Source organism: Nicotiana tabacum, chromosome 8 (assembly GCF_000715075.1).
Source record: "Nicotiana tabacum cultivar K326 chromosome 8, ASM71507v2, whole genome shotgun sequence".
Classification (NCBI taxonomy): Eukaryota; Viridiplantae; Streptophyta; class Magnoliopsida; order Solanales; family Solanaceae; genus Nicotiana; species Nicotiana tabacum.
The window spans coordinates 7,893,898-7,965,986 of record NC_134087.1 but is presented as its reverse complement, the minus strand read 5'-3'; the positions used below and the strand labels follow the sequence as shown (position 1 = coordinate 7,965,986).

At 35.5% G+C, this 72,089-nt stretch overlaps 5 protein-coding genes and 2 long non-coding RNA genes across 8 annotated transcripts; 1 reads left to right on the top strand and 6 right to left on the bottom strand.

The window, feature by feature from the left end:
• Positions 1-17,729: 17,729 nt before the first annotated feature.
• On the bottom strand, positions 17,730-19,807 carry LOC107818491 (uncharacterized). The gene is made up of 2 exons (XM_016644517.2): positions 19,502-19,807; positions 17,730-19,418 (listed from the first exon to the last, which is right to left on the bottom strand). Exons 1-2 carry the CDS (start codon positions 19,604-19,606, stop codon positions 18,786-18,788), a joined length of 738 nt encoding a protein of 245 aa, XP_016500003.2. The 5' UTR covers positions 19,607-19,807; the 3' UTR covers positions 17,730-18,785.
• Positions 19,808-28,547: 8,740 nt separating this feature from the next.
• Positions 28,548-29,805, bottom strand: LOC107818493 (uncharacterized). Its single transcript, XR_001655425.2, has 2 exons — positions 29,471-29,805; positions 28,548-28,966 (listed from the first exon to the last, which is right to left on the bottom strand). It is a non-coding gene; the product is annotated as an uncharacterized LOC107818493 (long non-coding RNA).
• A 14,206-nt stretch (positions 29,806-44,011) lies between these two features.
• Positions 44,012-47,741, bottom strand: LOC107818492 (uncharacterized). 2 transcript variants are annotated; one of them, XR_001655424.2, is made up of 3 exons: positions 46,408-47,724; positions 45,958-46,106; positions 44,012-44,705 (listed from the first exon to the last, which is right to left on the bottom strand). It is a non-coding gene; the product is annotated as an uncharacterized LOC107818492 (long non-coding RNA). The 2 variants fall into 2 exon arrangements; XR_012693864.1 differs by having other exon boundaries at positions 44,012-46,106; positions 46,408-47,741.
• Positions 47,742-48,160: 419 nt separating this feature from the next.
• LOC142162958 (uncharacterized) lies at positions 48,161-54,712 on the bottom strand. The gene is made up of 2 exons (XM_075220189.1): positions 54,289-54,712; positions 48,161-48,231 (listed from the first exon to the last, which is right to left on the bottom strand). Exons 1-2 carry the CDS (start codon positions 54,710-54,712, stop codon positions 48,161-48,163), a joined length of 495 nt encoding a protein of 164 aa, XP_075076290.1.
• Positions 54,713-61,790: 7,078 nt separating this feature from the next.
• Positions 61,791-64,688, top strand: LOC107831479 (mitochondrial arginine transporter BAC2-like; the record flags this gene model as incomplete). The annotated part of the gene is made up of 1 exon (XM_016659246.2): positions 61,791-64,688. A coding segment is annotated over one exon (756 nt), but the record flags the coding sequence as incomplete, so codon positions are not given.
• On the bottom strand, positions 64,001-64,630 carry LOC107831481 (uncharacterized). The gene has a single exon (XM_016659249.2). It carries the CDS (start codon positions 64,628-64,630, stop codon positions 64,001-64,003), a length of 630 nt encoding a protein of 209 aa, XP_016514735.1.
• Positions 64,689-65,444: 756 nt separating the features above from the next.
• On the bottom strand, positions 65,445-70,873 carry LOC107831480 (uncharacterized). Its single transcript, XM_016659247.2, has 9 exons — positions 70,601-70,873; positions 69,106-69,741; positions 68,908-69,005; positions 68,088-68,441; positions 67,647-67,940; positions 67,309-67,554; positions 66,997-67,218; positions 66,206-66,776; positions 65,445-65,916 (listed from the first exon to the last, which is right to left on the bottom strand). Exons 1-9 carry the CDS (start codon positions 70,722-70,724, stop codon positions 65,699-65,701), a joined length of 2,763 nt encoding a protein of 920 aa, XP_016514733.1. The 5' UTR covers positions 70,725-70,873; the 3' UTR covers positions 65,445-65,698.
• Positions 70,874-72,089: the final 1,216 nt, after the last annotated feature.

Genomic DNA, 72,089 nt, shown 5'->3' with positions numbered 1-72,089 from the left:
AAAATATATTTCAGAATTTTTCGATAATTTGAAAACTCCAAAAGGTTAATTTTCAAAATTTTCACTTCAAATCACTCACAAAAATTTTAAAAACAACATAAAATTATATTCATGTCCAAACACAATTCTAACTTTCAATTACCATTTTCACTTAGAAAAAAATTCAATTTTTCCCAAAATTTTACATTTTTTTTTTGTCCAAACGCCCACTAAAATTCCCAAAAGTGCCATTTATGAAATGCACGCATATCGAAATACTGTTAAGTCAAATCTTATCCTTGTCAACTCTATACCTTGTAGATAGATAAACAATTATAAACAATTAAAGAAATTAAAGTTTTCGACATCAAACAGCAATAATCGTGCCCAAATAGTAAATACCTAATGAATTATAGGAAACTCCAAGTTCACTGAACGTAGATGCACAGGCGAATACAATCTTTCGGCTACAGGTTCAATTAAACCTATAATCTCTTAAAATTTATTTAAATTTTAATAAATATTAAATTTAAACTCATATTTTAAAAATTTTAAAAACTAAACCCATTAAATTTAAATAATGACGAGATGTTGGGTCAATACCAAAATCTTATCCCTTCATGAATTAATATAGTTTTTCTTTTGAGAAATGTGCCATTTTCGAAAATTTCTTAATGTTAACTATCTTTGGATTTTGACATCTCAACTTAAAGAAACCAAACTAATGGAGTGGTTGCAGAAGGCAGGAGCACGCCACAAAATGAGTATTTTGTAACGTTTGTACATATTCGCATCTTTTGGGTGAAAATCAACGAACTTCTTTACTTATAAAAATTAATATATAAACACATAAGTATATTTTAAAATATATCTTTTTTCATTTTAAATTCATTGACTTTATTAGTTCTTCTAGGTTATATTAGTCACTTCATCGGGACGAATCTTCATATATAGTTGAAAGCAAGTGCTATTAAATACCAATTTTTATGGTACTAGCAGTTCATTGTCAACGATGATTGCACAATTCATTCTGCCTCACCTAATTCCTACAAATTTATTAATTTGAGCTCCACGTTCTGAAACAGTACAACCCCCCCCCCCCCCCCCCGAAAGAATTTAAAGAAAAATATTAATGATAACTTCTCTGGAATGGAATATGAATTTAATGGCATTGACTCTTGGACGAATGATTGAGTCACCTAATTAATCTCGTTGATTTCTTGATTTAGGCAAGAAACCATCGTTAATTTGCAGTGGATTGCTAATAATTTGTTTTTTTTAGACTTGAGTTAAGCAATTGAAAAGTAAAAAAGAAGATTCTCATTGCCGTTACTATTTAGTACAGCCAAACCTATTTCGTTTGTTTTGATATATTTTGGTTGTTACTGTTGTTACAGATGACATATATTATAAGGTAACATAAAAATTAATTTCGAGAAAAACTTGGCCTTTTATAATGAATAGATTTTATATAGAGATGATGTTATATATCATAGCTAATTTTTTTTTTTAAAAAAAACTTTACAAAGATTTATTTTTAAAGCAGTGGCGGAGCCCCATTCAACTAAGGAGGCCCTTTACTGGAAAATTATATTATATTGCTAGATAAATTTTTATTATGTATATTTACTATAGGTTTGACTCCTCTAAACTTTTCGAGGTATGTATAATTTTATATTTTAATATTCCTTAACGAAAATTCTGTTTTTGCCGCTGCCTTAAATTAAAGCATCTACCTTTGCTTGTGAATGAAAAAGTTAATACAGGATAAACAAGATTCAGAGCGTCAAGCCGTCAACGCATATCTAAATTTTATCGTTAATAGCAGATAAAAGAAGAATTACAATTAAAATTGTATCATGATAATTGTAATAGTTACACCAATACTGGGTTCGAATTCGCTATAGAGGGAAGCATTTGTATGAACTTTATCGTGGAACTTTCCGGCACGAATCCTAATTAGTTAGCCCCAAAGCCATGACCGGACACCGGCTCGTAATTTGAAAAAGAAAAGACACCAATATGAATCTTTTTTTTCCCTCCATTAGATCATTAATTCATTCTGAGTGAAGATTCTGGAAGGAACAGCAAAACGAGCTGAGAAAGATCTTGAGAGGTCATCAGCATCGGACAAAAATGAACCTTGATCAAAATTCTGTGAATAAGAATGAGGATCATATGAAAACCGCATTGATGAGTTGGAGCAATCGAAAATATATTTCTTCTGTTTCTTTATCTTCCTCCATAGCAGTCTCCAGATTGGTGTTTTGCTTGATGATCTGCTCACCGGCAAATTATAGGATACGAAACGGTCGTACTCTAAACCGGAGTAACACCGCCGCGAGCAGACGTAGCCGTCGTCTGAATCACACCATGCTCCGGCGTCCATTGTGGTTGACAAAATAGTGTGTGCTAGATTGTGATCTGAAAGTGTTTGACTTTTGTGACTCAGTTTTGTAGCATAGAGAGTGGAAACGCATGAAACAAAGTGGTGCTACTGCGTACTTATATTGTAAAATTGAATGAATAGCCCGTTTGGCCGAGCTGCAAAAATCAGCTTATTTTGAGAAGTGTTTTTTTTCAAAAGTGTTTTTCTCAAAAGTACTTTTGGCGAGAAGCAGTTTGTGTTTGGCTAATTAGTTTGAAAAGCACTTCTGAGTAGCAATTAGTGTTTGACCAAGCTTTAAAAAACTGATTCTAATGTTTTTTTCTCAAAAGTGATTCTCAAAAAAGTGTTTTTGGAGAGAAGCTACTTTTTTCTGTTTCTCCTCAAAAGCACTTTTTTTCCTCCCAGAAGCTTGGCCAAACACCTCAAATTGAGGACAAAAGCACCCAAAAGTGCTTTTGGCAAAAAAAAAAACACTTTTGACCAAAAATAAGCTTGGCCAAACAGGCTAGAAGTCTAATGTACGTACTGTTTGGTCTGGTGTAAAATGGTTCAACAGGTGAAAGGGCACGTGACATGTTCAAGGATAAATTAGTCATTTACAGTAGGGTTGTATTGCTTCTTTGTATTTTTTCATTTCTTTTTACATTAATAACTGAGAAATAGAGAACCCAAAGATCTAATAATCATTCAAAGTAAATTTAAATTTGTGACATTACATTGGAATTTTAGAATTATAATTAGCAAGCTTTAAATCCGTGACACTTGAAAAAAGAAGATTAAAAAGATAAATTCAAGCAGCACTCATGGCTGAATTAACCTGAGCATATATATATCGACAACCAGGACTATCTTTACCTTGATATCCGTTCAATGCTTGAGTTTGAGACCACCATTTAACCTATTTACTTAGTTTGTTTGGAGGCCATAATCATGGAGTTCGAAACTAATGGCAAGTTTTTAGTCTTTTTAAACTATTGAGTTCCAAATTAATAATTTATATGTATTAAATGATTTTTATAGATAAATATGTAGTTGGGACGAAAGTTATAAGGTTCTATCGAAAGCGGGGGCACACGTAAGAATTTTTGTAAGCAGTGTTGAAATTGGTAGAAGAAAGGAAATATTAATTTTAATTATTATACTAATAAACAAAAAATAGACTTGGTATGTTGGGTTTGTCGAGTCATAAGTTAGAAAAGATCGAGTTCAATTCTACTTCATTACAATTTTAGGCTCTCTCAATTTTTTGCAAAAACAAAAGTGCTAGTTGAGGTTTGAACCTCTACACTTTTAGAGCAAAATTCAACCACATAACCAAGATACCAAGAGATAATTTATGTCAAGTTATTTTATTTTTTCTACTTATCCCGTTTCTCGTAGTATTAATACATATTTAATAAATTTTCCGACAAAGCGATATGGCGTGACACCGCTTCGGTAAACGGTCATCCGCCCTGATAACCGGCATGTTAGCTCCGCCTCTGTATAGAGGTAGAGCTGAAATGGTCGTTGCCTTTTACCTAGAGTGCTCGTCCCTTTATTTTTTAATTTTGAAAAAATTCAAAAAAAGCTAAATAAATATAGAAGATTTGTAAAGCAAATCCTACTAGTTAATTTTGAGATTTGATTCAAAGAGAATGTGGTTATAGTATTATTTACACAAGATGTTGGAGACCCAAAACGGTACTCTATCATCCTTCAATTGTCTCGATATTCATGCTATAGAGGAACTATCTAACTTGAAGAAAGTTGTGGAAAAAACTTATTGTTGTTATGAAATATTACTCAAAATAACAATATGAAACAAGGAAAGAAAAGCAATTTAGTAAAATATGAACAAGAAATGGAGATAGAGAGAAGGAAGAGATTTTCTTCTTTAATTGTGTGTATTTTCCTATCTATTACAAGGCCTTTATATAGGCATGAAAAGTGAAAAAAATATGTCATGGAATATGTCATTGAACATAAAAAATATGTCATTGAATATGTCATTAAGCATTTGACATGAAAATCATGGAGGAAGACATCCACCATAATATGATATTTATCATAACACTCCCCCTTGGATGTCCATAAATAATGTGCCTCATTAAAATCTTATTAGGAAAAAACCCTATGGGAAAAAAATCCTAATGAAGGAAAAAGAGTACATATATTTAGAAATACGCCTTTTGGTTGCCTCGTTAAAAACTTTGCAAGGAAAACCCAGTGGGACAAAATCTTGTAAGGAAAAAAGAGTACAACGCGTATTAACTCCCCCTGATGAGAGCATCAATTCACATTCCAATCTTGCACACTAGTTTTGAAGGTTGACATCGGTAGAGATTTGGTGAACAAATCAGCCATATTATCACTTGAAAGAATCTGTTGCACATTGATATCACCATTCTTTTGAAGATCATGTATGGAAAATAGCTTTGGTGAAATGCGATTTGTCCTAACTCCTTTTATGAATCCTCCCTTCAATTGGGCTATTCATGATGTATTGTCTTCATACAAAATTGTGGGTAGTTTGTAACACTTCAAATTATTTTTGGCTCGAATAAGATGTATTATAGACCTCAACCATACACATTCTCGACTTTCTTCATGAATAGCAATTATCTTAGCATGATTAGATGAAGTAGCCACGATTGATTTCTTAGTCGATCGCCAAGATATGACAATACCTCCACATGTAAACACATAGCATGTTTGAGATCAAGTCTTGTGTGTGTCAGATAAATACTCTACATCGGCATAACCAACAAGATCGGGATTGCAATCATTGCCATAAAATAAGCCCACATTGGTAGTCCCTTTTAGATAACACAATATGTGTTTGATTTCACTCCAATGTCTCCTTGTAGGAGCAGAGCTATATCTTGTTAAGATATTAACTGAAAATGTTATGTCACGCCTTTTAGTGTTAGCAAGATACATTAGTGCATCAATTGCACTAAGATATAGTACTTCAGGACCAACAAGTTCTTCAATATTTTCATGAGGTCGGAATGGATCTTTATTTATATCCAGTGATCTCACAACGGGGTACTAAATGGATGTACTTTATCCATATAAAATCGCTTTAAAATCTTTTTAGTGTATGTTGATTGATTGATAAAAATTTCATCTTTCATATACTCAATTTGTAGACCAAGACAAAATTTTGTCTTTCCAAGATCTTTCATTTCAAATTCTTTCTTTAAACAGTTTTACTGCTTTAGGAAGTTGCCTGGGAGTTGTAATGATATTTGAATCAACATACACAAAGATTATAACAAATTCAAATCCAGATCTTTTTATAAAGATACAAGGACAAATTGAATCATTCTTGTACCCTTCTTTCAATAGGTACTCACACAGGCGATTATACCACATGCGCCTTGATTGTTTCAATCCGTATAAGGATTTTTGAAGCTTTATTTAATAGATTTCTTGGAAACATTAATATGCTTCAGAACAATTTTAATCCTTCAATGATTTTCATTATACGCATATCAAGTTTTCATGTATTGCCAGATTAAAACTTGAAATAATTATATCCACCATAAGAGAACATGTATCCATATAATCAATGTGAAGATATTTACTAATTTTCTTGTGTCACAAGTCGTATTTATGTCTATCTGACATGAAATTTTTGCACAAGAACATATTTATACCTCCATTGGCTTTATACTTGCAGGTGTTGGGACTATCCACCCAACTTCACATTTTTTCAAGTGAAGTCAATTTTCATTGCGTATTTTTCATTTGGCCAATCATTTATCTGTCCAAATTTCATGACAGATTTGAGCTCAAGATCCTCGTCAATATTAATAATATTGAGCGCTACATTATGTTAACAATATTGTCGACGATCATTTTATATCGGTTCAATTATTACACAATAAAGACATAACTTATTGAGATCCCTTTATCTCATTATTTTCAGGTACCTGAGCCTCTCACATGAGGTCTTACGAAGTGTTATGTCGTGGTGCTCTTCTAGAGCACTTGCCTCCTTATTATGACCATTTTGCCCCTCTTCTTCTTCAAGGAGTTTTATCTTTGGAACCGATTGGTCTGTTATGCTTCATGCGTGCCATAGACTCTGTCCCTCATGGACTTTACTCTATTTGGAGCATTAACAGCTGAAATATGACATTTAGCTTTGGGTCAGCAAATGCGTCTGGCAGTAATTTATAAATTAATTATCACTTGAACTTCAAGTTCATATTTTCTTGTACGATGATCTATATGTATTCATAATAATTCATTTCACGTATCACTTTCTCAGCTATCCATTTTTCCCTCTAATGTTGGGATCACCAACACATTTCCCAACCTTCTTTGGGAACTCATCTTTGTGCATTGTAGTGGCATAATTAAATCATATAGCACATTCATATTTCTATATAGAAATTCTTTGGTTCCTGACCCTGAACCGATTGTGATAGGGAGAAATTTTCATAACTTGGCTAGATGCGTACAAGTGCTGGTGTATATTAAATAATACATCTCATACCAAATTTTATTTTTGGGAGTTTTGTTCTCATAACCAATGATTTAGCTATAATTGGAGGCATACAATTTTCACTAAACCAACTTGGATTTAAACCAGTATTATCAAGATAAATCATCATAATTTACATTCTGGAATTGTGCTCTAATAATTTGAGCAAGCAATCTTGCAAAAACCAAACTGCAAGTTGATAACAAATGCACATGTGACCATAAAATAGATGCATCTATTAAAATCATATAATAGTAAACGATCCACATGGCAGGTGACTGGGCCCATATATATATCACATTCCTTCCAGAAATCAAGGGATTCAATCCCAACCTTTAACTGGTATATCATGAGAATAAGCAGCACAAGAGAATTCTTGAAGAATCTTCTATTCTTCAATATATTTCAATGTAATTCTTAATTAATTTTTCGCATCATAATTGAACCGAGATGGTCAACTGGTCATGCCAATTAATATTTGTTTTAGTAAACCTCTAGTTTACTTGTGGCATATGATTCCAGCATCATGCTTATATTTGTGTAGTACAAATAGAAAGAAGATCGGGTAACCTTTCATATTTACCCGGTATGATTATAGAAATATGAAGATATTCAATCTTCCTTTCATTTATAGTCTCAATATGCCAATCACTTTGACTTATATATTTGAAACTCAAAAAGTTTCTTTTGAGACTTTACAATATCAATGTCATGAATAAGTTTATTCATCCGGGTAGTAACAAATTAGTTTTTCGGAGTTCTTAATAACTTTTGTACTACAAGATCTTTTATCATACCATTCATATGGTAAATGTCTCCTTCACGGATAAAATTATATCATAATAAATTGTCATGGTCAAAATCATCATAAGCAAAATCATTTCTTGCTTTAACTTTGCCTTTAATAACTTTTATAAGGCATGACAAAATAATATTTGGCGTACCACATGTACGCGACCAATGACATATTCATGTAACCACACAATAATATTTATTCTCTTTATTTTACTCAAACCTCCCTTAGAGGTGAGTTGTGTGGTGTTCATATAATCATGAATTGCATGTCTTTATTCATTGTTTTTATCACATATTATCACATTCAACTTTAGGAATGAGTTTGCATTCTCAATGCTTATCACAAGTCACATTCTCTTCAAGGAATGGATCATAATCAGTGATGTGCTTTATTATTTTCATACCAATTTGATGGTAAGCATTGTCTTCACATTTTGAAGGACTATTTTGAGAACCCTTATTGTTCTCCTTTTATAATCATAGTGATGATTATTATTATTTTGATATTTGGAACACTCACGTTCATTGTTCAACCACTTGTCTTCATTGAAACTTATTATGCACTGCTATCACATTCACTTCAAGAATGGAGCAAATCAAGTGGGACAATTTTCATGCCTTTTCATGATAAATATATTATTTTTCTTTAGTCATCATTATATCATCAATATGGTACAGTGAGACTCAAATCCAATGTCTTACTAAAATAAAAGCATGTTAGGCCATGACAAATTGGGACTCAAACCCAACTCTTATCATTATGGAGCATCAGGACTTGATCCCGATGTCTTAATCAATAGCATAATAGGCTAAACAATATTGAGATTCATTCTCAAGCCTTAATTTCAATCACATGCCAAGAAAGTTGTACACAACTAATTTGTAACTTAGCAAATCAAATTTGTTTTCTTAAATAAGTGTACAAATCTCAAATCAGTGTAAAACTTTATCAATTATTTGTAGCATCTATATGAAATACAACTTTTTGTAATCAGAATAGTTCTTCTAATTTGTATTAGAATTTAAATGGATCATAAAATAATTGTCATAATATTTATTGGGCCTCTCTAAAAAATATTGTTGTTTTCGGGATATACCCTAACAATTGGATTTGATTTAATGTCATGACTTTCCTTCACTCAATTCAACCAAGCAATTAGTGAATAAATTTATCAAAAGTACAACATATAGGTAACAACACATATATAGTACTAATACATAAATTCAGCATTTATATTACCTGAAAAGTGTTATTATAGGTAACAACTTACGAGTTGTAGCTTATGCGTCATTCATATAAAATACTTGAAAATGGTAAGCCAATAGCAAACATCAAGTAGATCATGAATACTCGAAAATACCTCCTCTAGTAGTCATACTAATCGTTGTTTCTTTCAAATGATACGATCATAAATTATGAAGTATACTTTCTCAATAGCTGGTTTGTTTTCCAAATTTCAAAGAAGTAATTAATCAACCTAGATAAAGATGTGAAGTATTTCTTGTTTTCTTCAAGATGATTTATGCTTCTAATCAGTATGACCCAATTTTTTTTTATTCTTTTTTTTTAACTATATGCAAGTGTAAAAATCCAAAATAGAAAATATTCATCAAAGTAAAAGAAAATGTTAAAAGCGACAAGACATATTGAAGATAGTTAACACACAAATATACATAAGACAACTTATGTAACATATCCTTGGTTATCATGACATGCATCATATTAACAATTAACTAGTACTATGATTTTCACTTATAAAACTTCAAAAATTTTGATTCCATTCATGTGATATAAAAAATGTAATATTAATATGTGCTTATGCAATACAGGTGTTAGTACGAAGTTGTGTGCATATGAGATATTAAAGAAATAACAAGTAAAAGATAATTATACCTTTGTACGTTTCATTACTTACCATATGTAGTTTCTTTTTACATCTAACCATGAGATGATATGCATGGCTTCTAATTGCAATCTTTTCGGATGTAGGCAAAATTTTGTAGATATATATAAAATTGGTGAGAGACTCGTGCTGATAACGTGTTATGAAATATTACTCAAAATAACAATATGGAACAATGAAATAAAAGCAATTTAGTAAAACATGAACAAGAAATGGAGATAGAGAGAAGGAAGATATTTTCTTCTTCAATTGTGTGTATTTTCCTATCTATTACAAGGCCTTTATATAGGCATGAAAAGTGAAGAAAATATGTCATAGAATATGTCATTGAACATAGAAAATATGTCATTGAATATGTCATTAAGCATTTGACATGAAGATCATGGAGGAAGAGTAGACATCCACCATAATATGATATTTATCATAACAATTGTCAAGTTTTCGATGCGCTTTTATTTTCCATTACAGTGCGTACAAACTCTTTTACAGTAATTTCAGCAAGTACAATCCACAGAAACTTGTGGCCAGGGCCAATGAAACTGAAAGGCAAAGAACAAGTTAAATGTCATGACCCATTTTTTGAACAAGCCGGGACCGGCACTTGATTACTAAACATGACCGAGCAAACCATCACTGCTTATCAGATCTATTATAACTCCAACTTTTATATGCAACACGACAATACTCTAACCAAATACTTTTGATTAATTTAAACATTTACATAAATCAACTCCAAAACTTTATTCATAGTAACCAATGAAATACTGCTAAGTTATTATCAAAAACATCTGAATCTTAACCCAACGATTATGTCTATGAAGTCTCTACTGATAAACTGACGCACTGCTCAGGACATGAGATTTCCTGGCCAGTTCTCTAAGTAAACAAAGAAATAGCTAAATAAAAATGACTCTAAGGAATACTCCACGAACAAAAGCGGAGCTCACCAATAGCACTGGAAGGGAAGGAAGTCCTAACTCGTAGCTTGCTCGCCTGCAAATCCGGTTCCTACGTTGTACCGCAGACCAACGTAGGTTCCCAAAAGAGAACGTCAGTACCATCCATTGTACTCTGAGCCGCTTTAAGTCTTTCTCTAATTAGCTGAACTTTCTCCAAGGCCTCACAAACTAACTCTGGACTAATCAACGGCACCTTTGCTGGTTCAAACCAACCCACTGGAGACCTACATCTCTGCCCATACAACGCTTCATAAGGAGCCATACCAATGCTGGCCTGATAGCTGTTATTGTAAGCAAATTCTATAAGTGGCAAGTGATCATCCCAATTACCTCCAAAATCTATAACACACGTACGCAGCATATCTTCGAGAGTCTAAATGGTCCTTTCTGCCTGGCCATCGGTCTGTGGATGAAAAGCGGCGCTTAAATTGACCTTGGTACCTAATCTTTTCTGAAATGCCTGCCAAAAATACGCCATGAACTGAGGGCCTCTGTCAGATATGATTGAAACTGGAGTACCATGCAATCGGACTATTTCTTTGACGTACAACTGCGCATACTACCCTGCGGAGTCTGTCGTCTTTACTAGTAGGAAATGCACGGACTTTGTCAGTCGGTCTACAATAACCCAAATTGAATCATGTTTACGGTATGTGCGAGGTAGACTTACTACAAAATCCATATTAATCATCTCCCACTTCCACTGTGGTATCTCTATATCTTGAGCTAAGCCACCAGGCCTCTGATGCTCGGCTTTGACTTGTTGGCAATTTAAACATTTAGCCACATGATCTGCTACTTGTTTCTTCATGCCTTTCCACCAGTACTACTCTTTCAAATCTAGATACATTTTGGTAGCACCTGGGTGGATAGAGTACCTCGAACTGTGAGCTTCCTCCATTATGGCCTTCCTAAGACCATCTACATCAGGCACACATAACCGATCATTCAACTTCAAAACTCTGTCACTTCCTAGAGTGAAAGCAGTGATTTCTTTGCTTCTGACTCCTTCTTTTAATTTCACTAAGTACGGATCTTCGTCTTGTTTAGCCTTAACATGCATAACAAGGGAGGATTGTGCTAAGGCATAAGCAGTTATATCTCCTTCTTCGGTCTCATCCAATCTAATTCCATCATTGGCTAGTTTTTGAATTTCTCGACCCAAAGATCGCCTTTGTACACCAAGATGGGCCAAGACACCCATTGACTTCCTACTAAGTGCATCTGCTACCACATTAGCTTTGCTCGGGTGATAGAGGATATTGATGTCATAATCTTTCAATAGCTCGAGCCACCTTCTTTGTCTCAAATTTAGTTCTTTTTGCTTGAAAATATACTGGAGGCTTTTGTGATCTGTAAACACTTCAGAATGCTCGCCATAAAGGTAGTGTCGCCATATTTTTAATGCAAACACCATTGCTTCAAGCTCCAAGTCGTGTGTGGGGTAGTTCTTTTCATGATTCTTTAACTGTCTGGAAGCATAAGCAATAACTTTTCCATTTTACATAAGAACACAACCAAGGCCCACTCTGGAGGCATCACAATACACTGTGAACCCACCCGAACCTGCCGGCAAGGTTAACACAAGTGTAGTGGTCAACCTCTTCTTTAACTCTTGAAAACTCTGCTCACAAGCGTCTGACCATTGGAACTTAACTGCTTTCTGAGTCAACTTAGTTAATGGAGCTGCAAGTGAGGAAAACCCCTCTACAAACCTTCTATAGTATCCAGCTAATCCCAAGAAACTCCTGATTTCGGTTGGCGTTGTCGACCTAGGCCAGTTCTTGACTGCTTCAGTCTTTTGAGGGTCTACTTTTATTCCTTCACTAGATACCATGTGGCCTAAGAATTCTACTGACTGCAACCAGAACTCACATTTTGAAACTTGGCATAAAGCTCATTCTCCTTCAAGGTGTGCAAGGCTATTCTAAGGTGTTCTGCATGTTCTTCCTTGCTCTTAGAGTATACCAAAATATCGTCTATAAACACGATAATAAAGGTATCCAGGAATTGCTTGAATACTCTGTTCATGAGGTCCATGAATGCAGCTGGAGCATTTGTCAACCCGAAGGACATTACTAGAAATTCATAGTGTCTGTAGCGAGTCCTAAAGGCTGTTTTAGATATATCTTCTTCTCTGATTCTCAACTGATGGTACCCCGACCTCAAGTCTATTTTTGAAAAGTACTTGGCACCCTGAAGTTGATCAAATAAATCATCAATTCTTGGCAGTGGGTACTTGTTCTTAATGGTAACTTTATTCAACTGCCGATAGTCGACACACATTCTGAGAGACCCATCTTTCTTCTTGACAAACAGGACCGGGACACCCCACGGTGAAACACTCGGTCTGATGAAACCCTTTTCAAGAAGGTTTTTCAATTGTTCTCTCAACTCATTAAGTTCTGCTAGAGCCATCCTATAAGGAGGTATAGATATGGGTTGAGTGCTTGGAATGAGATCAATGTCGAAGTCTATGATTCTTTCGGGAGGAAGGCCCGGAAGGTCATCTGGGAAAACTTCTGGAAATTCTCCAACAACTGGCACAGACTGAAGATTTGGTTGTTCTGATTCTGGATTAATGATGTGAGCCAAATAGGCGAGACACCCCTTACCGATCATTCGTTGTGCCTTAAGATAAGAAATAAACTTACCTACAAGTAATGCTGAACTGCCCTTCCACTCTAAGACTTCTTCATTTCGAAATTGGAACCTGACTATCTTGGCATGACAATCTAACATGGCATAGCAGGAAGAAAACTAGTCCATACCCATGATCACATCAAAATCCACCATTTCTAACTCTATGAGATTGGCTTTGGTGTTGCGACCTTGGACCGAAACTATACAACCTCTATAGACTCTGGTGACTTTCACTGACTCGCCAACTAGAGTAGATACGAGGAATGGCTCACTAAGTTATTCAGGTTCTAGTCCAAGGTTAATTGCAAAGTATGGAGTCACCTATGAAAACATTGAACCTGGATCCATTATGGCATAAGTATTATGTGAGCAGACTAAAAGTATACCTGTAATAACTTTTGCAGATACTTCTGCACTTTGACGATCAAGTGTAGCAAACAAACGGAGTTGTCCCCCTCCCTGAGTAACTCGGTCTGCACCTCTGCCTACTCCATGCCCGGTCTGATTATGAGAACCACGAGCCTGAGGGGGTGAAACTGCAGTAGCTGAGGAACTAGAAGGACGAGTTGATCCACCACTGAAATTACGTCGCAACTTTGGGCAGTTGGCATTTATATGACGAATGTCTCCACAATGGCAGCAACCATGAAACCCGAGCTTGCATTGACCTGAATGTTGCCGCTTACATGTTCCACAAAGACTTTGCTGGTATGAATGTTGCTCAACATGACTCTGGCTATGTGAGGATGATGTCCAAAAATTCTGATTCTGGTGAGACTGATTTTCATAACTCTGAGTACGTCTGAATGAAGGACCACCACTTGACTGATGACTAGACTGAGCTGGTGCTAATGACTCATTATTAAAGGAATCCCTTCCACCTCCGCTGGATGTACCATTAAACTTGCCCATTGTCCGGGCTTTCTTGTTATGCTCTTTTTCTTCTCTCCTTAGTTGCCTGTCTTTCTCTAAGTGCTTGGCAAATCCCACAACAGAGGAGAAGGCTTCCATCCCTACTGCTGCAGCTGATGTCGTATCCTTAATGTGGTAAGCTAAACCGCCAACAAACCTGCGGATCTTTGCTTTTTCAGTCTTCACCGTGTGAGGAGCATGCTTATCTAACCTTATGAATTCCATGTAGTACTCTTGCACACTTTTATTCCCTTGCTTGAGCTATTCGAACTCTGTAGCCTTAGCTTCCCTATCCTCTTATGGGATAAATTTAGCCATGAAGGCCTCTTCAAATTCTTCCCAAGTAGGCGGACCATCATCTTCATCTCTTTTCTTTTCCCACATCTCAAACCAAGCACCGGCCACATCTCTAAGCTGGTAAGCAGCTAGCTCCACAGCTTCATCATCAAATGCTTTCATCACTCGGAGGGCTTTCTTGATACCCTCTAGCCACAATATCAGATCTTCATCAACTATAGAACCATGGAACACTGGAGGACTCAACTTTAAAAATTCATTCACTCTTGAGGACTCAGAATTGCTCTGTCTATTTGATTGAAGTGGAATCTCATCTCTTCTCTCGTTCTGGTTGGCCATAAAGGCATTAAATATCTCCATAGCACTGTTGACAACATTAAACATCTGACCCACCTCGGGAGATATAGTTGCCTGAGCCGGGGCTGCTGTTGGGGGCGGTACTGGATCCTGAGGTACTAGATCATCATGCTCCACGCCTTCTTCTCGTTCAACCCGGGGTATTTGGACTCCCTTTGTGGATTTTCCCCTCCTTTTCTGAATCGAAGCCTTCTTAGCTCTACCTTGAGCCACAATAGTAGCGATAGTTTCTTGAATAGCATCCTGAGTATCGGTGTCAGAGTTGCGAGTACGAGCCATTTCTGCGAGTTTTGGAGAAACGAATAAATTAGATAATTTCTTAGAAGTAGACTCTATTGCACGATCTAAAGTATGAAAAAAAAGAGACTTTTCCTAAATGTTTGTAGCCTCATGTTTATAAGTATGGCGCGCTTCATACACATAAACAAGACTCTACTAACACGGCTTCATAGACCCCTAGGACTCCATAAACCTGTCTGATACCAAGTTTGTCATGACCCATTTTCTGAACAAGCCGGGACTGGCACTCGATTACTAAACATGACCGAGCGAACCATCTCTGCTTATCAAATCTATTATAACTCCAACCTTTATATGCAACAAGGCAATGCTCTAACCAAATACTTTTGATTAATTTAAACATTTACATAAATCAACTCCAAAACTTTATTAATAGTAACCAATGAAATACTGCTAAGTTATTATCAAAAACATCTGAATCTTAACCCAACGACTATGTCTATGAAGCCTCTACTGATAAACTGACGCACTGCTCAGGACATGAGATTTCCTGGCCAGTTCTCTAAGTAAACAAAGAAATAGCTAAATAAAAATGACTCTAAGGAATACTCCACGAACAAAAGCGGAGCTCACCAATAGCACTGGAAGGGAAGGAAGTCCTAACTCGCAGCCTACTCGCCTGCAAATCCGGTTCCTACGTTGTACCGCAGACCAACGTAGGTTCCCAAAAGAGAACGTCAGTACCATCCATTGTACTCATTGAGTCTCAACAACAGGGGGCGAAACTTTAATAACATATACATTATGAGCAAAGGTTCTAAATGCATGTAAAACATAAAGCTTATAAGAATAATTCTAAATAATTGCATAATAGCAGTTTTTGAAAATTCTAAAAGAAATTATTTTCTTTTTCTTTCTTGAAAAATATACTTCACTTTATACTTTGGGAGTTCCAACTATCCTGGCTTAATTCTGTCTCAGTCACCGTGTGATCGGCACGGGTTAGATCCCAACCTGATCGAATAGGCCCAATCCACGAGGTGTCACTCGCTTTATGGTTCTCAGCGCTCATGTCTCATACCTTAGCATGGCTAAGTAAATTCTCAGCAACGAGACCCTCGGCTCGTGTGCTCCCTACTTTGGCACAAGTAGCTTCAGGAAGTCAACTCCTTGGTCAGGACCCTAGGCCTGGACGATGACCCCTTCTCAGAATAAAGGATACTCCCAAAAATCTTTTCTTTCTAAAACTTCTTCTTGTGACTTTGCAAGTCTAAATCTTTTATACATACTCACATTGGTATCCTTAAATGTAAGGCATGGCATAAGAATGGAATAAACATTCAAAAGTATTTATAAAGATTCTTGCTCCTTCATGAATTTTCAACATGAAGATGGCATATAAGAATAACATAAAAATCTAAAATTTATGCACATAAATCCAAATAATCATCTAAACTTTAGCTAGAAAATAATTCTAAGCTGATAGACACTTACTACTCCAATTAAGTATATATTAACTCTGTTATGCAATTCATCAAACACCTTGTATGCGTGCTTTTTGTGAGTTAAACCACTTTAGTAAAGGGTTATATCAACTCACCTCAAAACTCCTTGAGCCAATACGTAGACCCCAGTCCAATTTATACCCGTCAAACAATCGATTCTATAACAACCAATGCATTTTGATCAATTTTAAAGTTTCACACCTAAATATGGAATCAATTTTAATCGATTCTATAACAACCAGTGCATTTTAATCAATTTTAAAGTTTCACACCTAAACATGGAATTTACTGTTGATATAGAGGAAGAAGGGAATTAACTATTCAATTCTTACCTGTTACTACTTTAGGATAATTGACAATAGGAAATTTTATATACCTGAGTTCAAGAATAAGTGAGTTATAATGAACCGTAGAATTTTTTCATGCGTGAGCAATTCCTGGCTGCCTCTGTTCGTAAGGCTTTAAACGTTTTCTATGCCTGGCGTGAATAAACAGAACATTAGTTCTGTATTGCTTTAAGGCTTTAAGCCTTTGCTTTTTGAATGACACACGTTTCTTACCCTTTCCAAGGCTTTAAGCCCTTTTTTTTTGTTTTATTATTTTTGTCTTTTTGTTTTGTTTTGCCTTAACTAATAATTAATGATACCCACTTTTAAATATTACTGATATTAAAATTATTAATATTTTCTTAATTGTATATCCAATTATTTAAGTGTATACACACACATACACACATATATATATTTCACTATAGGCAAGATAAAATAATAGTAATAATAATAATTCAGTTCTATAATTAGCGTATCTTAAAACTTTTATAAATTCGAGGAGTGTTACATTAAACAGCACTTGTACATCAAGTTTTTCGTCTGTATTTCACTTTGAAACTTGCTGAACACAGCTAAACGAATACTGAACAAGTGGTTGGAATCTTATAGACTTTAAGAGGTCCAGATTAGCAGACAAGTCTCAAATTTCAAAAGCCACTGATTCCACGGCCTTTGTTTATCTTCAATTCTTCATCCATACTTCTCCAACGCCTAATATGCACAAAACCAAGACACTATCACTCATTAGCCACTAGAATACCTAAAGAGCAAAAGACAATCCTAGTCGTCACCAGTCCCTATCTGTTATAACTGTCAATCATTATGTACAATTTAAGTTTCTTTTTTAATAGATGCAGTTTTCCACTTTTATTCTCCTCCTTACCTTCCACTCAATATTCCCGTATATAAAATATACTGTAGGCTAGAGGTTGATACACAGTATTCTTCAGTATCCAATGTGTTACCCGAGCGGTGCTCATTGTGTTAGTGTTCATGACAAGCTGGGAGAACGCCGTGGACGATTTGTTCATCCTGATACAAGGGAAGATGTGCAGATACAAGTAAGCAGAGTATCAACTGAAAATGAAGCTGCAGTTGGAAAGATGAAGCAGTGTGTTTGTTCCCCAACACATCATCGGGGCTCGTTCAGGTGTAGGCACCATCATTCTGATTACAAATGGGTTGCTCAACATGGGAACCAAACCAGTCACTAGACACTGGTGTTGCTACTTTTGCTCCCAAGTCCTTGTAAGAAACTCAGCTGTAAAAATTCTTTACATCTGTCCAATATTATTTTGTGCTCTTTCAATAAGATGTGCATAGTTCTGTTGACACCATCTGAAGATCGTTTTTTTTTTTTTTTGGTTGCCTGATTATATCAAGATTCGGAATTTCATCATGAACTGAGTCACTTTCAACAAATAGTCTGCAAATTTTGATAAGTCCATGAATGAATCCGACAGGGAGCAAGTTCTTGATTCACTAAAGGGACATTTACCTATTTGATGATTCCCAGGCCAATGGTTTGGTTGGTGACTATATTGATAGAAGTTGATACACAATTAGTGGGAAAAAAGGGAATTGAGAAATTTCCCAAGAGTTAAAGAACTATAGTAAGAAAAACGTCAGCCATAAAATAGATGTTTTAACTATCTTACAGTAACTACATTGATAATGGCAACAAAAATTTTATATGAAACTTTTCCCTGCAAAAAGACTAGTAAAATGTTAACAAAATCTTCTGTATACGACGTTGCTGCTAGAAACTTGTGATGGACTAAGATTATGACTCATGAATAGAGAGTCAAATACTCTGTCACTACTCAACATATAGGCTTTATCTAATGAGCCTATTTACAATGAAATGGTTTAATAACTGTTAAAGAGTAATATACACTGTATCAACTCTTAACATGTATACAAAGAGTAAGATAAAACCAAAATTTAATAAGATTGGCTGTGGAATGGAACAGTAATCCAGCTTGTCCTAACTAAAAGGTCATTCTTTTGATTTCCCACTGAGATCCGCCAGGCGAGCAACTACCTCATCGTAATTTGGTACCTTAGGATGGAGCCCATTTGGACCAAACATATCAGGCTGACAAGAATTTGCTCGAGTGTGCCCTTTCATTAGCTCAGCTGGACTTATTTGTTCCAATTCAACTGGAAGGGATGCTGTTCTTCCTGAAGGACCATCTCGAGTTCTCTGCCTCGAGACTTCACCATTTGAAATTCTTGTGCCATGGTTTTCTTGTCCTGAATCTTTGTCACCAGATTGTGGCTCCAGATGTTTCCTTCTAACCGATTTTGGTTTTGGATTAGCCTTTTCAGCTGCATTGTCGTCGCCATTATATTCTACTTTGTCCACATGAGCGCAATCAAGACCAGAATCTGAACTTCTTTCTGTTGTGTTCACTCTTGATTTGGTATGATGATGCCTCACATTCTCATGATTGAATGTAGCAGCTTCAGATTCTTTATCATGACCTGATTCAGACATGTGTTCTTGTTCATATAGCTTCTGTTGTAAAGCTTTTGAATTCCATTCTGTACCAGATTCTGTTGCTATATCTTGCATCAACTGTAGCTTCATGTCCTTTTTATGTGGTACTGGCTTTAATTTTTCAGTAAACTATCAAGAAAAAGGAGGAAATATAAATCATATGAGAAAGTTTATGGATGAATGTTATCTGCATGTGAAAAAATGAGTATTACCTGTTTACTAACATAAAATTCAAGGGAATTTCCATATCTCTCAGAAAATATCGTTCTGAGTTGACGTAATTCAGGCAAGTCCGCTAGTCTCGCTGCTGCAAACATCAAAGATGCCACAGCTTCCCTGCAATCCTCAGAGCATTCCCTAAAAATAAGAATTGCTCAGACATGAGGAGGCAGTTTGACTCATAGGAAATCAGGTTGAAAAACTACCAGGAACACTATTTTTACTAAGGGAAAAGGGCCAAAAATAGCTCTCTACTACGTGAAAAGGATCAGTTATGCCCTCCGTTATACTTTCGGTCAATTATTGGCCCCGATGTTACAAAACTGGTGCAGAAATACCCTTTCGCTGTTAGGCCACCATCCCATATGGTCCTTTATTTTACTGAGGTGGCCGCCACATGGCATGCTACTGCCACCTCATTGCCCCAACCCCATTTTACTGAGATGGGAGCCACCTCAGTAAGATAAAGGGACATATGGGATGGTGGCCTAACGGCGGAGGGTATTTTTACACCAGTTTTATAACGTCGGGGGCAATAATATATCGAAAGTATAACAAAGGGTATGACTGATTCTTTTCAGGTAGGTAGCAGAGGGGTAATTTTGGCCCTTTTCCCTTTTACTAATAGTTGACACACATTAAACATCCAATCATCTGAGAACTGAGATGTTTTATGTTTATGATGATGCTACAGATCCACTAAACAACAAATTGTCAGAAGATGGATAAGCTGTCTACATCACACCCTCTTGGGTGCAGCCCTTCCCCAGACCCTGAACCCGGGATGCCTTGTGCGCCGAGCTACCCTTTTTTTTAGTGCACGCAATATTTTTACTAACAATTTACGTCTTCTATTCTTATGAAACACCAAATAAAATAATGTCAGAAGTTACCTCTGTTGAATCATGGTTTCAAGGTGACAAAAAATATGGTCACAATATTGCTCCAAGAAATCATAACAGCTCAAGAGATTCAGTTCAACTAGAAGGCCTTCAGTCTGTTGCAGTAAACAAAATCAGTAGAGCTTTCCAGGGAGAAAGAAAGTAATATACAACTACGCCTCAGTCCCAAACGGATGAAACTAGTACTGAGATCTACAGTACATATTATCATGCAACAAGGAGTATTATTGACAAGTTTTTAAACAATTTCCAAATTCAAACCTATAGGAGTTTTATTGAATATTTGGGAATTACCCTGTCGTAGGCATTGACATCCAATCCAGATTTAAGAAGGTCAGCTATATCATTCTTCAAGTATTTCTGCATTGCATTTCTCTTCTTCCTCACCATTTCGATTCGAGTTTTCATCTGCTTGATTGTAGACTTACTGTACCAGAGATCATCCCCATAAGAACATGAGAACAATTAATAAACAAAGAAAAAGTATCTTTTTTTAAATTGAAAATCAAACAAAGAATTAAACCCTGCAAACTTGTCACTATTACCATTTGGAGCAAAACTTGTTTCTCTTCCATGAGTCCAACATTTTGATTTTCTTCTATCGGCTAAGTTCACGAGTTGGAGATAAGCAGAGTCGAACCACTGACATCCGCCGTAGGGTAAACCACCGCCTCTTAGGTCCCCAGTGCGCACCTAGGAAGTTACAATAGTATAATTAAAAAGATAAAATTATTACGATCCAAATGCATCTCAATCGCGCAAGAATCAACATGGAAACCTGATCATAAGGAAAGAAAAAAGAAACCTTTATATATGAAGGAGACAAGAACGTAATCTCGAGTTTAGGAGAAGCTCATATATTTAGGAATTACTATAATCTAGAATCTAAATCGCCATAAAAGAAGTTGAAGAAAGATATAAGTCCAGCTATATTCTGTCGGATAACGGACAATGCGATGGTTTTACTGTAATGCCCTTGTTATTCCACGTGTGTGTTATGGGTTGTGGGTGAAGGGGAAGGGTAGTATGGTAAGTACACACAGGCTCAATGAAATACGAAGTTGGCGGGTTTACATGGGATTTGATAGACTGGGAGTGCCAACCGCGGGAGATGAACCGTTGAGGATCACCTCCTCTTTCACCTTCTATCCTTAAATGTTCTTTTTTTAATTTATTTTTTCTATATTTTTCTTTTTTTTTTCTTCTTCTTTTACACTGCAACTGTATGTCGATATTTAAAGACTTATCTAAGATTTTAATTTGATGGGTTCAATCTTTATATTTTACTACTGAATTTATTGCACTTTAAAAATTATAGGTTCACAATGTACTATTTTCTCCGGTCCATAATAAGTGACCAATTTGTTTTAGGCACACACATTAAGGAAATACTAAATTCTAGACGAAAATAATTAATGTGACTAAACTACCCTTCATTAAATGTTACACCACAGTTTAGTAACACTTACTTCTCTTCTCAAATGTGAGGAGTAAATAATTTTTTAGGGAGACGTATGTAAAGGTAATTTTGGAAAAACAAATTGAATTTTTTCTTGATTATATAAATGGACACTTATTTTGGACAAAAATAAAAAAATAAATTAGTCACTTATTGTGGACCGGAGGGAGTAATTATATTTATTAAGATTTTGATGATCTTATATATATATATATATATATATATATATATATATATATATATATATATATATATATATATAGCAACGTATGGATGGAATTATGGGTTGAACTCGTAGCCCTAGCCATATCTGCCTCTGGCGATCTTATCATTCCAAAACCTCGAACAGCTACGTTGATCCCTTAACTCATACCTTTAGCCTGTTGCGATCAAACGCACACGTAAGTATACGCGGTCGTCAAGTAATAAAGTGATTAAAAGTCGGATGTCGAACTCACGGAGACTTGTAATTAACTATTAACTAAATTAGACTATTCTAATTATCTAAACAAGAATTAAACCTAGAAATATTTGATTCTAAACTAACTAAAATAAAGAAAACAAATAATGAACTCTGAACAAAAGGATAACAGATTTTTATGTTATCAATACGATGAAAACGATCTAGGGCCATGGGCTTCCTATTGTATTCTTCAATTGAATTGACTAACTAATTTGTCTAGTTTATTGGTTAACGGAGTTAATATTGCTCATAAGAATCTGTCGAGTTCTTACTCGTCTATTCAAGCTAACCTAACACCTATATATCTCTAGAGTTAGAATCAACAATAATGCATTTATAATTCCTGTAAATCAACCAAGCAAGACAATTAGGTATATGTCTATCCTAACCGCGAATTCATTCCCTGATGTCCAGACTCAAGAACTTGCTCAACTCAATCCTATATGCAATCTAGAATTCCCACTTTCGAGTTCAACTCTAGATTTGTAGATACTAGATAGTATTCAATTGGTGATCAAGCAATCAAATAATTAAGCACAAGATTGAATAAATAAACCAATATGATAAATCAAGAAATCAAAATCAATATTCGAATAACAATAGTCATGAAAGAACCACAACCCTAGAATGTGAAGTTTAGCTCCACATAGACATGGTAGCAAAATGACAAATCATACGAAGAAACATAAAAATTACTAAGTTTGGTGGAAGAAAGATGGAACTTGATGAATTTCGGCCTCCATGGCGCTCTGTGCTTGTGTTTCCTCTCCAAAATGTTCTCCCCTCTCAAAATAGGTTTAGGTTGACTTTTATATGAGTTGGGGCGTCTTAGAGTCGAAATAACTGAGTCCTAGTCGAATTAGGACATGTTTGCGTTTTGAGCGTCCAAGGCAGCGTGGGGCGCTGGCCCTGGCCTTCAACTTTTCAACATTTTGTAAATAGCGCCACGCTGGCTGTGACCCTCAAATTTCACTTTTTGTTTTCTTTCCAATTTCGCTCCAATTCGCGCTATTTCGTCTCAAATTGCATCTGAATGATTCCTACACGTAGAAATACCACAATTTAGCACAAATCATCATATTAAACATCTCAAATCTATGAGACATAAATAAAATGTGAGGAAATATACATCAAAATATGCATACATTAAGCCAAACATCATAGCCCGTTTGGATTGACTTACAAAAAGTGGTTTTTCAGCAGAAATAGTTTTTAAGCGAAAAAGCAATAAATTGAGTTTGCCTTACCAAACTTATTGCTTTTGGTTTGTTTTAAGTAGTTTTAAATTCATTTTAAACATTTTTTAACTTTGTCAAGTACTAAAAAGGTTAAAAAGAACTTAAAAGTTCATGATTTGACCAGCTTAAATGTCAATCCAAACACTATTAGTTTCATTATCGCTCTTTATCAATTTATCAGCAGAAAATAAACTGGGATATAGGGGTCAAAGGTGTTTGATATGACGAAAGCTTTTTTCGGGGAAATATTTCCTAGAAAATATTTTTCTGTGTTTGAATGGGAGGTGAAAATATTTTTTGGATAAATAATTAAAGATTAGTGAGATAATATTAACAAACTGTCCCTTCGATTTCAACTGAAAACTGGTTTCTTGGCTACAATAAAGGCCAGGCGATATGAGATTGAACTTATGTTGTTCAAAGGGATGATGGTCACTCTGAGAATAACACTTAACAAATGATTGGATATGTTGACATGGGTTTTTGACCCATTTAAACTCATTCATTTATATCTTCTGTCAGCTCTCATCAGATTCCCAAGAAAAAAATAAAAAATATTCAAGTAATCCATATATTGAGTATTACTACCTCTATTTTAAAAGGCAGAATTGGGACTCGCCTTGGGCTCGTCCTGGGTGGAGCACTCGTAAAATGCTCCTGGACTTATGTGTGGGGCTTAGTTCCGTGAGACTTACGCCTCAACCATTGGGGCTTACACCACATCCCCAGCGTACTAGACTCGCCTAATAGAACTTTATGCAATTGTGTGTAACTAACCTTGTAAATCCTCAATTTTCTTAATAAATTGTTGACTATTCAAAATTACTGTTTTCTCAATCATAAATCATTAAGTTGAGAGTATTTTATGTCATAATTAAAATAAAAATTATTACACGTTATCTACTAAAACTGCTATGATAGTAAATTTTAAATAAATCTTTAATCTAAAAGAATTTATTTATTAACTTTTGTTATGTCTTTATTATATAATAGTACATAAATTTTTTATAATTATTTTCCTAAATATTATTTTTACGTTTACAAAATACAATACTTATTAATGTAATAGGTCAGTATTAGCTAGTAACTATTTATAAATACTTAGTTATCATGGTATAGTATGGTGCACTATGTGTCACTTAATAACTTGTTAAAACTTAAAAATAAATGATTCTAGAGGATCGCATTTTAATTGTGAATTATGTTTTTATATAAATTCTCTTTCAAATAGAAAGCATACTAAATAAAAGGAGTATTTTAAAAAAATATTAAATTATAATATCGAAATTCTTTCAAGATTCATTACTCCTTAAAAGATACGTATAAGATTTCGCATCAAACACATTACTTTTGATGTTTGAGTTGTAATGATATTGCAGCTAATTTGATTATTTTGTTATATGTTATACTTTTCGTATTATTCATATTTGAATTATAATTTATAAATATTTTAAATAGATTATTTATTATAATGTTGTGATTTTAATGTAATTTTTATAGTTATATTTATTTTATACTATCTTAAAATTTTTGAAACTAGTAAAATTTAAAGATCCGTGGGACTTACGCCTCATGTCTCAGGACTTACGCCTTGCCTTGCCTCACGCCCCCGCCTTTTAAAACATTGATTACAACTCCATATGATAAGGTATTAGTTAAGTTATGAGATCTTTATACAAGTAGTATGCCGGATTCACTATTTACTTTTTCTAACTATTATATATACATAGATTATATGCTGATTATACATACATTACATATATTATACTCCCTTTGTTTCAGTTGATATGAACCTATTTCTTTTTGGTCCGTTCCAGGAAGAATGATCGTTTTCTAAATTTGGTAACAATTTAACTTAAACTTACAATTCTACCCTTATTGAGAAGCTTTTATAACCACACAAATACTCTGGGCCACTTTTTAACTTGTTTTGGACCACAAATTCTAAAAGTCTTCATTTTTTCTTAAACTTCGTGCCCAATCAAACAGGTTCACATAAATTGGAATGGAGGTAGTACATATATTATGCTAGATATAGCTTGTATATGTGGGTGGTTCCCACATAGGTGGCTGAAAGCCACTTTTGAGGCCTTAAAAGGCTAAGCCCACTAAGTCATATCGAATGAGTATCTGACATGGGATTTTTACCTAGCTATACTCTATTAGAAACTTATTAACCACTTTTCTTTTGGTTCCTTAAGAATTACATTGTGTATCTATATTTACTATTTATGTAAAAAATATGATAAAAGAAGGATCCCTTAAATATAGGAATTAATTTGTAACGTATCTCTCATCCCCATCTATCAGCTTTAGCCTCCTACAATCACGATTTTCTTCCCAATTTAAAAAGCTTTTAAAGTCATTCTCTCTTTCATACAAATCCACCAATATCTCTCTCTCTTTCTCATACAAATCAAACTATTATCTCTCTAAAATTATAGTATCATATATTTTTCTGAATCAATTCTACTAACAACCATTAAAAAGCTTCAACTATTGACAAATCCATCGACATTATCTTAGAAATTGCAAGTAGAGAGGTCTGTCATTGACATACCATTAAAAAGATTCGAAACTTTGAATTAGATATTCAGATTTTATGAATTTGTGATTTCTTTGGATTGGGTGTTCTTGAAAATTATTGAAAATATCCTTTAGAGTTTATATCTCAATTTGAAGGGAGATTGGTTAAGTTTAAAGTTGGTTTTAGGTTGAATTTCATATTGAAACTCGAGGAAAAAGAAGTTTCGGAATTGTATTACGATTGTATGATAAATGTATCATAATTGTATCTGAGTTGTATTTGATTCATCAATACCTAAGACAATTCTGATACAATACTAATACTATTAAAATATAATATTTTATCATAATTTAAGTTTAAAGTTGGTTCTAGGTGGATGTTTAAATTGAAACTTGAAAAAATGAAGATCAAAAGTTGTATCATAATTTAGAATTGTATCACGATTGTATCAAAATTGTATCATAATTTGTACCCAAAGCAATACATGATACAAAACTAATACAAGTATAATACGATATTGTATCAATTTAAGTTTGGAGTCGGTTTTAAGTTGTATCAGAATTGCGTAAGAATTCTTTTAGGATTATATAAAATTTGTATCTTAGTTATGAGCAGTTGTGAGTTCACGACGAATTTCACAGTTTGTATCACAAATATATGATAATTATATACTCCCTCTGTTTTAATTTATGTGAACCCATTTGACTGGGCACGGAGTTTAAGAAAAGAGAGAAGACTTTTGAACTTGTGGTGTAAAATGAGGCACATATATTTTGTGTGGCTATAAATCATTGCATAAAAGTAAATTATTTCCAAATAAAGAAAGGGGTCATTCTTTTTGCCACAGACCAAAAAGGAAATAGGTTCATATAAATTGAAACAGGGTAGTATTAATTTATTAGTACTATATCAGGTATTATTTTGGATATTAATGTACCATCTACAAGTTAGATACAATTGTAATACAAGTATGATACAATTATGTTTTACGTATTGATGTATCTGATACAATTCAAATACAATTATGATATAATTATCATAAAATTGCTGAATATTTTTTTATTTTCAGTGTTGTCCGATCTCCCAGCAGAAGAACGATGCAATTGATGATTTAATAATATGAAGCTATCGGCAATGATAGGAAGAGAAAAGGTGGAGCTTCTGAGTGTAGATTATGGGATTTGGTTGTAAAAAAAGAAGGAGAGGGGAAAAAGAGGAAAGGATATAATTAGATCCCTTAATTGAAGGCACTAATAATGAGGTGAGAGCCTTTTAAGGAACAATCTACACAATTTGTAAGAAAAACCTAGATACTTATTAAAACTACAAAACATAGAGAATATTGGTAAATAAATTTCTAATAAAGTATAGCTAGGTAAAAATCCCGTTTGACATACTTCTAAATTTGAATTGCGTGTAATCCTCTAAAGAATATACGGGCAATATCTCGATGGTTATCTTTCACGCCTCAAAGCTATACTTCTCATTTTAGTCTTCTCCATTTTTTCTAACATATTATAACTCAGTCGTCTAGTTTTAATTTAAGCGTTTTAATCTTCTCCATTTTTTCTAACATATTATAACTCAGTCGGCTAGTTTTAATTTAAGCGGGTGAGTGGGCTATTTAAGTTAATTCTTCCATTATTTGCTAAAAATCATACTGTTGGAATGTGATTTCAAATAAAAAGCCCAACAATGCTCGAGTGATAAGGCTAGCAAAGTTGTGTTTTTTGGCTGGCCCGAAACCACAAATCCATTGGATACAAGTTACAATTGCGTACAGTCTTACCAATTACACCGGGAGAAATTCAGAAATAGCCAGATTTATAAGTGGTCATTCAAAAATAGTCACAGTTTCAAAAGTAATCGAAATTTAGCCACTTTTCATATAAAGATAAATCTGAACGAAAATACTGTTTAAAATCCGGAAAAAAGCTCCAACATAATATACTGGAGTTCCAGTATAAATACTGGAACTCCAGTCTAATAATATACTGGAGTTTGGAGCACCGGTGCTCCAGTCTCCAGTATATTATACTGGAGCCAGCAAAGTATATCGGTCCAGCATAATATGCTGGAAGTTCATACAGAGGTGCACTGAATTCCAGTATATTATGCTGGACCGGTCTCTATTACAGCAAAATAATGACTATTTTTCATTGACTTGGTAAACGCTGACTATTTTTGAATGATCAATCCGAAAACTAGCTATATCGTACTATTTTAACAATTACACCCGATAACCTTGAAAATTGATGATCTTAATTTTTAGAAACACGCTTGCCCTATGGACAAACTTTTAAGGTCAAAATTCAAAAGTATTACACGTGAGGCAAGTGAGGAGCAATTCTTGTTAATTAAACTTAAAGTTCTGCCCATTTGGACAAGCAGAGTCAACAATTTAATAGATGTTTGTTTCTTAGTTATGTAAAAAAGAATTCCAAGAGGAGTCCTTCGAACCATGAAATTTCCATTAATACTATAGAGGAGGAGTACTCCACTATTGGAGAATTTCCATTCAAGAACAATATGTATAGAGTTCCGAGAGACGATATAATTTTATTTTCAATCATCTTACACCGAACTGAAGGTCTCAAAACAAAGAGAAAGACATACCAGAAAAAAGAAAAGGCTAGAAATGAAATTAGTTATATGAAAATGACTACCAAAAACATCTCAAAAAGTGGATGAGAAAATGAAAAATATAGTTTCCACCATCAACTAAGTCCCTACGAACCAACCGGTCCAAATTCAGGTTGCTGGGGAGGAGATCACTGTAGTACAACAATGTTGTTAAGGTGGAAGCTGGCTGAACCATCAATGCACTCATCGTTCTTGCTACTGACCCAAACATCATTGCCGTGACACACTGCAATACAACAATTTTCTAGTTAAAAATAAAAGCAAACAAACATATAAAGCTTTAAAAAAATGAAAATAAAAAAATTCACACTATCGATGTATTTTAATAATTTTAAATATTAATTAAGTAGCATAAAATTCTTTTTGTCTTATTGAGTCGAGGGTCTTTCGAAAATAGTCTTTCTTCTCCTTCGGGGTAAGGGTAAGGTCTGCGTACACACTACCCTTTCCAGACCACACTAGTGGGATTTCACTGGGTCGTTGTTGTTGTTTCACTGTATAAGAGTTAACTCAAAACAAAAACCCCAACTCCAGACCGGTGCGAAGTTAGAAATTTCGCTAAGGACATTTGTTCGAGATATAATATATATATATATATATATATATATATATATATATATATATATCAGCACTATGTGGCCGCAGTACTTCAGACAACGGAAACATCACATAGAATTAAGACTAATTAATCTTCAAGAAGAATAAGGATCGGAGAAGAAGAATAGCATACCATTATTGGCATATAAAAACTCATACAGGAAGCTCTCAGGGTAAAAAAAAAAGAGTTGTTCAAAACTGATCGAAGGTAAGTGCCTTGTGGGGCGAAATGGGGGTTTTGATTGGGTTTATAGTAAAAGACACAGCCAACTAATCTTGGTAAAAGTGAAACTTAAACGTAGTTTGTTGCATGTGACAAGTTGATTAACGTGAATCTGCCAAAAGGGAAGCAACTGATATCGAGAAAAACAAGTGAAACAAAGAGCTAGCTAGCTGAAGAGTGGTTTTTCTAGTCCAAGTAAATACTATGGTGAAAAAACTTAGGGCGTTTACTTTGGTGATATCGACAATAAGATCCCTTCCACGTGTCATGCATTAATAGCAGACTGGCCTAGAGCCTAATATGCAGAGAAAAATTTATGTCGGGCAATTGATTTTATTTGGCAAGAAATATACTTATTTTACAAGGCAGGCCACCTTAACAAAATTCTTGCCTTTGCCTTGCTGTTCAAGCGTCGATCAACTTGATCTGTACGTTTTCTTAACATTCTTTTTAAAAAAAAAAAACAGAATATTGTGAGCATATAATATTCAATCATATGCTGATTACATGAAATTAGACCACTAATATAATTTGCTTTACTTGTTGAAGACAACTTATCAAAACTTCTCTTGTTGATCCAACGATATGCAATTTCTTTTTAAAAGAATTACATTTCTAAATTGGACAACTGTAGAATAACATTGGTAGTAATTAGAGGTGGCAAAATAGTTAAAAGAAAATAGTTATCCACCTATATTATCCACTTAGAAAATGGTTAACCAAATGTATAACCAATGGATAACTAATGTGTTTAATTTTTACATTTGTAAAGACTCAAATTGGAGTTACTCAAGTTTGGAAGACTAGGAATTCTCTAATAAGTGATCATATTTAAGAAGTCATGGATAATATGGATATCCATATTATTCGCCGGATAAACCCATTTTTCATCCGTCTCAAATATGGGTCGGGTCGGATTATTCATTTTTTAACTTACACGTTTTGACCCCGCTCATATCCGACCCGCATGTTTGTCACCCCTAATAGTAATTATGTGAATACTAGAAGAGACATAACCAAACTAAAAGGAGTTTAACTTGTGTATTGTATACATTGATTGAATAACTCATTAAAGAAAATAAAATAAAATAACTAGCTATAACAAGTTAAAATGCCCTGGTAATTTTAAAATCAATTACTCTATTAGTGTATAAATTAAGAGATATACAAGAGTTACACAGTTATGCAGCTAATTCATGTCGTAGATGTTCGCACCGTAATAATGTATGTGTCTCTTAGACTAATAAATGTACTTTAAAATTCTTTATAGATTATATATTTACCCGCTTTTAGCACACCAAACCTCAATATTTAGAATAGCGCATGCACAGGCCACAGCCCGCAGAAATTATTAGATAATTCTACCAACCGTATTATTAATTATTGTCGATTTTTTTTATTAATAAAGAATATAATATATATATATATATATATATATATATATATATATATATATATAATATGATAAATCAGCCTATAACATTATGAAAATACGAATATTAGAGCGATCAGCAATGTGATCTTGGTGTATAACTCTACTCTAGACCTAGAGCGAAGCTCTAAATATATCACAGTTTTCCTCGCAGTACCATTATAATCAACTACCGCATTACGGCATTAGTAAGAAAAGAGAGAAGATTATTTAATTTGATTTTGGTTGTTATCTTCGTTCTCTTACTCTTTTGTCACACTTATCTTTTATATTAGTTCTCGGACCTATGCTAATTAATATAAATATTTAAAAAAAATTATAATAACTGTGTGATAAATTGCATAAAAGGTGAAGAGAGCAAATACAAGCTCTCAAATTGATAAATAGTGAGCCTATTCCACCGATATTTATTATCATTGCAAGGCACATCATATTGAAAAATTGCTATCAAATGGACTTCAAAAGTAACATTCGAACGACTTCAATTATGCAATTCCTATAATGTATCAAGTACTTAATTTGACCGTAATTTTTCTATTTATATGGCAACAATATATTATTCAAGTGTTGGTTGTGGTTGCAAATATTTCACATTTTAATTTTTTTTTTTGAAAAAAAAACTGTAATCTCCATCATTAATTTTACAGTCGCATACATATCAAAAAGTTATTGTCGAATGAGAGAAATATTTTGTAAAAGTTATAAAACTTTGATCAATATATGCCTTCTTTAGGATGGGTAGTAGATTATCGTCAGTTTCGTGGTGTATACCTACACAGAAGTAGAAATTATTTGTGATAGAGATAGTTGATGAAATAATTAATTGATTATATAAATCATGATTACACGTACATATATCCTTTATCTCCTTTGTTTATTTGATTCTAAATTGTTAGTCCTTTCATCTATGAATTTAAACACAAAATTGTATAAATATAATAGTGTTATAAAATACAGCACAATCATTAGATGTTGGTTGTTTGATATTATTGTACTTCATGAAAAATATAACACTTGATTAGTAGTTCCAATATCGAATAAACCAGAGTATACAGTTTCATGAAACTCATAAAAACTAACAAAGAAAAATAAACTTATATGATATATATATATATATATATATATATATATATGATTTCTCTATCCAAGTTGGGGTGAACAGACATCATTAATTCATTAGAACATTGTTGCAAACAGGTTCTCATATGTTCAAGTTTGCGCTTTTCGCCTTTATTTATGGCAGCTGAAACTACTTAAATTAGGTGACTATAGCCAGATGCATAGATCATTAATTGCAATAAAAATTAGAAAAAGAAAGTCTCGAGAGTATAATTAATGAAATTACTCTAAATTCTCATTCCCGCTGTCGTTTTTTTTTATAAAAAAAAAATCTATATGTTTTTTTTTTAAATAAACGAAGATAATGAAACTGTTGATGTTGGATGCCTTAAGCGCATATTGCGAAAGGCAAATCCAGGATAAGTTCTATGGATTGGTTACTGTATAGGATAAAATCTATACAAAATATGATATGGCACGTGGTCATCTAAAGGAAGGACACGTGAAACCTATGATGAGGATGGCCAAAGACCGAACGCAGATATTTTGTTTGTCGCCGGAAGGGATATTCATAAAAGTGTGTTAAATGCCTTGCGCCCGGTAGCATTTAATAAGGAATATTTTGCAGAATTAACAGCAACGGTCCGTTATAGAGAATTTGGCATTTATGTCTACCGTTACATCTTCATCAATGACCCTCATAATTGATATTAAAGGAGGGCACGATCCTAGGACCTCCTTCCCTATACATATCTATAAATAGCGAGCTTGGTTATCATTGTAAAGGACACGAATTTCCTGGAAAATTTATATGTGTATTTTACGGGTAAACAATTACTTCGGTTCGAATTATGTGTGTGTATATATATAAAATATATTGATATAATAACACCGTACTCATTTTAAACCCACCAATTTTTAATCATGCATTTGGCTATGCCAATGATTACAAGGACTAGCTGTGTAAGTTGTGGGAATGGTACAGAGTTTTATGACAAGAGAAAATAGTTTTATTAGAGAGGTTTTCTTTTGCAAAGAAAGGTTAGTTCGTTATAATTCTGAGATCCAAATTATGACCTTACTCATAATTCGTTAATTTAATTCAGCTCAAGATATATATAAGTTGTTTCCAAAGGAAACAATCGGGGCCATGTACATTCATTAATCTCTGGAAATACCCTGTAGCACTTGCTATTACAACAATATATCAAGTGTATTCTCACAAGTGAGGCTTGGGGAAGTTAGTATATATACAGACTTTACCCTTATTTTACGAAGATAGAGAGGTTATTTTCGGAAGACTCTTGGCTCAATAAAGCAAAAAAATACATAACAGTTATGACAAAAAAAAAATTACGGTAAATGAAAAAGTAACAACAGCCAGAAAAAAATAAGAAAACAAAGCAAACAGCCGGAACAACTTGCTGTATCACTTGCTTTTCTTGCATCAAAACGAGAAAGCCACTAATTCTCTTCCAATCGTGATGCCGCAGAATTAATTTCATATATTCGCATCTTTAAAGTATAAATTTGTGCAACTGCAAGAGATCAGCCATAACACTACAAAACATTTCTTTGGTTTCTAGGCAAAATTCTTGATTCCCAAAGAGTACGTTGTGTGAAGCTTGCTTCACAGTTAGTAACAATGGCGGAAATTTCTAGAGAGAAGAAAAATATTTTTTGAGAAAGGAAATGATCACTATTATTATTGTGCATCTGTTTATTTATATACATATGTCATCTTAACAAACTAACATGTGCATTAACAGTACTAATAACCAACTAACTGTAAATTACAACTGACTCTTGTATAGCTGGATATGAGCTGGACATCCATATATACACAGTCAACTTCACATATGACAATACTCTCCCTCAAGCTGGAGGGTGTAACACGTTGAACACTCCTAGCTTGACCATCAAATACACATGTTGAGGACTACTCAGAGCCTAAGTTAAGAGATCAGCCTGTTGATCCTTTGTACGCACGAATTGAGTTTTGATGATTACAACTTTAATCTTATCTCTAATAAAATGACAATCGATCTCTATATGTTTCGTGCATTCATGAAAAATAGGATCTGTTGCGATTTGTAGGGCAACCTTGTTATCACTGAGGACTGTCACAGGTTGTAAAATTGGCACTCCTAGCTCTTGAAATAGACCCAACAACCAAGTGATTTCTGCCACACTAGACGCCATGCTCCTGTATTCAGCTTTTGCAGAACTCCTCGAGACAGTCTGTTGTTTTTTAGATTTCCAATATATCAAGGAGTCTCCAAATTAATCACATATCCAGTTACCGACCTTCCAGTATTAGGGCACACTGCCCAGTCGGAGTCACACCAACAAGTCAGTTCTTGAGCTGGTCCTGATCTCAAAAGAATGCCTACCCTGGTGCTCCCTTCAAGTATCGCACTACTCTAATAGCAGCCTCCTAGTGTGAAAGCTTTGTGCGTTGCATGAATTGGCTTAAGGTCTTAACAGTGTAGCTAATGTCAGGCTTTATTATTATCACATACAATAACTTTCCCATTAGCCTCTGATAAGCACATACATCTGTCGATGGTTTATCACTCTATGTCTTCATTATTTTATTGTATTCTACCGTTGTGAACCTTTTGTTTGTCTCCAGAGGTGTAGCTGCAGTTTTTACTCCACTTAGTCCCATCTCTGAGATCAATTCTAAGACATATTTCCTTGGCGAAATACATAAACTGCCCATTTAAGTTGTCTTCAACGATCAGACAAGCACATCAACTGACCCTTATATCATTTTGGCACTTGTAGTCCGTAAAAAATAAGCCTCATGAACACCCGAGTCCAACATGCCATATATGTAAGTCACACTCTCCGATGACTTGTCAAATTAACTAATAAGAAAATGACACCTATAAATTGTACATAAAAATCTTATAAATGCAATTAACAACAAATAAACATGTTTAAAGCAAAAAAAAAAATTCCTATTAACCTAACGTGAGACTACCCCTCCATTCATCATCTTCTTCCCCTCCCCCCCCCAAACCATACACACATATTCTTCTTCATCCCTTCTGACTTCCCCTTTCTTTCATCCCAATTTTTTCTTATTGTACAACTAATCAATTTCATCCCAACCTTTCTGACATAAGCTCGGCAGCTCCGGCAACCTGTATCTCTCAACCTTTTTGTCTTTAGCCTTCTCTATCTCTCTCTTGTTTCTTTGATTCAGAACTTGGGTTTTCAATTATTATACTTTGTAGAGTAGTCTAAATTTTTCTTGAATTGGTGTATAGTTTGATTTTTTGATTCAAGCAACCGGATTTCAAATGTTTCTAAAATGGACGGATGAAGTAATTCTTCTAAGATTCCATTATGAATTATGAGTTTAACAATTTTTTGGTTAATGATTGGCTTTAATCTGATGAAAATTTTTGTTTTGCTAATGTGGGTTTGACAGCCCCGGTGGTGGCGAAGGCGGCGATAATGGCCAACTGATTCTGTAATGATTGGAAGAAGATGTTGGAATTTTGGGGCGCACATCAAATTAATTCTAAAAACAAAAAAAATTGGTAGGCAACGTGCGTTTCAGACTGTGTGTCACACGCAAGATGGGCTGACTAGGCCGGGTACTTACTTGATACATTTGATAGCTACTTGAAGTGTTAAAATGGTAAAAGGGCCAGTTGAGGTGTTTGTCTGACCGTTGAGGACAACTTAAAAGAGCGGTTTATGTATTTTGCCTATTTCCTTTGATTCAGTAGTACACCAGCCTTAGACCTCATGATCTCTATCCGGAAAAAAAGATATTTCAATTCACCTAGATCCTTCACTTTAGATTTTTATTGCAGAATTTTCTTGGTTGTATCTATCAACTGACAATTGCTCCCTATTATGAGCAAATCATCCACGTAACAGAATAATCACAATGTCTCCACCTCTCTTCATGGTAAATAGAGAGTAGTCATGGTTGCTCTAGACAAAACCTGCATATGTCAAAGCCTCAGTCAACTTAATGTTCCACTACCTAGAGGCTTGTTTAAGCCCATATAATGACTTGATAAGTTTGTACTCTTTCCTCTCCCCCTGGCTTCTAAATCCCTCTGGCAATTGCATATAGACTTCTTCATACAAGTCTCCTTGCAAAAAAAATATTATACACATCCATCTAAAATAACTCCCAACCTTTTGAGGCTGTTAATGCTATAACAGATCTTAATGTGACCATTTTTGCCACAGGGGAGAAGATCTCATGATAATCTAACCCTTCTCTTTGAGTATACCCTTTTGATACTAACCTTGCCTTAAATATCTCTACTTCCCTATTTGCCTTGAACTTGATTTTGTATACCCACTTTGATCCTATAGTAGTCTTCCTAGTAGGTAGATTCACTACTTCCCATGTTTTGTTTTCCTCTAATGCCTTGATTTTCCGCTTCATAGCTTCAATCCATCTAGCATCATTTACATTCTCTTTGAAGGTTTGTGGTTCCACAAGTAGGGATGGCAGTGGGTCGGGGCGGGGTGGGTTTCAATGGCCACGGGGCGGGGCGCGTTACAACATTTGCAAGGGTGGGGCGGGTTCTATTTTTTTTAAAAAACATACTGCGGGGTGGGGCGGGTTACGGGTTTGGATTAAAAATTTTTGAAAACCTAAAACGATACTCTCTCCTCAAAACTAAAACCTAAAAGGCTAAACCCAATTCAAAAACGCCCTAATTTCTCAAAGGATTTCTCCACAATGATATTTTAAAGATTTTTGACAATTTGAAATCAAAAACTTCTAAGTTGTTGGAAAAACTCACAAGTAAAATTGCAATCACAATTGATATGTGGACTTCAAACAATACAAAAAAAGGGTTCATGGCTATTACGACACATTTTATTGATGATTCATGGAGGCTTCAAAACCATATTCGTAGATTTATTTATGTTCCTGCTCCACATGATAAGGATACTTTGTATAGTGTGTTGCTTAATTGCTTATTAGAGTGGAATCTTGAAAGAAGAATATCAACAATTACAGTTGATAATTGTAGTACAAACAATGATACGATGAAAACCTTGTTAGATGAGAAACTTTGTAAGAGGGATTTATTGTTGATGGGTTGAATGTTGCATGTGCGATGTGCCGCACACATCTTAAATTTGATTGTGCAAGAAGGACTAAAGGTAATAGAAGATGATATTAGTAATGTGCGTAACAGTGTCTTATACTGGATAGCATCTTCATGTAGAATTAAAAGGTTCGAAGAAGCTGCACGGTTGCTACATATTCCTTGTACTAAAAAGTTGGAGTATGATTGCCTTATAAAAAGGTATCACAATTTTTTGTGATAGTCAAAGTGCTATTCAATTAGCGAAGAACCAAGTTTATCATTCAAGGACGAAGCATATTGATGTTCGGTATCATTTCATACGATAAATCATAGAAGAAGGAGGAGTCACGGTGAAGAAAATTCATACTACGGAGAATCCTGCTGATATGCTGACAAAGGTGGTGACTGCGATCAAGTTTCAACATTGTTTGGATTTGATCAACATTGTTGAACACTGAAGATTGAAGATTTAGACACAATCAAAAATTTGAAATTTGTTATTGAGAGAAAATTGAAGATGTGGAATTTTGCCAAGGTGGAGATTTGTTGAAGTTTGGCAAATTCTTTGTCCCACATCGGTGGGCTCTTGAGTTTGGGGGGGATTTTCTCCCTATAAAAGAAGGCCTAATATTTAGGATTTAAACACACCTCTCATTTGCCTTCTCATCTGTTTAAGGCATTTGTATCTTCTCTCTTTAGTATTATTTCACTTGTATTTTTGAAGTGGAATAAAATATTGGTTGTGTCCGAGGAGTAGGCAAAATTAGCCGAACCTCGTAAATTCTGGTGTTCCTTTTATTGTTGCTTTATTGTATTATTTATTATTTGGTGGCTGTCATAATTTTTGGTATAGTAGTTGTGACTTATTCACACTATATACATTTGACTTCCGCAACAATTGGTATCAGAGCTAAGATACTGTCTAAGTATGCTCTATGGTTGCAGCATAGTCTGATCTTACATCAGAAAAGATTTATCTTGGTAACTGAGTCAAGGTTCTGTCTGAGTATGCTCTGTGGTTGCAGCTTAGTCTGATCTTCTACATCAGAAAGGAAATAATCTTGATTTGTGTCGTCAGCTATTAAATAATATTTGTGTCAAATATGGGAGACAATAAACAAGAAGAATCTATATCAAGTGTCAACAATACGTCATCATTGGCATCTTCGCTTATGGCAAGAATTGTGTCAAATGCGAAATTTGCGGTAGAAATTTTTGACAGGTCCGGGCATTTTGGAATGTGGCAAGGCGAGATTCTAGATGTCTTTTTTCAACAAGGGCTAGATCTTGTCATTGAAGAAAAGAGACCAGATGTTATTGGAGAAGAAGATTGGAAAATTATCAACCGTGTTGTTTGCAGTACCATTCGATCCTTCCTTGCTAGAGAGCAGAAATATCCATACACAAAGGAAACTTTTGCAAGTAAATTATGGAAAGCACTGGAGGATAAATTTTTGAAGAAAAATAGTCAAAATAAATTGTACATGAAGAAGAGACTGTTTCACTTCACCTATGTTCTTGGTACCACGATAAATGAACATATCACCAGTTTCAATAAGTTGGTCATAGATTTGCAAAATATGGATACAACTTATGATGATGGTGACTTGGCCTTGATGTTGTTGGCGTCACTTCCTGATGAGTACGAGCACCTTGAAACTACTCTACTCCATGGAAATGACGAAGTTTCTCTCAGAGAAGTTTGTTCGACTTTGTACAGCTATGAATAAAGAAAGCGAGAAAAATAGAAGGGCGGAGAAGGAGAAGCACTGTTTGTGAGGAGTCGTCCTCAAAATCAAACGAGGACAAAGAAGGGAAGATCCAAGTCAAGATCCAGACCCAGCAAAGATGAATGTGCCTTTTGTCGAGAAAAAGGGCACTGGAAGAAAGACTGTCTGAAGTTGAAGAATAAGGCCAAACATAACAATGGAAAGGCCATTATGGATTCAAATATAGCTGATTGTGATGATTCAGACTTCTCATTAGTTACAACAGAGTCATCAACATCATCAGACATATAGTTGATGGACTCGGCTTGTAGCTATCATATGTGTCCCAACAGGGATTGGTTTGTGGAATTTCAAGAAAGAGAATATGGAGTCATCCACACAGTGGATAACAACCCTCTTACCTCATATGGCATTGGTTCAATACGATTAAGGAACCATGATGGAATGATCAGAACATTAACAGATGTTCGATTTGTACCGGATTTGAAGAAGAATCTCATCTCTGTTGGAGCCCTAGAATCAAAAGGGTTCAAAATCATTGCAGAAAATGGAGTGATGAGAGTATGCTCCGGTGCACTAGTGGTAATGAAGGCTAATCGGAAGAATAATAATATGTACCGCTATCGTGGCAGTACAGTTATTGGGACAGCGACAGTGACATCCAGTGACGACAAAGAGGCAGAAGCAACCAAGTTATGGCACATGCGCTTGGGACATGCTGGAGGAAAATCCTTGAAAACTCTATCAGATCAAGGATTGTTAAAAGGAGTAAAGACTTGCAACTTGGAGTTTTGTGAGCATTGTGCCAAAGGGAAACAGACAAGGGTTAAATTTGGTACAGCGATCCATAATACTAAAGGCATTTTGGATTATGTACACTCTGATGTTTGGGGTCCTTCTAAAACACCTTCATTGGGTAGGAAGCACTATTTTGTAACCTTTATTGATAATTTTTCCCGAAGAGTGTGGGTGTATACAATGAAAAGCAAAGATAAAGTGCTGGGAATTTTTCTCAAATAGAAGACGATGGTGGAGAATCAAACAGGCAGGAGGATCAAGTGTATTCGCACAGACAATGGAGGTGAATACAAAAATGATCATTTCAATAAGGTCTGTGAAAATGATGGCATCGTCCGACACTTCACTGTTAGACATACACCACAACAGAATGGAGTGGCAGAACGTATGAACCGGACCTTGCTGGAGAAGGTACGGTGTATGTTGTCCAATGTTGGTTTGGGCAAAGAATTTTGGGCTGAGGCAATTACATATGCATGCCACCTCATTAATCGTCTACCATCTGCTGCTATTGATGGCAAGACACCATTTGAAAAATGGTATGGAAAGCCTACTGTAGATTATGACTCTTTGCACGTGTTTGGCTCAACTGCATATTATCATGTGACAGAGTCAAAATTGGATCCAAGGGCAAAGAAGGCTATTTTTATGGGAATTACTTCTGGAGTCAAAGGATATCGCTTATGGTGTCCTATGACAAAGAAAGTAATATTCAGTAGGGATGTTACCTTTGATGAATCTGCTATGGTAAATAAGGTAACAGAAGATACCAAACAAAATGAAGGTGCTTCTAAGCAGGTGGAGTTTGAGGGAAAATTTATTTTTCCTACACAAGAAGCAGAGGAGGAAACAGATGAAGATTACCCTCTGGAAGGAGAGCCAGTAGAGGAGATTCCAACTCAGGAACCTCAACAACAACTTGAATCAATAGCAACCAGCAGGCCAAAAAGAACAATAACGAAACTTGTTCGTCTCATAGAGACGGTTGCTTGTACAACCTCAATTGTAGTTGATGATGTTCCTACCACTTATAAAGACGCTGTCCAAAGTTCAGAAGAAGATAAGTGGAGGATTGCCATGAATGATGAAATACAGTCCCTTCATCAGAATCATACATGGAGATTGGTCAATCTCCCGAAGGGAAAGAAAGCAATTGAGTGCAAATGGATATTTGCAAAGAAAGAAGGATTTCCTAACCAAGTAGATGTTCGCTACAAAGCAAGATTGGTGGCTAAAGGATATGCTCAAAAGGAGGGAATTGATTACAATGAAGTGTTTTCTCCAGTTGTAAAATATTCCTCTATTAGAATTATGTTAGCTTTGGTAGCACAATTGGATTTGGAACTAGTTCAGATGGATGTAAAAACTGCGTTTTTACATGGAAACTTGGAGGAGGAAATCTACATGACTCAGCCAGAAGGATTCAAAGTTGCTGGAAAAGAAAATATGGTGTGCAAACTTGAAAAATCGTTGTACAGATTGAAACAATCTTCTAGACAATGGTACAAGCGATTTGACGAGTTTATGTTGCGGCAAGGGTACAAGAGAAGCAAATACGATCATTGTGTGTATTTGCACAAGCTTAAATATGGTTCCTTTGTATATCTTCTCCTATATGTTGATGATATGTTGATAGCTTCCAAGAATTCGGAAGAAATTGATAAGTTGAAGATTCAACTGAAGAAGGAGTTCGAGATGAAGGATCTGGGTGAGGCAACGAAAATTCTTGGCATGGAGATAATAAGAGATAGACGTTCAAAGAAACTCTGTTTATCTCAGAAAGAATATTTGAAAAGAGTACTGCAACGTTTTGGCATAGATAAAAAGACTAAGCCAGTTAGTACTCCACTTGCTCCCCATTTTAAGCTAAGTACTACTATGTCGCCAAATGATGAAGCTGAACAGGAGTATATGTCAAGGGTACCATATGCAAATGTTGTTGGTAGCTTGATGTATGCAATGGTCTGTACGAGACCTGACATTTCACAAGCTGTTGGAGTTATTAGCAGATATATGCATAATCCAAGAAAGGAGCATTGGCAAGCTGTGAAGTGGATTCTACGATATATTCACAATACTGTAGATGTTGGGTTAGTTTTTGAGCAGGAAGACAATCAGTCTGTAGTTGGATATTGTAACTCAGATTTTGCGGGTGATCTGGACAAACGAATTTCAACTACTGGTTATGTGTTTACTTTTGCAAAGGCACCAGTTAGTTGGAAGTCTACTTTTTAGTCAACAGTTGCTTTGTCTACAATAGAGGCAGAGTACATGGCTATTACAGAGGGTGTGAAGGAGGCAATTTGGCTTCAAGGATTGCTAAAGGAGCTTGGTGTTGAACAAAAGGGTATCACAATTTTTTGTGATAGGCAAAGTGCTATTCAATTAGCGAAGAACCAAGTTTATCATGCAAGGACGAAGCATATTGATGTTCGGTATCATTTCGTACGAGAAATCATAGAAGAAGGAGGAGTCACGGTGAAGAAAATTCATACTACGGAGAATCCTGCTGATATGCTAACAAAGGTGGTGACTGCGATCAAGTTTCAACATTGTTTGGATTTGATCAACATTGTTGAACACTGAAGATTGAAGATTTAGACACAATCAAAAATTTGAAATTTGTTATTGAGATAAAATTGAAGATGTGGAATTTTGTCAAGGTGGAGATTTGTTGAAGTTTGGCAAATTCTTTATCCCACATCGGTGGACTCTTGAGTTTGGGGGGATTTTCCCCCTATAAAAGAAGGCCTAATGTTTAGGATTTATACACACCTCTCATTTGCCTTCTCATCTGTTTAAGACATTTGTATCTTCTCTCTTTAGTATTATTTCACTTGTATTTTTGGAGTGGAATAAAATATTGGTTGTGTCCGAGGAGTAGGCAAAATTAGCCGAACCTCGTAAATTCTGGTGTTCCTTTTATTGTTGCTTTATTGTCTTATTTATTATTTGGTGGCTGTCATAATTTTTGGTATAGTAGTTGTGACTTATTCACACTATATACATTTGGCTTCCGCAACAGATTTATGGTGAAGAAGCTTTACATAAAATTCAAGAAGTTCAAAACCATTATTTTGATCTCTTTCAAGAGTATACGAGTAGAGTGGTTGCTTCACATGAGTCATTTCAAGCATCTAGTTCTAATGAAGTTGCTAGTGTTGTTGAGGGTGATCGACTGTCTAGTTTTGATAGGTTTGTAGCTTCGAGTAGCGCGAATGTGGACCCAAGATCGGATTTGGAGTTATATTTAGAAGAAGGTGTGCTACCTCGTACGGCATCACTTGACAGTTTAAGCTGGAGGAAGACAAACGGATTAAAATTTCCTACTTTGCAAAAGATAGCTCGTGACCTTTTAGCCATTCCTGACTCTACCGTTGCTTCAGAATCGGCCTTTAGCACTAGTGGGAGATTGATTATCCTGCATCGTAGTAGACTTCATCCTACTACTTTGGAGGCTTTGATGTGTGCTCGCACTTGGTTATGGAACGAGATAAATGGTAAGTAACTTTTTTAATGACTTACTATGTTAATAGTAGTATTCACTTTCTTATACTATTATACTTTTTTTAGGTTCGAGTTCAAGCATTGATAGAGTTTCATGTCCGACGATGCTTGATGAAGAAGAAGATATAATAGTATAAGAAGGAGGTAGGAGATTTCTGATAAAAATAAGGAAAAATGGAAGATTGAAGCTGGTTTCCCTTGGTGTTCAAAAAGCAGTTGTCTATACTAAGTAGTCTAAGATTATGATTCATGATCCTAACTTTGGTTCAACTATTTTGGAGTTCTCACAATTTGTAATAGACTAATAGATATCTCATATCTTAATACTCTGCTCTTGTAATCATTTTACCATGCTACGACGCTTTTGATGTCGCCCTGTGATTTTCCAATCAATAGATGGTGCACGAAGCCTGAATGGACCACCAGCATTTTTCCACAAACGATGACTTTTGCAGCTACTCATCCTAATGTGATTTAACTCTTTGACTTATATAGTTATATATTCGTATCTGGAAGTAGTCATACTCCTTTTCTTATTTGTAACGGGAAGTAGACATTTAACGTATAAGTCTTGATATTTGCATGTAGATATCGTAGTTGGCTGAAATTTGCTCGTAACTCAACCTCCATTAACGCTACAATAAAATTTATGAACGTGGTAGTAATATTATTTGCTGCCAAAGGAAAATGCCTAGACATCTCAGAGCAGTGGTCAATTGATATTTGATTAATCAATATTTATAATGAAAGTGACATACACTTCAAGTAGTACAGAGTCTACGTTCTTGCATTAATATTAAAAAGATAGGAGGAAAAGATAACTACATGTAGTAAGTGGAGTTAACATCAACAAAAGAAGAAAAATTGCATAAAATTTATCTAAAAAGAAGAATATATTACATTGGAATGTGGTATCTTTTGATAATTTTCCCAAATTAAAATAATATGCGGGGGGGGTGCGCGGGGCGAGTTGGGCGATTAAAAATAACAAATTTTATTTTGCGGGGCGGGTTGGAGTCTTCGCGGGTTTGCCCCGCACCGTTTGTCATCCCTATCCACAAGTGACGAGAACTTAGCAAGATAGCACTGATATTTCACTGAGGTTTTTGCATAAGATAGATTGTCTGATATGAGGTAAAGGCAATGTACCTTTGGAGGATGTGTAACATAATCTTTCATCCAAATAGGCTGTTTGGATTCTCTAGTTGTCTTTCTTCTTTCATCAACAACAAGAATGCTAGTCTCTGCTGCAGGAATTTGATCCAAATCTTTCTCCAACTCTACATTTTCAACACCTTGCTTGTGCCCCAATTCCTCACTTATATCATCTTGTTCATGCTCGACTTCAATGAAGGGATGTTCTTTTGTCTCGGCAAGTGTAGGTACTCGAACCTACTGCATATATGATGTGTGTGTTGTCTCTATTGGTGTCAAGGGATTATCAGCACATAGATGCCTTGGCACAACACTTGGAAGGCACATCTTTGGAGGAGACTTTTGTTTGGAAGGGAAGATTGTCTCTTTGAACACCACCATTCCTGCTTACAAAAAATAGATTAGAAGACAAATCCAGTAATATATAGCCCTTTTTGGTTTGTGAAAAAACAAGAAGTACTGTTGCATTAGCCTTTTGTGCAAACTTGTCTCCCTTGACCAACCTTGTAGAATAACACAAATAGTCTAGAACTTCGATGTGTCCAAGAGTTGGTTTCTTATGATATAACATCTCATAGGGAAACTTACCATTCAAAACTCTAGAAGGTAGCCTATTTATCAAATAGATTATTGCTTGCACACATATACCCTAGTACCTTATAGGACACTTGCCTAAAACTTCAAGGCCTTTGCCATATCTAGGATATGCATATGCTTCTTTTCCACAACTTCATTCTGTTGTGGACTATATAGGCAACTACTCTGATGTATTATCCCAAAATTATATAACAATGTATTACATTGAGAGTTAAAGAACTATGTTCCATTGTCGGATCTTATCACCTTAATCTTAGTCCCAAACTGATTTTTAACCATGGCCAAAAACTGCTTTAGAATAACTATAACTTCTGACTTTAATTGCAAAAGATAAATTCATGTGTATCTAGTATTGTCATCCACAAAAGTTAAGCAGTAATGCTTTCTGTCGAAAGTAGGCACTTTATAGGGTCCCCAAAGGTCTAGATATACAAGATTCAATGGCAAAACAGCTCTAGAACTACTTGTTTGCAACTAATTTTTAACATATGAAAAATAAACTGCAATCACAAAATACGAGAAAAATATTTTTAGTAATCAATTGCGAGTACAATTCTGTTTCTCCCTTGATTCTTATCTCTTAATTATCTCCGTGATTCGAGGGTTGAAGCAACGTATTTCTCGAATGTAGGATGGGCAGACCTCCTGGATATATATTTGATCTCCAGCTTCTTGAATTATTTGATTCTCAAGAAGTATTCGGCCATATTTTGATCTCTTTGTGAATATCCCAAGAGTTTATGGGAATTTTGAGACCGTCTTTGAAGGATACATGTAGCCTTTTTATACGCATAAATTAGGGTTTGGGTGAAGTAACCACCAAGTAACCCTAATAGACTCTTAATATTCCAAGAGTTATCTTAAAAATAGGACTCATCTTGATCTGTTAAAATTTTAGTGTCTACACTACTGATTGAAAATTGTAATCTAGACTGCTTTGCTAGTGGACATACACGGCAATCATTTTGTATAGTGCTACTAACTTTATTCCTTAAGTGTTCTTTATGCTTCATAGTTGTAACAGATGGGTGACCCAACCTCATGTGCCATAGATTGCCTTCTTCACTGTAATTGCTTACTACAACAACTCTTATTCTAGCAAGTCTGTTTGCATCTGAATTCTCCTTAAGAATGTATATGCCTCATCTCTCTCTACCAATCCCCTTCACCATGTCACTGTAAAGATCCTGAAATACACAGAAATCAGAAAAAATATGGCAGCACAAAAAAGCTCTTTGGTCAGATTTGATATTGACAGTAGATTGAACCTAAAGTTAGGCGTATATAAAACATTCTAAACAACATCTTTGTCAAACAAGTTTACATTAATAACGTGTGTGATATCAGTTACTTCCCCTATTGGTAGGTGCACTTTATTAATCTTAGAACCTTGTAACATTTTTAAACTACCAGCAATATGATGAGTAGTACTGGAATCTATGATCCATTCCTTTGGTGTATTCTCAGACATCTAGCAAGTGACAATACCTGCAAAGTTAGCATGATTCTCCTTTGTACAATTGGCCTGGTTCTCTCCTGGTTTTTTGTTCAACAGCTCCAAAATTTGCTTATATTGCTCATCAGTAAAAAAAATAGTGGCCTTTGTGTTCAGATGTTCCTTGATTAGTTCTAGCTCGTTGCAATGAAGAAGATCATTCAACACTGTTGAATGTTGCAAGAGGCTCTCTTCTCCAGCCATCCGAGTTTCCTGCCCCAAATTTCTTCTTAGGCTTGAAATTCATAGGATAACTAATGATTTTATAGCAATTTTCTTTTGTGTGACCCTTCATCCCACAATGTTCACATTGAAGAAATTATTTTTTTCCTTTAAATCCTTCGATTCTTTAAGATAGCATAGCCATAGGATCCATTTTATTTGATAGAACAGTAGCTCCAACAGATTGTTAGCTTTCATCTTGAATTATCGTCGCATAAGCTTGATTGAGATTAGGCGTATTAGTCTTCATAAGGATCTATCGCCTTGATTGATCATAGGAATCATTGAGGCCGCTCAGAAATTGCATAACTCTTTGTTGATGCATTTAATCCACGTGATCCCTTCATTTTGGATAGCCACAATCAGAAAAAGGCACCAATACATCATATTCAGGCCAAAGTTTCTTTAACCGTGAAAAATATACCGAAACAGAGTTAGTGACATGTGATAAGGTCGCAATTTCCCTGTGTAATTGAAAAATTCGCACTCGATTGACTTTGTAAAATCTCTCTCGCAAGTCTTCCCAAACGAGGTGAACATCTGATGCATAGACAATTCCTCCAAGGAGTTCTGCCGAAACATTGTTCATTATCCATGAAAGAACGATCGCATTACAAGTTTCTCATTGCTCCAGCAAGTCACCTGTGTACGAGTCTCTCTTACACTTTCCTGTGATGAATCTTAACTTCTTCTTCCCCATAAGTGTAATCCGCATTGACCAGCTCCATAGACCGTAATTCTCTGATCTTGTGAGCATAATAGGAATAATTACTGGACTAGGAGTGTAAAACGGACCAATATATAGAAAATAAGTGTGGTCGATCACAGTTTCTTCCACTGACGAGGAAGTAGATGTATCGCCCATTATTGAAGAGAACAAGCTTCGAAGTTACTGTGAACAAACAAAGCAGAGAACAAATCTAATCAGAGGTTAGATCGCGTGAGATTCCAGTATCTCCTGCTCTGCTACCATGAAAAAACTTGCTTCACAGTTGAGAAGCTCGATTGAGTAACAATGGCGGAAATTTCTAGGGAGAAGGGAAAAATATTTTCTAAAAAAGGAAATGATATCTCATACTTATTATTGAGCATTTGTGTATTTATATACATGTGTCATCTTAACAAACTAATACGTGCACTAACAATACTAATAACCAACTAACGATAAATTACAACTGACTCTTGTACAGCTGGATATGAGCTAGACATCTAGATATACACGACATCTAGATATACACCGTCAGCTTCACATATGCCAATATTGTGTCAATTAATTAGACTCAGACTTAGTCAATCAATTATGCTTCAATCCTAAATTAGTTGTAATTAACCATATGAGTTCATTCTATCCATTTTGAAGGTGGAGAGGATATGATGGATATGGAAAGCAATAATGATGCCTCATCTGATCATATCGTGGGATTTTGGTTGCAAAGAATTTCAAGGGTTTCCCTTGATTTCTGGTCAATCATGTCCATTCGTTATTAGTTCAATCCTGTAAAATTCACCCTATTTAACCAACAATTATCCCCATTCCCTCTCACCTCTTGCATGATCTTCTTTTTCCTTTGAAATTAAGACAAAATACATAGAGCCTGAAATTTTTGGAAAGAAAAAAAAATTGGATGAGAAAGCAGTAGATGTTTATGTACAAATTCAATGCAAAATTGGGTAACGTTGCTCTATAAGGCAATTCAGTAACATCATTATATACTACAAAAAGGAAAATAAAAAGGCTCGTGGTAATATTTAACTGTAGATTGCATATTGTATCAGCGACCTATTTGTTTAAATTTTGCCCCACTTGTCCTAGAGGCTGGATTGGCAACACCCACTTCAGGTGGCATATTCTCATCAAAATCATACTGCTTAGGGGTGGTAGGGTGCATAAGAATAATGTTAAATAAGGTATATTAATTATACTGACATATTTCTTATTCATTATTTGGTTTGATGTATTAAAACATTACAAAATTTCTAAAAGAATTGTTTGTTTACAAACATGCACTCAAAATCATTCCATCACTCTATCTTTTTAAAAGAAACATATGTAGAAGAATATTTTTATATGAAAAAAGTTTTAAAAAAATTATTTGATTTGTCTACCCATATTGTAGTATAGAACTGAATATTTATTTACAAAAATAAAATATGCTAAATATTTATTTATTTACTAGGGATATAATTTTATTCTCACTATTTGGATTATTTCAAACTTGCATTAATATAATAACATATTTAATTAAGCATAAATTTTGAAGGACAATTTTGCCTTTAACTAAGCTAATGCATGCATTAAAATCCATTGCATTGTTAATACCATGGTTTTCTATGCATTAGTTATGCGTAGGATAATACCAAATATGGTGTATAACTAATGCATAGGTTCAAAATGCGTACCAAACAAGGCATTATTAATACACAAAGCTAATGCATGCATTATTTTATTTAATGCATCCTACCAAACGACTCCTTACTGTTTAAAAGAGTATTTGGCTAAGCTTATAAGCTAGTCAAATTGGTTTATAAGCATTTTTGGCTTATCTACGCTTTTGGTAAATACCCAAAGTGCTTAAAGCTAAAATCAGCCATAAGTCATAAGCTGATCACCCCCAATTTATGGTTTTTAGCTTATAAGCACTTTTATTTTGACCAAGGCTTTATTAGTTTATCCTTAATAATATTTTTTAATTCACAAAATAGTTTTTCCAAAATAAATTTTTTAACTTTCTTTTCATTCCATGTTCGTTGTTCATCATTTTATTTACAAAGAAACTTTTTAATTTATTTGTAAAAATTTTAAGGATATTTTCATTTTAATAAAATAATAACTTATCAGTACTTTTCTACCAAATACATCAACTGCTTATTATCAGTTTCAACACGTCTGTCCAAACACGTAAATGCTTATTTAAATAATCAGTTTTAGCACTTAAGAATGTTTTTCAGTACTTCAAGCTTATCAGCTATTTACTATCAGCTAATCCAAAAGGGTTCTAGATTTGGTGCTTATGGTTAGGGCTGTTCAAAGCCAAACCGAAATCGTTAATCGAACCGAACCAATGACTTATTGGCCTATTGGTATCGGATTATCGGGATAATGGATGGGGAACGGATTGAGATTTTATAATTAGCGGCTTAACGGTTTGGGGGCAGATTACTCAATTTTCTTATCGGGAAACCGTTAATCTGTTAAGAATTTTTATATTTACAATTTTACCGTTATATTAACAGCTTAACCTATTGTCTAGTTTTATGTCATTTTTGTCCGTCTGCTTTTCTGGAATAACGAATGTCCTTTTTTCTTGTGAAGAATGAATGTGAATGTTTGATTGATTATGAATGAATGTCCTTTTGAAAGTTTGACTGATTACTGAACTAATGTGCTTTTCTGGTTTTCCAAATATGGCTAATATATGTATGACAATATGTGTAATCTTGGTATTGATGAAATGCGATGTATGTGTAATTGAGAATGCCTAGAATGTGCATGTGTTATGCATTTTGCGTATATTTGGGGTGTGTAAACCGTAAAGTGAAGGTGTGAGAATATAAGGACGAAATGAATATATGTTGGTTAATATGTGTATGACAGTATGTGTAGTCTTGGTATTGATTGAATGATTGTTCAAAAAAAATTTATTTGGTTTAGTCGATAAGTCGTCCAATAACCGTACGATAATTGTTAATCTAATACCAATCCACCCGTTGTCTTATTGAATGGCTAGCGGATTACTATATTTATAATCCGATAATCGTAAACCGAACCGTTAAGTATAATTATTTGCCCAATCCGCCCGATAAGCACCCCTACTTATGACTAATAGGAGCCCAACTTGAGGCAGCCTTGTGGCTGTGGGAGCAATTATTCCTGAAGAATAATGAACATATGGGCTATATATGAGAACAAATCCGATTTTGATGGTCAAAATGTCTGTTGATGTCATGGCTCCGTTTCGAAAACATTTTGGATGACATCATCCAGCAAGCAAAACTATTTCAAAGGTGCAAGCAATACTTTGCTTTTCCTAAGTAACATATATAACAACTCAAATAATTGGACACCTCCATTCTAGAGGTCACATCTCAGTAAAAACTTTCTACCAGGTGCTTACCCCAAATCATAATATTAATTTACCATGATTAAGTTATAGATTGAGGTGAAAATATACAATAATAAATTATGCTTCAGTGATAATTATGTTTATGAAAATGTGTGTCATATATTTATTTGTTTGGTATAAACACTCATACGAATAGATATTTACCGGTAACATGTTATAACTTGAAGCTAATTTATAAGTTTGGAAGAGAGATTAGGTCACGTCTTGGTAAGTAGAACCTTTTTTGGACCAACATAGCCATATACTATATACTAACAATTTGCATGCAAGACTTTTATTCAAACAGGTGTAATATCACAATTCGAAAAATAGAATCGCAAGTCTGAATTTTGTTGCACTCTTTTGTTAATCACATAGATTTTCTTTCTCCAGTTAACTATAGTTAAAAAGAAAAAAAGATTGCAATTTCCTATACTTATTATTCATTACGAGCCCACTCAATATATTATAGCTTTCATTTTCTAGCATTTTGCTGAGGTAGAGGATCATTAAAGGTGATGTCATTCTGGTACTGCCTTCTGGCAAATGACATTCTGATACAGTCTTTTGATACATTGAAAATTTTAATATAAAAGTATGACTATTATATTATAAACCAAGAAAATCAAATATGAGATTGTATTTATCTCATATTTGATTATCGGTATTAACTAATTTTAGTATAAATTTTACACTAACATGGTAGAATTAGTTATCGCATACGGGATAGCTAATCCTATGATATCTTGGTTTATCCTAAATATGTTTAAAAAGGACTAGGATATCGAGTCTGAATTGAGACAATAAATTAAATAATTTGATATATATATATATATATTCTACTTATTTGTAGAAAGTGGAAATTAATTTGCATGAATCCAAATTTAGTATTCGTACTTTAGTACAAAAAAAGATGGTGGATATTGATAGCTAACGTCAGTACGCAGAACTAGGTTTACTGGGAAACGTAATTTGGGCTTTATTATGGGCTTGAAAAAGCTGGGCCTGACACACGTCCTGAATACCTTTACAGCCCCACTAGACTGGACCATCCCTTGATTGTTACTTCTAAAATCTTACTGGTCCACCTGGCATTTAAGTGGGCTCCACGAGAAAGAGGTGGTTGGCCGTTTCCTCGGTGGGCAGGAAAAATAAAATTTTGCAATCTGATTTTCAAAATTTCAAGGCCGTGCACAACTCATCTTACTATTTAAGAACCAAACAAAAAGGTGCAGAGTAGAATCAGAAACGAGTCCCAATATCAAATTCATCATAGGATCCGTGATAGTTATTGCATATTATCAGTCACCAATTCAATATTTGAGTACTTGTATCTAAATTTATGTGGTGTATTTATTGTTGTTTGTTCAAGAAAAATACTTTCTCCGCTTCAATTTTTGTAGCGGTATTTATAACAATAACAACAACAACATATACAGTAATATCTCACACTGTGGGTCTGGAGATGATAGTGTGTACTCAGACCTTACCCCAACTTGTGAGGATAGAGAGGTCGTTTTCAATAGACCGTCGAATCAAGAAAGCATAAACATCATATTAATGAAATATAGACAAAAAGAGACAATATTAAAAAGCCATATAAAAGCATAATAAAAACAACAAGACAATAAGGTGATCAACAATGAAAGAAAATGATGGTTAGTCATAAAAATCTACTACAACAGAAAACGAGACTGTGTGCCAATACTACAGTTATGAATACTCTAGACTACCTACTCTACTACCCTAATCCTCGACCTCCATATCTTCCTATCAAGGGTCATGTCCTCAGTTAGTTGAAGTTGCACTATGTCTTGCCTAATCAGCTCACCCCACCTCTTCTTTGGCCTACCTCTACCTCTACATAGGCCCTCCAATGTCAACCTCTCACACCTTCTCACTGGTGCGTCTGTGCTCCTGCTCTCACATGACCAGACCACCTGAGTCGCGCTTCCCGCATTTTGTCCTCAATAGGGGTCACACCCACCTTGTCGCAAATAACCTCATTTCTGATCATATCTAGAGCTCGTTTGGATGGGCTTATTTTAAGTAGCTTTTAAGCCATAAGTTAGGATTTCTAACTTTTGACTTTTGGGTTGTTTTTGTCATTTTAGCTTAAAATAAGTGCTTAAAAGCACTTTTTTACTTTATTCAAACACTACAAAATGACTTAAAAGCTATTTTGGCTTAAAAGCACTAAAAATAAGTCAATCCAAATGGGCTCCTAACCTGGTGTGCCCGCACATCCATCTCAACATTCTAATCTATGTTACCTTCATCTTCTGGACATGAGCAATCTTGACTTGCCAACACTCAGCCTCATACAACATCGTTGGTCTCACTACCACTCTGTAGAACTTACCCTTAAATTTTGGTGGCACCTTCTTGTCACACAAAACACTGGAAACGAGCCTCCATTTCATCCATATCAATACAATATGATGTGTGACATCTCCATCAATCTCCACATCTCCCTGAATAATAGACCCAAGATACTTAAAACTCCATCTCCTGGAGATGACCCACGAGTCCAGCCTTACCTCCCCTTCCCCTCATTGAGTCTCGCCACTGAACTTACACTCCAAGTATTCTGTCTTAGTCCTACTTAACTTGAAACCTTTAGATTCCAGGGCCTGCCTCCATACCTCTAATTGCGTGTTCACATCGTCTTGCATCTCGTCAATCAGTATAATATCATCTTCAAATAGCATGCACCACGGTACCTCTTGTTGGATATGGCGCGTTAGTACGGCCATCACCAGAGCAAACAAAAAAGTGTTGAGTGTCGACCCCTAATGCAACCCCATCATAACTAGAAAATGGTCTGAGTCCCCACCTACCGTCCTCACTTGGGTCTTTACTCCATCATACATGTCCTTAATCAAACTAACGTAGGTAACACGTACACCTCTAGCCTTCAAACATCTCCACAAAACCTCTCTCGGAACTTTATCATACGGCTTTTCTAAGTTGATGAACACTGTATGCAAGTCATTCTTTCTCTCCCTATACTGCTCCATCAATCTCCTAACAAGGTGGATGGCTTCTGTAGTCGAACATCCCGGTATAAACCCAAACTGATTCTCAAAAATAGCCATACTCCTCCTCACCCTTAGCTCTACCACTATCTCCCAGACTTTCATAGTATGACTAAGCAGCTTGATACCCCGATAGTTATTGCAATTTTAGATATCACCCTTGTTCTTGTATACAGGAACTATCGTGCTCCACCTCCACTCGTCGGGCATCTTCTTCATTCTAAAAACGATGTTAAATAACCTAATAAGCTACTCCAAGTCTGCCTTGCCCGCACTATTCCAAAACTCCGCTGGAATTTCATGCGGCCCGGTCATTTTTCCCCTATGCATCTTACGCATAGCCCCCTCCACTTCATCAACTCTAATCCGCCTATAATACCCAAAGTCACGACGACTCCCAGAGAGTTCCAAATCACCCAATACAATGCTCTTGTCCCCTCCTCGTTCAAGAGACTATGGAAGTAGGTCTGCCATTTCCGACGGATAAGCCCCCCATCCAACAAAACTTTACCTTCTTCGTCCTTGATGCATTTCACTTGGTCCAAGTCTCGCGTTTTCCCTTCTCGCGTCTTGGCTAACCTGAACAACCTATTATCCCCACCTCGGCCCTTGAGTTCCACATACAAATGACTAAAAACTGCAGTCATGACCGCTGTAGCTGCTAGCTTTGCCTCTTTCTTAGCTAACTTATAATGCTCCCTATTCGCCCTTTTCTCCTCATCGTCTACACTTTCCACTAGCTTTAGATACGCTGTTTTCTTAGTTTTCGCTTTTTCTTGCACCTCTCTATTCCACCACGTGTCTCCCTTGTGACCACCAGAGTAACCCTTTGAGACCTCTAATACCTCTCTCGCGGTTTCCCTAATGCACTGCGCAGTCATGGTTCGCATAGCGCTTGCATCCCCACTAGTCCTCCAAGTTCCCATTATCACCATCTTGACCCATAACTCCTACATTTTAGCTTCCGTCAAGGCTCCCCACTTGATCGCCTTCTTTCTCCTCTTCCTTGTGATCTCAAGGTTCATGACGAGGAGCCTATGAAGGGTCGAGAGGTTCTCATTCGGGATGACCTTGCAATCGTGCAAAGACCTCTATCGGACTTTCTGCAGAGTAAATAATCAATCTGAATCTTACTCACCGAACTCCGGAAGGTGACCAAGTGCTCCCTCTTCTTCGGGAAACTCGAGTTTGCTATCACCAAATCAAATACTCTAGCAAAGTCCAGTAGAAACGTACCTACTCCGTTTCTATCTCCAAAACCAAAGCCACCATGCACATCATCATATCCCCTAGACTTCGCTCCAATGTGGCCATTGAAATCTCCTCCTATGAAAAGCTTCTCGGTATGCGGGATACCATGCACTTTCTCATCCAAATCCTCCCAAAAACGCCTCTTGACTTCCTCATCCAAGCATGTTTGGGGTGTGTACGCACTGATTATTGTCGCACCTCCTTTTTGCCGCGCCCGCGGGGCGCGTCGGGAGTTTTCTCCAATTAAAGGACAGTCGAAACGGGATTTGTTTATTTGTTTCAGAGTCGCCATCTGGGAATTTTGAGGCGTCCCAAGTCACCAATTATAATCCCTGAATCGAGGAGAATATGACTCTGTTTATTTTTATTTTTTTTTTCGCGAACCAGAAATCCTGAGTAAGGAATTCTGTTAATCCGGAAGAAGGTGTTAGGCATTTCCGAATTCCGTGGTTCTAGCACAGTCGCTTAACTGTTTTTATTATTGGCTTAATCAACTTGATTTTATTAAATATTGATGTTTTCTGATTTTACTACTGCTTATACTTATTACGATTGAAACCTTCTTTGAATCGAATTACGCGTACGTATATTCGTGTTATAAATTAAAAATGCGGAATTGTGTCACGCGTACGTGTACACAATAATTTTTTATAATATATTAAGCAATCATTTCTCCGAGATTGTTTTGAATCAAGAATATTTATTTTTCTTGAATAGTGAACCGTACATCTCGGGTTTTTTATGAAATTGATTTAACGCCTTTAGAAAAATCCTTTTATTAAATATTCGCTCGAAATTGCGCGTACGCATAATCCGAAGTTTTGTTTCTTTAAAAAGTATAATCAGGGTACGCGAACGTATCCCTAATTGCGCAACATATTTGTAATGATATTATGAAATTTTGAAAAAAAATGTTTGTTATATCACGAAAAATCTTGTTTTAAGATATTCTTTAAATTTTTGGAAAATAATCCACAATTTATTAAATATCGACCATTGATTATAATTTCCGAATATAAATCATATTCATTCCAATTATTCAAATTCAAAAGACAGAATAAAAATATGATTAGTACTAACTTTAAAACAAATGTGACATATATAAATATGCCAAAGAATAAATTGCATATGAAACCGAAAATAAATAATTCATAAAGGAAGGAAATATTTTCCGGGAATTTTCATGATTATTTAATGCAAATTCTATTTTTAATTACCATTGATTTAAGAAGTTGCCATTTATGTATATACAAATCAACTTATTCTCATATGCTCGTTTTAATCTTAATAGACCTAATTATTTGGTCACTTTGTTTTATGAAAGTAGATAAGCATCAAATTTATAGAAAAGACGTTATTATGCAAGTTAATTCAACAAAGTTACCTTACATATAACCTAACTGTTTGGCGTAAATATTCATAACGTTTTAACATCATGATGAGCTATACCAACTTACTTTACTCATATGATTATACCTGTCATCATACCATATAATAACTTATACCAACCTAAACAAAAAAAATCATATTTGTTACAAGATATTCTACTAATGTAACTTCTTAATCATTACATTCAACTAATGGTATTATGGGATGTAATCAATGGCCCATTTTTATGTCTCACTCCCTGTTTTGACAATTCACATATATCTATACCAATGAGATTTCGGAATAGCTAACATTATTACAAAACTTTATATGAATTTCAAAATAAGACAATTTAACTCATAGCTATCAAATTGAATTCACTATTAGTTAACTAACATAAAAATGAAATTAGAACTAATGAACTTGGACAATTGGAAAATAACATTTCAATTCAAGCTTCATTGACGGGTCATGCTGAAATCTCTTTCCGACTTAAAATTTAAAAGACATATACCTGAAAATGGAGGTAGAAGAAGTAAGTTTCAGCAGTTACAGCAGTAACAAATTCAGTAGAATATACTGATAACACAGTAAATCTGATCAAGAATAGGATTCGAAGAGCCCAGATGCACAGTAAGATACTTTGAAAGACACTTCAGATTTTAACTGAACAGTGGAATCACATAAAGTTGAACAGATTCAACAAAAGAACATCATTTCAGATTTCAGTTTTTTTTTCTTTCTTCAGTTTCAAATTCAGTTTGTTTCTGATTTTCTGTTTCTGCTGCTGTATCTGTATGTGAGTGTGTATGTGAATGTTCTATTTTCTGTTTCCTTCCTTTAAAATCTCAGCCCTCAAAATCTCTTAAAAAAAATTCTCTCTTAAAAAATTTTTCTGTCTGTTAAAAAAAGCTCTCTGAAAATTCTGTTTCTCTCCCTTAAAATTCTGTCTTTCTTACTCAAAAATTCTGTTTTTTCTCTCTTAAAAATTCTGTTTTTTCACTCAAAAATTCTGTTTCTAACTGTCTGTCCAGCTCCTTTATTTATACAGGGCTGGTCCTAGGCAATTTAAGTGCTCCTTGGACCCCCTTCTTCTTTTTAAAAACAGAAAATCCCATTATGTAAAACCTTTTCCCTGATTTTCAGCAGCCCATTATCCCTTGTTCCCCATTAGTATTATTAACTAATAGCAACTAACATTACATTATAATATACTAGTACTAACACCCTGTTTTTACTGTTTCATTCCCATAAGTGCCCCTGAAATCCTAATGTTATTACTGAAAAATCAGAACCTTCAGCAAAACATATTCTAAAATCTGTACAGACTCAGTTATCTTTCTGATTTACAGCTAAATCAATCCTATTAACCTCCTAAACACAATTGTATTTGACCAACTTTTGTAAACTGGAATTCAAACTGGACATTACAACACTGAATTCAGAACTAACATCATAACAGCATATTTCTGAAATTATCAAAATCATTCAGACTGGACTTAACATTAAACCAAAATCAAACACACACAGGATCATTGTCAATACTGACAATGCCCTGAAACTTTTAATGTTCAGACAATAACATATACAACATACATTTGAATTCACTGATTCACAGACAATCATGATTTAATTGACGAGCATTAATCAATTTACTATTTACAACATTTGTCAATAACTAGTCTAAAATAGAAGCAGACTGTTTTAGTCAACATTTTCAGAAATGAAAAAATTCGTAATATAACTAATCGACGAACTTAATCGAGTCGATTACACATATTGTAAATAACCACAACCAACAGAAACAATTTACATTCGGATCAAATAGACAGAAATGACAGAATTGATGAAAAATTAACAAGCTATTAATACGGACAACAATACACGTAGAATACACAAAAATAAATAGAAAAATACCTCTGAACTTTAATTAAATTCTGACTCGAACTCAACTTGGATTTCGGATTTTTTTTTTTTGTTTGAAATCAAACTGACCTTAGTCGAAGTATTTTCCACTGAAAATACTTCGACTAAGGTCGATTAAACCTCAATCTTCATCATAATCTGAACCGAATCCGGAAGTTTGGTATTTTTTAGGGTTCTTAAAAACTCGATTTGGGATTTAACCATTTCTGGTCAGATTCGAGAAGAACCAAAGATATTCTAGGCACGAGGGAGGCCAGGAGGGTAACTGGTGTGAGTTTGAAACAGATCTGGGTAAATTTTTGTTTGGTCCGAATCTTCAAAAGAAAATTCGAGAAGTTCCGAACGGATTCGAACCTAACAACCAACAGATCCATACTTAGGATGACTAGGGGAAGCCATGGTGTTAATTTGGGGCTGATTGGTTTAGATCAAGTTTTCAGGCCAACCTTCGATTTAAGATTCGAAGAGTTGTGGCCTGATTCGAAGGAAACTAAGGTTGGATTCGTGTAGGGGAGGTTCAGGAGGTCCTAGGGTGTTAAGTTGGTGACCGGCGGCGTTGATGCCGCCGGGTTTCAGGCGAAGGGGAATAGGGGCGGCTAGGGTTAGGGGTCTGTTTGGAACGATGATGAACAGGAACGGAGAGGGGGGTGTTCAGTTAGGGGCTGGGTAAGGTTTGGGATTTATATAGGGGTAGGGTGGATTAGTATCGTCCGTTGGATCAATTAGAATGGAGGGCTAGGATCTATTCACTTAACCAAACGATGTCGTTTGGTTTAAGTTGGGGGACGGGTTGAACCGGGTCAATGGATCGGGTAAGGGTCTTGGGTTCGGGTGATGAGATCTTGGCCGTTGGTTGGATTTAATCCAACGGCCCTTGATGAGAGATGACCAAACGACGTCGTTTGGTTCTGGCTTTGAATTGGACCGGACAGGGGCTGTTGGGATTGGGCTTGTGAAGGGAATTAATTGATTTGGGCCTGGATTTTAATCCAGGTCCAATCTTTACCAGTATGTTTTTTTTTTTTTTTTTATTTTTTTTTTTTCAATTAATTCATTTTCTAATTTAAAAAAAAATTATAAAACCATTTTAACTTCACAAAAATATATTAATTACTCTATAACCATTATTTAACACATAGACAAAAACATCAATCACACAGTGAAACATTTAAAATAGAACCAATGCGTATTTTTTTTTATTTTTATTTAAATTATCTCTTAAATGCACAATTAAATCCTATATGCATGCAATATGTATTTTACTTTATTTTTTGATTTATTTTGACAAAAATAAACATTTACGGACATAACACAAACATTTAACACCACGCCAAATTCAAAAATTACACAGTAAAAGAAATTTATTTTATTTTTTGATTTATTTTGGAGTAGTTTTTCGTAAAGCCAAAATTACGTGCTCACAATTATGTTCAAAGTAAAGCCTCCAACAACTAGCTTAATAGTCATCAGTCGACATTCATCCTCCTAACCTCCATCACTAATTCACAGAGGTCCTTATCAACCAAGACCTACCCTGTTCCTGCCCCCCAGACTCCCAGAATACCAAAGTTTGAAAATGCCCACATCTCGTGCCTTATCTCCTGCCCACCTAGTCTCTTGTATACAAGCTATATTAATCTTTCTTTTCTTGAGAATCTTTGCTAACTCTACAGATTTTCCAGTCAAAGTTCCTATATTCCAAGACCCCACCCTCAGCCTAGTAGCTCCCTAAAGCTCTTACCCCTGCAACCCCTCCCCCGCGCTAATACTCCCGAGGACAAGACCTTACCCTACCATTGTTCACCAAAGCCACTGTAGCGGTATTTAATTCTGTACAAAGTTTTAAAAAAAATGAAATTTAAAAATTTATGGTTTAAATAAACCATTATTATTTGTATACCTGTAATCAATTCGCTAAAGGTAAAATATAAATTCTAAAGATAATTTATTTCTTAATAGGGAAATGTGTTATTGTTTTTTTTTTGGACGGTTTAAAAAAAGAAAGAATACCACATAAATTATGATGGAGGGTGTATCATCTTTTAATATTTAAATATAATTCAATTTTAAATTTTTTATTTTTATTGTAATAAAATAATACACAGTGACACAAATGTCCATATTTTATGAAGCATCAAATTTCAAAAATCTTTCTTTCTCGCTACAACTTTTTGCTCAATCAAATATAAATTGAAACCCACGACTAGTTTTATAAGCTGCTATTTATTTCATGCCACTATCGAAATTTACATCACCTTTTGCTTGTCAGCAACAAAAAGGGGAGATTATTTAAGCAGGTCAGATTGTAGTCTGTAGCATTAATAGATTACAAAGACCAAAGGAGAAACTACTTTCATATGATTTATACTCATTGTTTAAGATAAATACAAAGTTTGGATCAAAATTACTGATTTCGCCTGACCCGTAACTCAAAATCTAGCTCTGCCCTGTTTCTCGCCCAAGGTACGAAGTCAGAGCATTTTCTTGGTAAAACTTCTGTCACTATCACTAAAAGTAATACGTACATCGTTAAGGATTGACACGGATATTACGTGGTGATAATGAATAGATCCAATAACAACTACTCTATTTTTTTTACCTACCAAACAAAGAAACAAAGACTCTAGGGCCCTTGAATGGAGTTTTTGTGTGTCACGGAACTAATACTAAATTAAACTTGCTAAACAAAACAATAATAGTAACACAGACAGTTATTGGCACGTTAGCTTTTCCTTGAGTTCACATGTCAAATTTGGTGACAACTAATGGTCACAAATCAAATCTCAGAATTTAGAGACCTGGAGTTCCCTCTTCCGACAAGGGTGGGTTGCTCTAGGGGTGAACACCCTCCGCTTCCAACTAAGAGGTTGTTAGTTCGAGTCACCCCAAGAATAAGGCGGGGAATTCTTGGAGGGAGGGATGCCGAGGGTCTATCGGAAACAGCCTCTCTACCCTAGGGTAGGGGTAAGGTATGTGTGCACACTACCCTCCCCAGTCCCCACTCGTGGGATTATACTGGATTGTTGTTGTTGTTGGAGTTCCCTCTTCCCCTGTTACTATACGATCAACAGGATAAGCATTGAATTTTAGAATTCTAAAATATACGGTTGTTGACTCATTTATTAATAGCATCTTTCCTTCATCATCTACTCTCTAGTCAGTGAAGGCGGGCTACCATTTTATTATTCACTTCTTAGTGAGTCCATTATCTAGAGAACATAGAGTGATTATTGTTTAAAATTGATCTTCCTAAGTTACTCTTAATCAGGACATCCAGTGCACTAAGCTCCCACTATGTGCCAGGTCCGGGAAAGTGGCCGGACCACAAGGGTCTAAGCAGCCTTACCCTACATTTCTGCAAGAGGCTGTGGCCGTGACCTCCCGGTCATATGGCAGCAACTTTACAATTTACACCAAGGCTCCCCTTATTCTTGTCTAAATATTTCATGAATAGAAGTGACATCTTGATTTCTACAATTATGTAAATTAGTTTCCTTGCTATTGCAGAATGCCATGGTATTTCAGATTTATGCAGTGCTATCGCGAGCATTTGACAGGAACGTTCCAGCCAGTGACCCGCCCTCCTACAAAGGAGTAGCCTTAGGTGGATTCGGCACAGGAGCAATACAAAGCCTAATGCTCACTCCTGTCGAACTTGTGAAAATTCGACTTCAGTTGCAAAGGAGAAGTATCCCTGACAACAATAATCAAATAACTAGTTATAGGGGTCCAACAGATGTTGCAAGAAGCATATTCAAACAAGAAGGTTGGAAAGGAATTTATCGCGGATTAACAATTACAGTACTCAGAGACGCACCAGCTCATGGCTTATACTTTTGGACCTACGAGTATGTGAGAGAGCAGCTTCATCCAGGATGTCGTAAGAATGGCCAAGAGAGTTTTAGAACAATGCTTATAGCAGGTGGTCTAGCAGGAGTTGCGAGTTGGATAAGTTGTTATCCTGTTGATGTTATTAAAACCAGATTGCAAGCTCAGTCACAATCTACACCCTCGAGATATTCTGGCATTGTTGATTGCTTTAGGCGAAGTGTGAAACAAGAGGGATACAGTGTGCTATGGCGAGGATTGGGAACTGCTGTTGCCAGAGCATTTGTAGTGAATGGAGCTATATTCACTGCCTATGAAACTGCCTTGAGGTTCTTTTTCAGCAACAACAACAACAACAATAATCACGCCAACATTGAAACTGAAAATACATTCTGATACAGAAGTAGTCATTGAGGTGTGTCGCGTCATTAGTTTATTCGATCTGGTACTTAATACTAGATAAAAACAGGTCAAAAGTGCATCTTGCTCGAAAAGACAACGTTAAAGAAAGAGCTACTGGATGTGCGACGAAAGCAAGATGAAAATTTTAAGCATGCTTCAGTTTCTATAAGAGGGACTTTGGATCTAATCCAGTCAAAGCAGAAGCAGATCTTCAGTTGACAGTTTGTTACAAAGAAACAAACATAAAGCATGATTCTTGGCACCTTTGCCAATGTGTCTACTTGTGCCATTCTATTCATTGTAGCAATTATATGGTTTATAGCCTAAATGGAAATTGAAATTGGATTTGGTTACTTATGGTTTCCCCTACTTGAAGAATTAACCCAAATAGCAGCTCACCTAATCTCTTAAACTGAAAATAGTCAGCGGACATATAATATATGTATAACTGTGTATAATCAATGTATAATCCATGGATATCGGCTAGAAAAGGTAAACATTGAATCTGACTAGCTATTTCTACTTTCTTTACCCATGACAAAGCCTCAGTCCCAAATGGTTTATAGCTTGGCTTTCTCAGAAAGTTAATAAGGAATGCATGTTGATCAATTTAGAGAATGATAGTGAACATCATGATAAAGAAGATTTATTATAGAACCAACTTGGATGTAATGAGGCTTCAATGTCCTCAATGTTCTTTTTTTCTTTTGCCATATCATATGTTTAATATCCACCTTCTTGGTTTACTTTTTCGGTAAACAACAATTATGCTTCAGTCTCAAACAAGTTGGGGTCGGCAATATGAATCTTCATTGACCATGTTTCTTCATTTAAAGTCACAACAGGTGGTTTTTATCTATAGCAAAACAATAATGTCATGCATTAGAATGGTAGGATGGAAGGGGAGCCTTGGCGTAACTAGTAAAGTTCATATGATCAGGAGGTCACGGGTTCGAGCCGTGGAAACAGTCTCTTACAGAAGTGCAGGTTAAGGCTGCGTACGATAGACCCTTGTAGTCCGGCCCTTCCCCGGATCCCCCTCCCCTAGCAAGAGCTTAGTGCATCGGGTTGCCCTTTATTAGAATGGTAGAATGGAAACTGGGGAAAATGAGAGGTATTCTTTTATGGCAGATAAATGAGGTAGAACAGCTTCAAGGACAGAATGTGTTCATATTTCTCTTCGCGGCATATAGTGCAGATCAATAATCACTCTGCTACATTACACTTAATAGAGCAAATGCCATCCAAAATATAAATAATGAATGTACTACTGTCACATAACTCACTTCTTAAAGAAACTTGATCAAGAAATAGAGATCCAAGGATTTTCTGAAATTACTCAATATAGGAATCCATTTGAATTGAACAGACAATGAAGAAGTTGGCTAGCTTGGAAAATTGCACTGGCATACAAAGACACAGAGAGTCAACGAAAAATCCAGTAGTTTCTAGAGCTCAGTAGGACCAAGACTTCGCATTGAACCGTTGATATTGATGAATGGCTGTGGAAGTGAGAACTCAGTATACATGTCCATGAAAAACTTGTCAACAATGTCAAGGTAAAATGGACAGTTTAGGTGAGAGTAATAGTGTAGCACTTCTTCTATGTCCAGCATTTGTTCCAAATCTTCCTCATCCAACAAATCTAATTCCTTCATCTTCTGTGCTAAAATCTGACCTTTACTTGTGCTTTGAAGAAAAGCCTCTCCTATATTTTCTTCATTAAATGTTGCTCTTTCCTTCTCCTCTTTTCTCATTCTTTCTTGATTTTCCATAGTGTTCTCTACTGATTCTTCACAAATATTATTTCTCTCTGGAACCTCATTAAGGTCACAATGTTCCCATTGTTGAGGAAAGTCTCTGTAGAAATCATCCAACTCTTGAATTATGCTATTTGGAATTCGATTGCTGCCAGAGAAGAAGGGATTAAAGTGACAAACTTTAGGTAACTTATGGTGACCTTTAAAGAGAAATGACTTGAGATTATGTAGAGTTTTGAGGAGGAGGTTCTTTGTCTTCTTGAAGGATTTCTTAAGTAGTATTTGTGGATTTACTGTCTTTCTGTACAACTCCCCCATGTGGCTTTCACTATCTTCTTAGCAAGAGATAATGCAACTTGTATTCCTCAAATTTTAGATGCCTAAATGGTTTTTAACATGTACTAATTAAAGAGATGGGGACAGGTGGGCTCGAGTTTCTTATCATAACTGAAGACAAAAAGCCAAAATGCAATGAAATTCAGAGGGACATTCTGCTCTTTTTCTTCTTGACTTCCTTGCTTTAGTTGTGCTTCCCAATACATCTTTTTCTAAGCTTGACTTCCTTGATTTAGTTATTGCTTCCCAATATATCTTTCTTTTCTATAACGGTGGTGTTGAGGCCAGCTTGGATGTACTTCGACTGATCTATTCAGGTACCTAATACCTCTCCAGGAGAGATATCCAGTAATTTTGCGCACCAAGATTTAAGCAGATTAGAAAAAATCACCTAGCATTTTTTTGTCTTTGCTGGAATTCAATCCCTTGCAGAAATGCAGGGTAAGACTGCGTACAATAGATCCTGCGGTCCGGCCCTTTCTCGGACCCGCTCATAGTAGGAGCTTAGTGCACGGGCTGGAATTCAAACCATGATCTCCTAGGGCCTCTTCCTAATAGTATACCTTTTCTATTTCCTTGATCACTCTTTTGACTGTCATGCTGTTTAAAGTGTCGCAGCATTCATTATGAAGAAAAAGGGAAAGTTGAGCGGTGAGTTGGCAGATGCTTAAAGTGATTAGTACATATAATTAAGCAGTACCTAAATTACACTCATGCAGTTTTAGACCACTGGGACCCCAAGTAATAGATGAAGCAAGGCCAGAATTTCCCTTTAATCGAGTAAGAATTACTGTTTGTATCAATTGTGTCAAGTGCCTTTAGAGCTGGGTTTTTTTTGGTAATACATATACAACAATCATGAGATAAAATGAAAATGACTTGGCAGATTAAATCAATATCTTTACTTTATCATTGCTGTACATCCAAAAATTATTGCATCAATTTAGTTGATACAAAAAGGACTATCCCTGTATAAACTGATAACTTAGTAAAAAAAACAACTTGTGCCTCAATACATTACTTCATGAGGTCAAATTTGGCCACGACTTCTTACTCTATGTCCTCTTTGCCTTTGTGGAACTTGAAGAATTGATGCAGCAGTTTGTGGAGTTCTCCGTAATTCTTCGTTGCAGAAACAAGACGGCTTTTAATCCACAGTGGGAGCTTGTTGGTTGAGTGGGAGGAGCTTCTTTCAGAAGAATCAAATGTATAGCGTGTATCAACTAACAGGATAGCAGCATAGTCATTAATATGCCGAATTGCTCTACCTACAGCAGACGATTAAAACAGCACTGGAATATCAAGATCCCCAAAAAAGAATATGAATAATGCTAAAGGACCATTAAAAGTGGTAATTCAGTACATGATATCAGATATTAAATTATACTTAAGGATCAAGATATCATCAATATTGCAGCTATTTGGAGGGGCTCTAGAGTAAAGGAAAATCTGCGAGAGCAGAGTAACGAGGGGGGAAATAGTTGAAACAAAGAAAGAGCGTTTTTATTTTTGGTTGCATAAATGTTAATCCAATGACAAGCTGGACATAGCACTCACCAATTGATTGATTAACAGCTTTCATGCAAAGATTCTCATAATACTGCTTCCCTCTATGCTTGCAGCTTTTTAGGATGTCAAGCCCAGCTTGAGCATCTCCGCTATACCAGCTCCTTGGAGACTGAAATTTGGTGTTCTTACCACTAGAAGTATCAAATCCTTCAATATGCTTAATTCTCTCCATCAACTCGATGTCAGCTGGACTAGGATAGGGCAATCCAACCATGACTATGCATCGACCCATCCCATTGCTGAAGTTGATACCTTCTGATACTTTCCCACCCACAATAGCGAGGAGAATTGCACCGTTGCGTGATCCAGGGTCCTGCTTAGAACTGCTATGAGACAGTGCTTCAATTGTTTCCTTGTATTCCTTTAAAACAATTTCCACATCTGTACTTTTTCTAGGTTCTCTAAATATACGCTTCCTTTTCATAATTCTTCCAATGATGCCCAACTCCTTCCATGCATCATAGACCTGGCCTTCGTAGTCAAATGATGAGAAGAAAATAACCATGCCTTCAGGAACTACATTTACCAAATTGGAGACCAAAAGCCCTAATTCTTGTATCTGAAATAACATGAGTTCATGAGTATGTAAGATAGAGTAGTTAATTTCAGGGTAATATTCTAATCCCAAAGCAAAAAATGCTGTTTAAACTGCAAAATTAAAGTGAAACAGGGAATCTGACATTTTCTGGGGTAATGTAGCGCATTCATAGGCAATAGGAGAATTCAGTTGCAGAATTCTTAACTTAAAACAAGCATATGTGATGGAAGATTATGTATACCATGATTGATGAGCTTCTGGCACTGTAACTAAAATCAAAGGAGTGGCGAGAAGGCCCTTGAGAAACGACAATTGGTAGAATATTTTCAGGTGGGATGATATGACCACATGAAAATAAATGCAACTGATCCAGCGGTAACCAAGGAAACAGGCGTTCTTTTGTTTCCTCTATGGGTTGCAAAGTCCCACCAGCCAATATGACAGCATGAGCTTCATTGAGGACCTGCAAGTAGTAGTGCAGAATCAAATTGTTTTCCATAAACACCTTTTTGAAGAGATTTAGGGATGCAAAAATATGAAGTTTCTAGCAAACCTCAGAAAATATCCTTTCTCCTGTGAGCATGACATATTTCAAGTACCCTCCTTGTTGCTTGGGGCATTTTGGCCTTGTCCTTGATATTATTATTCTTCCATCACCATCTCTATTTGTTAGTGACAGTAATATGTTAACTAATGCTCGGAAACCAGATAATGCACTTTCATCATGACTGACTTTGTCGTCATTTTTCAATGCTGAAACTTCTTCTGAGAGAGCTAATTTATGTCCATATCCACATACCTGAGAGCCCAAAGATCTTCAAAACTAAATGGTATTAAAGAGGGATAGAGATAGATAGATGAAAAACGAGTAAAGATTAAAAAATGGTCTACCTTGTGAATTATATTGCTTTCTTCTATATACCGCAAGAGCTTAAACAGGTTTATGTTGTCAATATTGTGGGCAAATAGGAACTCGTTTATGGACATGGATGAATCAAAGCCACTTTTACTTCCCTCAGCATTATAAACGGGGTCAAAGCTGCTTTGACAATTCTCACTACCCAAAGCTTGTAGGAAAGCCCGAGTAAGGACCATGATTATTTGAATATACCTGCGGTTGCCTGGCCCTAACAGATTGCGAAACCGTATGAAGTAACTCTCCAAGTGAGAATGCACAAGTTCCAACTGGAAAACAGCAGATCAATTAATTGGATGCTTCTTCAAGTGAGATACTTGGATGTAAAACACAAAGAAAAGAATATTAAAGTGTTAGGTAGTGCCAGATGGGATGGTTCAGAGTGTCTGATGGCAATGATTAAAAATGTTTCTTACCTGTGACAATGTAATTTTTGAGTCGTACATGCTGACGAGAGAATCAGCTAAATTATGAGCTTCATCTATGATAACAACACTATCTTTTAGACTTAAACCAAGTGATTCACGTGATGATTTTGAAAGAAGAGATTGATAAGGAAGAACCACAAGATCCGCTGTGTGTACCAGGCTTCTTGAACCATAGTAAGGGCAAGTTTTCAAGTCACGTCCAATCTGAACAAGATCCTCAATATCCACTGGCCCTTGTTGAGAAACCTCACTTCGGAATTCTTTTCCTCTTTTGTGATTTTTAAGCATTGGGCACCCTGAGGAAGTCTTGGACCTCCTCGCTCTGCCAACAGCTCCGATGTTCTGTATATAAGCTTTGCAAATGAAGCTAAGAAGTTCTAATTTTGAGCATAATAGTATTTATCATAAGCTGAATCTAAGCAAATACACAGTCCATGACTTCATTAGGTAACAAGTCAAGTAATCGTATAATGTGTCAAAGTTATTGTAACACTGATTCAATTGGAACATGTTTCTGAGAAGCATTGGCATTGTAATCGTCAGCGAACGTCCAACTGTTGCATAATCACAAATATTTTAAAAGGTTTCTAACTTTGTGTTATAACCTATTTAAACTGGGAAAAGTATGTTGTAGTACTACCAGAATGGATATTTAAATCAGCTTATGCCATAGATGACATAAGACAGCTTACCTAATATAGAACAGCTTCCTATCAACACAATTATACACTTTGTAGGTAAGACATCTATGTGTTAACAAGGACACTCACATGTGTCAATAGAAACAGGTTGAGAGTCCAGCTAGTACCTTGGTTTTAGATATTTTAGAATTTTCTTTCTTCCTATTTTTCTGAAGCTCCAAACATCTCTCATTTATCTGAGTGGGGTTGCCTAGCTTCAACACCTCTGAAATGAAAACAACAGATCCATGAATTTTTTTTCACAAGATTGCAACTTCTTACTTGCAAATGAACAACAAGCTCGAAAGGCAAACTATCTTGGGTACCTTGATTAATGCAGAAATTCTTCCTAGACCCTAAGCATACAACCTTCACTTCACCAGCAAATTTACTCTTCCTTAACTCCTTTACAAATTGTGAAAGTTGTGAATGTGTTCGGCTGCAAAAGTAAATCTTGGGTCTAGCCTCTTCCTCCTCATCTTCCATGCTATCTTCGTTCTTTTCTTCCTCACTCGAGGAATTAACCGAAACCCCACCACCCTTCCTTTTAGATTGTCCTCCATTTTCATCTTCACTCTCATACTCTTCAACCAAAAACTCCTCTTCATCCATTCCCTCAACCTCATGTTTTGCCATTAAATTGTTTACCTTTTCAATCTCAATATCTTCCTCCTTCCCACCCTCGTTAGTAATTAAATCTCTAACAATTTCCCTTTTTCCCTTCCTATCAATTTTTTTGTTGAATCCCAATTGCCTTTTTTCCTTTGTCTTCTTCTCGGGCGATTTTGCGTCTTTGTTAATGACAAAGTTCCTCATCCAATCTGGTTCATCGTCAGCCCCCAAATAATCTTCTTGTTTTCCACCTAAATTTGAAGTAGACCCCGATTGTGTTTTCTGTTGTTGCTTTCTATCAAGAAGCCATTGAAGGGCACTACAAATTATACTGAGCGTTTTACCAGTGCCTGGATAAAGGTTTAAGAAACCAACTAAGTAAACATGAGAAAATAAAAAATTAAAATTACTAGAGAGAAAGTTGTTTGAAATGTGTAACCATCTCATTTAAAAGTTTAAGCCGGCTAAAGAGTAAATAATTAATTATGTAGTCATATATTGCTATTACTACCTGGAGTTTCACTGCACTCTTGGATTCGATCTTATTTTATGTTATTGTTATTCCTACTTGTTGCAATTACCTTTTTAGTTTCAGCGGTTCTCTAGCCGAGGGTCTATTGGAAACAGTCTCTCTGCCCTTCCGGGGTAGGGTTAAGGTTGTGTACATCTTACCTTCCTCAAACCCCACTTGTGGGAAACTAATGGGTTTGTTGTTGTTGTTGTTGTTGTTGTTGTTGTTGTTGTTGTAATTATGTCTTCAACAAGAGTCTAATGTGCGGGCTTGATTCTTTTATATGAGCCAAACACGTGAAAAATCTTTTTGACTATCTCATCTAAGAGCTTAAGATGTTAGAAAGAGCACATTTTTATTTACTTAATATATGGTAAAACATATCGTTGCATTTACTACTACTTTGTGTTAATAGGTACAACCAGTGGATCTAGCATGTCATATACGGGTTCCCGTGAACAGAACCCAGTAGTTTTTGTCCAAACAATGTAAATGTGTTCTAAAAATTCATTAAATATCTACAAATATTTTAAATGTGAACTCAGTTACTATTGAAAATTTATTCAAAGTCGTTGTAGGAACTCATAAACACTAAATCCGGGATCCGTCTTTGGGTACAACTGCACTTGTACAATTATAAACAGATACACAGAATATAGCTGTGAATATATATGAAGAAAATAGTGAAAGATATGTACCAGTGGGGCTTTCTAGCATGGCAACACCGCCTTTATTGAGGGAATGGTAAAGGGCGTTCATGAAATCAAGCTGAATGGAGTAGACCTCGTATGGAAATGCCGGAAATTCTCTTCTCTCTTCCATTACCACCCAAAAAGATTCGCCGCTTCTTCCCCAAATTAAAGTTCGAGGGATTAGGGTTTTTCTTTTCTTCTGTTTCTTCTTTTTTTTTCACTGACTCAGTGCTCCTCATTTCATTTAAGTATGCGGGCATTTGTAGCAGATGCTTTTCCCGCGCTTAGCTGTGCTCTCGATGTCTTTTTTTCTTTTCTCTTTCCGGTATATCATATAGGGTATTAATAAAAATCCGAAAAATCATACCAAACTGAAAATTAAACCAAACTAACCAAAAAACCTGCTACTTTTTGGTTTGATTTGGTTTTATTTTTGAATTTTAAAAACTGATCAAATTTGGTTTGGGTTTGGTTTTAATCAGTAAAAATCAAAAAAAACGAACCAAACCGACTATAGGAGTAGTTAATTCAAATTTATTATTACACCTATATATATGTATATTTTTATACAAAGTTTCAAAAATTTATGGTAAATATTAATCGTTTGCACTTTTAATACAGTTCTTTACCTTTACATTGTAGTTTGATTGGTAGTTTTCTTTTGTTAAACGTAAGAATCCATTTCCTGTTAAAAATAATATATTTTTAATTGAGTCCTTAAATTATTCATCACTATTTGATTCAATTATCATCAATATATCTTGGTAAATAATAGATTTCTCAAAGGGCAATTGACTTGATAGTGTTATGTTGAAAATGTAGTCGCCGGAATATGTGTTTGGTAGTGTATGTCCTATATTTAAGAAAAACCCGACAAATAACCGAAAAAATCGAAAAATCGACAAAACCCGATATAAACCAAATCGAGAAAAAACTGACTTAATTGGTTTGGTTTGGTTATAATATTTGAAAAACCGACTTGCTTGGTTTGGTTTCTTTTTCGGGAAAAATCGATCCAAACCGAACTATAAACACTCATACATGTAAAGTTGCAAATTTAATCAACTTGGATGATTACTCAATGTCATACCCGCTAATCTCGACAGTCCATTTGGTCAATCGGCTAGAGAGTTCGGGCTTGTGCAAAATATTACGAAGGGGGTAGGTGGTTATAACACAAATTGGGTAACATTGAAAATATGATTTTAATTTCCTAGAGGCGTTTATTAGAGCAAGCGCTAATTTTTCACAATTTGGGTATCGGGGTTCGGCTTCACCTAAAGTTCGGTTAACATAGTAAACAGGAAACTGCATACCTTGCTCTTCTCGAACTAGGATACCACTTACCACAACTTTCGAGACTGCCAAATATAAGTAGAGTTGCTCGTCTGCTTCGGATTATGAAGCAATGGGGGGCTTGAAAGATATCGCTTTATCTCTTTCAACTCCTGTTGGCATTCCGGGGTCCAAGCAAAATTGTTCTTCTTTTTGAACA

What these genes read in the sequence shown, in the direction of transcription:
- LOC107831480 (XM_016659247.2), bottom strand. Translation starts at nt 70,724, where the DNA reads ATGGAAGAGAGAAGAGAATTTCCGGCATTTCCATACGAGGTCTACTCC. An exon ending in GAGAAAGGATATTTTCTGAG is followed by an intron (nt 67,219 to 67,308) that starts GTTTGCTAGAAA and finishes TACTACTTGCAG; the next exon opens with GTCCTCAATGAAGCTCATGC. An exon ending in CCAGAAGCTCATCAATCATG is followed by an intron (nt 66,777 to 66,996) that starts GTATACATAATC and finishes ATGTTATTTCAG; the next exon opens with ATACAAGAATTAGGGCTTTT.
- LOC142162958 (XM_075220189.1), bottom strand. Translation starts at nt 54,712, where the DNA reads ATGGTGATAATGGGAACTTGGAGGACTAGTGGGGATGCAAGCGCTATG. An exon ending in ATGCATCAAGGACGAAGAAG is followed by an intron (nt 48,232 to 54,288) that starts GTAAAGTTTTGT and finishes CAAAAATTTCAG; the next exon opens with GCTCTATGTATTTTGTCTTA.
- LOC107831481 (XM_016659249.2), bottom strand. Translation starts at nt 64,630, where the DNA reads ATGGGGGAGTTGTACAGAAAGACAGTAAATCCACAAATACTACTTAAG.
- LOC107818491 (XM_016644517.2), bottom strand. Translation starts at nt 19,606, where the DNA reads ATGTTTGCAGCAGCGAGACTAGCGGACTTGCCTGAATTACGTCAACTC. An exon ending in AATTTTATGTTAGTAAACAG is followed by an intron (nt 19,419 to 19,501) that starts GTAATACTCATT and finishes TTTTCTTGATAG; the next exon opens with TTTACTGAAAAATTAAAGCC.